The 59,626-nt window shown below is 42.6% G+C and overlaps 1 protein-coding gene and 1 pseudogene across 1 annotated transcript; one reads left to right on the top strand and one right to left on the bottom strand.

The window, feature by feature from the left end:
• Positions 1 to 20,446: 20,446 nt before the first annotated feature.
• LOC144331118 (ribosome biogenesis protein BMS1 homolog) lies at positions 20,447 to 28,578 on the bottom strand. The gene is made up of 4 exons (XM_077946371.1): positions 28,370 to 28,578; positions 25,951 to 26,030; positions 21,342 to 21,484; positions 20,447 to 20,599 (listed from the first exon to the last, which is right to left on the bottom strand). The coding sequence occupies exons 1-4, from the start codon at positions 28,437 to 28,439 to the stop codon at positions 20,566 to 20,568; spliced, it is 327 nt and encodes a 108-aa protein (XP_077802497.1). The 5' UTR covers positions 28,440 to 28,578; the 3' UTR covers positions 20,447 to 20,565.
• A 29,320-nt stretch (positions 28,579 to 57,898) lies between these two features.
• LOC100429189 (adenosylhomocysteinase pseudogene) lies at positions 57,899 to 59,160 on the top strand (annotated as a pseudogene).
• Positions 59,161 to 59,626: the final 466 nt, after the last annotated feature.

Genomic DNA, 59,626 nt, shown 5'->3' on the forward strand with positions numbered 1-59,626 from the left:
CCTATGCCACTTGCACTGTTATTGCTGGTCGGGCTTTCCAGGGGTCATGATAACCTCCTGGGTTCTCTGGAAGAGGGACATATTCTTCAGGATGACGTTGTAATATTTTGTTAGCTAAAATCGTCTATCTAAATGGATAGTTCCTAATGTCTTGAGTAATAAATCTGGTACTTTTTATTTTTCTTTGCTCTTCGAGTTGATGTGGATAATTCCTGAGGTTGGATAATCAGGCCAGTATCAGACTGGTCTTTGCCAGAACTTTTTGCCTAATACATTTCTCTACTGCTTTCTACAGGTCACTGGATGTTAATATGGGTTCTGGAATGCAATTTTTAAAAATGTCTTGTGAATGACTTGCAACATGGTCATTTAATTTTCAAATATAATTTGCAAGTGAAATGTGTAGAACTCCAATAAGGCACAATGACCTAGATCCTGGGTATGATCCCCTCCAAAGAGGCAAATAGTGAATTGAGCAAGCTCACTCATGTCTGCTTACCCCAGTCACTCCTGAACTGCTCAATGGCAGGCAGGGGGAATGACCCCTGGTTGGCAGATGCCCACGCACTATGATCCTGGATTGGACATATAGTTACCTTGAGTCAGGCCAGTCATGTGTTATTGGACTGTTCCTTGGAGATACACTCATTAGTGACTGTTAAGGTACCTGAGTTATTAGGTGCCTGTAGACTATGCCCAGTGACATGTGCATTAGGCACAAAAGCTCCCTAGCTGTGCTGACACTGACTGAAGCTGTGAGGTTTCACAATGACACGTCAGCCAAATACAGATGCTCAGATTTACCATTTATCAAGGTCTTCACACTATCAATTATACAATTATCATTCTACACACAGGCAGTGAAAAAGGGAGTAAAAAGCCACAGCCATGGCTTGGGAGACCAGTGTACCTCCAGAAGAGTCCAGTGGGTCCGGAAGCCCTTTGGATGCTGGTCAGAGGCTCCTTTTGGGCAGAGATCACAGCAGCAGCCAACAGATCTGGAGAATTCCTTAGAGTTCTCATGGACAAAGCTTCTGAAGGCAACTTACACAAGACCTTGTCTTTGCTGGTTTTATGATTCTCTGCAGATGGCTCTATTCTCATTATTTCAGCCACCTTTCACTTCCTATCAGTTCATTTCAGGTCTCTCATGATCCCAGGCAGCAGTAGTTGTTATCACTTGAGTTCATTCATATATGTTTATCTCTTTGGGGATGGGGGGACAACTTCACTGTGCACTTAATTCTACTGGAAACGAGTGACCACATTTTAAGATAACAGGATCACAAATTATCATATATCATCAGGGCAGACAATAGCTACCACCGGGGGCTGAAAGCAGGTAACTCCATTTATTCTGCAAACATTCTGTCTTGATTATGGCGCCAGTTGCTGCGAGGGACTTCCTTTCTACCACCTGTTTTTCACAAGGTTTGAGTCTGAACTGCTAACATTCTACTGATTTCTGGGTGAAGGGACTGACTGCACCATCCTAGCCTGTCAGAGCACTTGCCCCAATACTTCCACTTTAAGAGTTTTCCACCTTGTTCAGAACTACAGTCTATTAATCCACTCATTTTCTCTCTTAAGAGAATAAACAGGCCAGGCATTGTGGCTCACACCTGTAATCCAGCACTTTTGGGGGCCAAGGTGGGCAGATCATTTGAGGTCAGGAGTTCGAGACCAGCTTCGCCTACATAGTGAAACCTCATCTCTACTAAAAAAGAAAAAACAAAAAAATTAGGCAGGTGTGGTGGCGGGCACCTATAATCCCAGCTACTCGGGAGGCTGAGGCAGGAGAATCGCTTGAACCCAGGAGGCAGAGGTTGCAGTGAGCCACGATAGTGCCACAGCGCTCCAGCCTGGGCGACAGAGCGACACTCTCTCTCAAAAAAAAAAAAAAAGAAAAGAAAAGAAAAAAAAGAATAAACAACACATCTCATGTACACACCCACACCACTTTTACCCCACATACCAAACACGAAAAAATCCAATCTGTCTCCTTCTACCTAAGCAATTTTAGATAGTCACTTTCTCATACTTACCTTAAGCTCCCTGACTTGCTGCTCATCCTTTCTGTGGCAAAATCTCATCCCTGGATGAGTCCCATTTTGTGTTTACTCAATGACACCACTCAGCTGAACCAGAAAAAAAATATCAAAAAGTGGTCAGAGATATCATCATACATTCAATTTACTTACATAAAAGTAAGTAATTTTTTAATGTATTTCATACATTCAATTTACTTACATAAAAAATTGGCGCTAAATGTTTCCAGAAATCAATAAAAGTTTTGTTTCTCTGGTGACATCATTTCTTCAGAAACCCAACATGTATAACCTATCTTTATGTTCTTCTAACATTTATTCAACTTCTCTCATCTGATATCTTGCAAAATCATTCAAGGAGAAAATGTATCCCATTAGGCAAGAGCCGACCATATTCAGGCTGGTCTCGAACTCCCCCGTCACCTGAGAAAAGAATATGCACAGGATGCGCCCACCTCCCCTTTCTCTGCCTCATCATGTCAGAAAAAGTATCCCTCCTTTTGTCACAAGGCAAATCTGAGATAAAAGATTTAGATGGCCTGTAATTCCGGCACTTGGGGAGACCAATGCAGGCAGATTATTTGAGTCTAAGAGTTCAAAAGAAGCCGAAGCAACTTAGGGAAACTCCATCTCTCAAACAAATACAATTAGCCTAGCATGGTGGTGTGGTGGCACGTGCCTGTAGTCCCAGCTACTCAAGGTGGGGAGCACTGAGGTGGGAGGATCACCTGAGCCTGGAAGGTTGTGGCCGCAGTGAGCCGTGATCACACCACTGCACTCTAGCCAGGGCAACAGAGTTCTAAACGGATCTTCTCTGCTAAAAATAATCAAATAAACAGGCGGCCATGAGGCTGAGGTGGCTGCAGTACACTCAATTCCTCCTTAAACAAACCAAAACTTGACTCAGTGACTCAGAGACTTTCAACTGTAATGTTGTAAATGAGGCCACTGCTTTATTTCACCCAATCAAGTATTTTCTTTTTCTTCCACATTCACCATATAAAATTCTCCCCCCACCGTCCCTAAGCCTCTCTGTAGGACCTCTGAGCTGCCTGCAGTCTGGGGCTGCCTAGTTTATAAATTTCTGGATGCTCAAATATATTTTCTAATGTTTCAAAGTATCTCTGGTGTAGGAGGTTGTTTGTGGAGTGACCCGAGCGTGTACAGGAATTGAGGGCATATGAGATCTCTGCACTCTGCACTCCATTTTGCTGTACACTCAAAACTACTCTAAAATAATATATCTTTAAGAATCTATATCACATAGCCCTTTTCAGGTATCCAACTGGTCGGAACCAATTCTATTAAAGCTCAGAAAACACTGATTCATAAGCTAGTTCTGACCCAACTGGCAAGAGGCAGGAAAGTCCCAGGCCAGGGGAGTATATTGCACATGCATGCACCAGGAAACGGGAGGAAGCTTGGAGGCCCTTTAGCCTGGTCCTGAGCCTGCTGAAACTGCAGTTACAGGCACAGATGCGTGGGGCACCAATCTGAATCTGCCAACATCCAAGGCCACATGAACACAAATGTGCAGAGTCTCCTCTGCCATTGGTAGCTAAGGATGTTAGACCATGATTGGACTAGGGTGGGAGATGAACTGAGAACAAGAGATTCTGTAGGCTTTTGTTGTCTCTTCCCAACCCCAAGCAACAAGTGATGAACACACACACATACACACACACACACACACACACACAGACACTCACCCCATAGTGACTAACAGGATCTCCCTCCAGGGGGGTTAGTGAGGGGGTGGACTAGGGTGGGCTGAAGAACTCCACTTGGGCTCTGCACACCAGGGAAAATGACCATAAAACATCCCATCTTCACTGCTCAGAGGAGGCTAGATCTGCTGTGAGCTAGAAAGCCATGTGGGGGCAGCTGAAGAGTCATCGAGTAGGAGAAAGCTGACAGCCATGTGTTCCACAAGCCTCTGGTCCTTGTTCAGGCAGCAGGCACTGTGAGATGTGGCTCCTTGGCCCCTTCCAGCCACCACCTTGTTGCATGCTGCAGGAAAAGACACTGAAGCCCAAGAATGGGGTCTTGCTCACCACAGGATGACAGCTCAGTGCAGAGCCGAGCTATGGCCCAGGAGGCAGAAGGTGGGGATGACCCAGGCTGAGCTGGGGGATCCAACTGAACATGCACTTACTAAGAAGCTGTGGGCTGCTGAAATGCCTTGGGACCCCAGTCTGGGTCTAGAACTGCAGTAAAACAGGCCACTGGAAAAAGTTCTTGGGAAGCCAACACACTTTTGCTATCATCCACAGGCAAACAAACCAACCCCCGCCACTTCTCACTCCCTGTGAAAGCCACCTGCCCCTCTGATCGACCACAGCACAATGGTGTCACTCTGTAAGGCACAGGTAGACAAGGCATCCAGCCACGCACACTCCAGGGCCCACACATGTCCAGAATACACTGGTTCTTGTTGAGACTCCACTCTTGCAACTACAGACAAAAGCTCCCCACTCTCCTCAGCCACTCCCAACAACTGAAGGCCTGAAAACGTTCATGCACGCCGCTATGGTCTAAGCCACTTGTGGCAGTTTTGATTTTCATTTTCCCGGTAATCAGTGATGTTGAGCGCCTTTCCATATGCCTTTTCACCAGCTGGATGTCTTCTTTGGCTAAACGTCTACTCAAATCCATTGCCCCTTTATAAATCTGCTTTTTTGGGGGCTTCTTGATGTTTTTCTCTCTTTTTTTTCCTATTTATTTATACAAGTTCCTTAGGCATTTTGGATATTTGTTAAAATGATTTTCAATTCTACTGCCCAATTATAAATCTGCCCTTTTTCTTTTCTCTTTGAGACAGAGTTTCACTCTTGTTGCCCAGGCTGGAGTGCAATGGTGCGATCTCAGCTCACAGCAACCTCCATCTCCCAGGTTCAAGCGATTCTCCTGACTCAGCCTCCCGAGTAGCTGGAATTACAGGCATGGGCCAACATGCCCTGCTAATTTTTGTATTTTTAATAGAGACAGGGTTTCTCCATGTTGGTCAGGCTGGTCTCGAACTCCCGGCCTCAGGTGATCCGCCCACCTCAGCCTCCCAAAGTGTTGGGATTACAGGCGTAAGCCACTGTGCCTGGCCAATTATCCTTTTGCGTGTGTGTGTGTGTGTGTGTGTGTGTGTGTGTGTGTGTGTGTGTGTGTGTTTTGGGTGGGGGGAAAGAACAGAGTCTCGTTCTTTCTGTCACCTAGGCTGGAGTGCACTGGTATGATCTCCGCTCATGGCAGCCTCCGCCTCCTAGGTTCCAGCGATTCTCCTGACTCAGCCTCCTGGGTAGCTAAAATTACAGGTGCAAAACAGACGCCCAGTCAATTTTTGTATTTTTAGTAGAGATGAGGTTTCACCATCTTGGCCACGCTGGTCTCAAACTCCTGACCTCAGGTGATCCAATCGCCTCGGCCTCCAAAAGTGTTGGGATTACAGGCGGGAGCCACCACTCCTGGCCCCTTTTTGTGTTTTAACATCAGTCAACACTCGTATTTTAAAATAATAACAATGAATGGTGGTACCTTAATACAAGGGAATTATACCTCTTCCTCTTGTCCTGATCCTAGTGCAGATATTTTGTCTATAAAATGTTATTCACAGATGAATTCATGAGAACATTACTATGAATTTTAAATCCATATACAAGTCTATGCTCATTCATGAATATTTCAATAAAATAAAACTAATAGCAAAAAAGAATTCCAGGATAGAAGCAGTTTCAGGAAAAAGGAGTTGGCAGTATGAAGTAAAATAGTAAAAAACTTTTTTTAAACAAAATGGGTATGTTTTTGTCTATGACTTTTTTGAAAATAAATTTAACACACACACATACACATATAAAGCAATAGAAGTAGCATTGTTTTCATACGAGTCTAGAATATTAAAATATATGTATAATGTGGTCAGCAAAATAATGGCCCCCCAAAGACGTCCACAGATTCCTAGAACCTTACATGAAAACGGTACATCATGCATGTGATTAAGGTAAAGACCTTGACATGAGGAGACTACCCTGGTGCTATGGAAGGAACGTTGTGTTCCGTCAACGTTCATGGGCTAAAATCCTAACCCTCAAGGTGATGGTATTAGGAGGTTAAGCCTTATGGGAGATTCTGTCCTCATGACTGGGATTAGCACCCTTATTAAAGGCACAAGGGAGCTTGTTTGTTCTTCTCATCATGTGAAGACACAGCAAGAAGGAGGCCTCCAAGAGAAAGCAGACCTTCTCCAGACACCAAAACTGCCGGCACCTTGATCTTGCACTTCTCAGCCTCCAGGACTGTGAGAAACAAAGTTCTGTTGTTTATAAGCTGCCCAGTCTAGTGCATTTCCTTGTAGCAGCCTGTATGGATTAGGACAGTGGGCTCATGTGGGTGATGATGGCGTCTCCATCAGGACTAAGTAAGCACATGAGTCCTTAACAGTGGAAGGAAGGGGGAAGGAAAGAGCCACAGAGACATGTGGCCATAGAAGAAGGGTCCATGAGATGCAAGGTCGCTAGTGGTGAGAGTGGAGAAGAGCCCAAAGCCAAAAAATGCAGGCAGACTCCAGAATGTGGAAAAGGCGAGAAAAAAGATTCTCCCCTAGACCCTCTAGAGATGAAGGTAGCCTTTCCACCGCCTAGATTTTAGCCCAGGGACATCCATATCAGACTCTGACATACAGGAGTGTAATAAATTTGTTTTATGCCCTGACATGGTGGTTTGTTGTAGCAGCAATGGACTACACACACACACACACACACAAACACTCCCCACTAAACACACAGAACTACATACATCCTGCCCTTCAAAACCGAAGCAAATAAACTATACATTAGCATTAACTTAGCTGGGTGTGGTGGTGCATGCCTGTAGTCCCAGCTACTCAGGAGGCTGAGAGGGAGGATCATTTGAGCCCAGGAGTTTAAGACCAGCCTGGGCAACACACTGAGGCCACATTTCAAAAACAAACAAAAAACACAACAAATCTTTGATTAAACTCATTTCCCAAATTTGAAGAGGAGACAATTATTAGATAAGGAAAAAAGAGAAAGGTAGAGCTGCTGACTTCTGTGGTGGAAGCACAGGCACAGGTCCAAACATACTCCTGTCCTCCTGGCTTTCCTGTCCCTTCTCTTAAGGGACACATGAACCTCTCAAACTGAAGCATGGATCACAGACCCATACTCAGAACTCAGTGCAGTTTTGTGCTATGATTTTTTGTACATCTGTGTCCTTGTTTCTGCCTCCTGTTCCCAACTCCCTTACTCTAGTTAGAAAAAAAAAAGGCTATTACCAAATATGAGTACATCCTCATGTACTAATGCCAACTGATCACCAGCTGGTTTTCTTCTTTTACAAAGTCATAAATCTTTAGGCTTTAACACATCTTCCAAGCAATCGAATGTTATTTTCCAGTTCATTAACACAAGTTCTATATTTAAAATGAAGACTTCACAAGCTGATTTAAATAACATATTAACCAAAATAGACTGGCCATGGTTCAAACTGACATTTTAATTAAATGTGATGATAGGCTGAGTAACCTAGTACTCTAACATGACTTTTGGTTATGGCTTTTTCCATATTATGTTTAGGCTGAGGCATCCCTAAATGATTGAATTTTAATTCCCCTTCTTAAACATGAGATTTATCTTTAAAAAACAATTTATTTTCTTAAAATTTCAAGCTAATTCTATAGTTCACGCATACATAATCTCACTAGAGATCAGCTGTATGTGTACACACATACATATAAGTATTTGTATACACACATATTACAAAATTTTTAAAAAACTTACTAGTAGGGTATGACCACGAAGAAAAAGAGGCTTTGCGTAATGTGATGGAAACATAATTGCAGGACAAGCAACAGGCTGCTGTGAGGGCTGTATTTACCGTTGCTGCTGTAAGACTTGGAAAAAAACTGGATAGTGGATATTTAATCCCCATAACAGAAAATTTAGGGTGCAGAAAACTTCCCACAATTTTTACAGAGAATATCAACAGAAAGGCATTCAATGCAGGGAATACACAGTGTGACAGTATACAAAAATAAGCAGGTTGATGGTTTAGATTTATGAGACAAGAGACAGAAATAGTAGATGATGTCATAATTCTTTTATGGAGTTATGAAAATTTTTCATTTTATATATGGCCAGATGCTTTCAAATGTCAATGAGAAAAATATTTAAAGGAAGAATCAAATCTAAGACATGGAGAGATCTTTATGAAAATAACCTTCAGGCCAGGCACAGTGGCTCACACCTGTAATCCCAGCACTTTGGGAGGCCGAGGCGGGCAGATCACGTCAGGGGATTGAGACCATCCTGGCCAACATGGTGAAACCCCGTCTCTACTAAAATACAAAAAATTAGCTGGGAGCAGTGGTGTGTGCCTGTAGTCCCAGCTACTTGGGAGGCTGAGATAAGAGAATCACTTGACCCAGAAGGCAGAGGTTGCAGTGAGCCAAGATAGTGCCACTGCGCTCCTGCCTGGTGACAGAGCGAGACTCCATCTCAAAAAAAAAAAAAAGAAAAATTACCTTCATTCTGAGAAAGTATAATCATTTCATCAACACATTCTTGAGCACAACTATGCACACATGCACTTCCGCACTCACAAGCCATGCTGCGTGCACACACTGATGCCCCTAGATTCCTTTTTTGAAGAGATGGTGTCTTGGTGTGTCATCCAGGCTAGAGAGCAGTGTTAGGATCACAGTTCACTGCAGCCTCAAACTCCTGGGTTCAAGCGATCCTCCTACCTCAGGCTCCTGAGTAGCCTGAACTACAAGAAGGAGCCACCATGCCCAGCCAATGTTTTCATTTTTTTGCAGAGATGAAATCTTGCTATGTTGCCCAGGCTGGTCTTGAACTCCTAGCCTCAAGGAATCCTCCTGCCTTGCCATCCCAATGTGCTGAGATTATAGGTGTGAACCACTGTGCCCAGCCATTGGATTCTTTATTAAGAAGAAAACTTGTTTGCTGACATGTAGGCAATGAATTGATAAATAGTAGCTCATAAATTAATAATTTACAAATCAATATAAATGAGTTAACACAAAAATAACAGCACAAACTAATAAACAGTTTACGACTTCAAGTTTCTTTTTTTTCCTTTACAAGGTAGCTCTGACAGAGGCTACTACTTGTACATTCCATGGAAAAATCAGACAGGGTTAAAATGTCAGAGGTACATTTATTAATACCTTGCTGCCTTTTGTGTAGCTTCCTCTCAGGACTTCACCAGTTGGGACTGACACACCTCTCCAGCTAGGTTCAGGAGCCAGACAGGAGCACACAGAACTGGGAATCCAAAGCCATCTCTGACACTAAAATCAATGAAAACAGCGGGATCAGGTTCCAAGATGGCTGAATAGGAACAGCTCCAGGCTATAGCTTCCAACGTAAGCAACGCAGAAGACGGGTGATTTCTGCATTTCCAACTGAGGTACCAAGTTCATCTCACTGGGGCATGTTGGACAGTGGGTGCAGGACAGTGGGTGCAGCCCACTGAGCGAGAGCCAAAGCAGGACGAGGCATTGCCTCACCCGGGAAGCAGAAGGGGTAAGGCAATTCCCTTTCCTAGCCAAGGGAAACCGTGACACACAGCACATGGAAAATTGGGTCACTCCCACCCTAATACTGTGCTTTTCCAAGGGTCTTAGCAAATGGCACACCAAGAGATTATATCCTGTGCCTGGCTCGGAGGATCCCATGTCCACGGAGCCTCCCTCATTGCTAGCACAGCAGTCTGAGATCTAACTGCAAGGCAGCAGCAAGGCTGGGAGAGGGGGGCCCACCATTGCTGAGGCTTGAGTAGGTAAACAAAGCGGCCGGGAAGCTTGATCTGGGGGAAGCCCACCAGAGCTCAAGGAGGCCTGCCTGCCTCTGTAGACTCCACCTCTGGGGACAGAGCATAGCCAAACAAAAGGCAGCAGAAACCTCTGCAGATTTAAAGGTCCTTGCCTGACAGCTTTGAAGGGAGTAGTGGTTCTCCCAGCATGGAGTTTGAGATCTGAGAACAGACAGACTGCCTCCTCAGGTGGATCCCTGACCTGTGAGTAGCCTAACTGGGAGGCACCCCCCAGTAGGGGCAGATTGACACCTCACAGGGCCGGGTACCCCTCTGAGATGAAGCTTCCAGAGGAACGATCAGGGAGCAACATTTGCTGTTCAGCAATATTTACTCTTCTGCAGCCTCCGCTGCTGATACCCAGGCAAACAGGGTATGCAGTGGACCTCCAGCAAACTCCAACAGACCTGCAGCTGAGGGTCCTGTCGGAAAACTAACAAACAGAATGGACATCCACACCCAAACCCCATCTGTACGTCACCATCATCAAAGACCAAAGGTAGATAAAACCACAAAGATGGGGAAAAAGCAGAGCAGAAAAGCTGAAAATTCTAAAAATCAGAGTGCCTCTCCCCCTCCAAAGGAACACAGCTCCTCGCCAGCAACGGAACAAAGCTGGATGGAGAATGACTTTGACGAGCTGAGAGAAGAAGGCTTCAGACGATCGAACTTCTCTGAGCTAAAGAAGGAAGTTCGAACCCATCACAAAGAAGCTAAAAACCTTGAAAAAAGATTAGACGAATGGCTAACTAGAATAACCAATGTAGAGAAGTCCTTAAATGACCCGATAGAGCTGAAAACCATGGCACGAGAACTATGTGACAAACGCACAAGCTTCAGTAACCGATTTAATCAACTGGAAGAAACGGTATCAGTGATTGAAGATCAAGTGAATGAAACGAAGTGAGAAGAGAAGTTTAAAGAAACAAGAGTAAAAAGAAATGTACAAAGCCTCCAAGAAATATGGGACTATGTGAAAAGACCAAATCTACATCTGATTGGTGTACCTGAAAGTGATGGGGAAAATGGAACCAAGTTGGAAAACACTCTGCAGGGTATTATCCAGGAGAACTTCCCCAACCTAGCAAGGCAGGCCAACATTCAAATTCAGGAAATACAGAGAACGCCACAAAGATACTCCTCGAGAAGAGCAACTCCAAGACATGTAATTCTCAGATTCACCAAAATTGAAATGAAGGAAAAAATGTTAAGGGCAGCCAGAGAGAAAGGTCGGGTTACTCACAAAGGGAAGCCCATCAGACTAATAGCAGATCTCTCAGCAGAAACTCTATAAGCCAGAAGAGAGTGGGGGCCAATATTCAATATTCTTAAAGAAAAGAATTTTCAACCCAGAATTTCATATCCAGCCAAACTAAGTTTTATAAGTGGAGGAGAAATAAAATCCTTTATAGACAAGCAAAGGCTGAGAGATTTTATCACCACCAGGCCTGCCCTACAAGAGCTCCTAAAGGAAGCACTAAACATGGAAAGGAACAACTGGTACCAGACACTGAAAAAACAAGCCAAAATGTAAAGACTATGGATGCTAGGAAGAAACTGCATCAACTAACGAGCAAAATAACCGGCTAACATCATAATGACAGGATCAAATTAACACATAACAATATTAACCTTAAATGTAAATGGGTTAAATGCTCCAATTAAAAGACACAGACTGGCAAATTGGATAAAGAGTCAAGACCCATCAGTGTGCTGTATTCAAGAGACCCATCTCATGTGCAGAGACACACATATGCTCAAAATAAAGGGATGGAGGAAGATCTATCAAGCAAATGGAAAATAAAAAAAAGGCAGGGGTTGCAATCCTAATCTCTGATAAAACAGACTTTAAACCATCAAAGATCAAAAGAGACAAAGAAGGCCATTACATAATGGTAAAGGGATCAATTCAACAAGAAGAGCTAACTATCCTAAATATATACGCACCCAATACAGGAGCACCCAGATTCATAAAGCAAGTCCTTAGAGACTTACAAAGAGACTTAGACTCCCATGCAATAATAATGGGAGACTTTAATACCCCACCATCAACATTAGACAGATAAACAAGACAGAAAGTTAAAAAGGATATCCAGGAATTGAACTCAGCTCTGCACCAAGCAGACCTAATAGACATCTACAGAACTCTCCACCCCAAATCAACAGAATATGCATTCTTCTCAGCACCATATCGCACTTATTCCAAAATTGACCACATACTTGGAAGTAAAGCACTCCTCAGAAAATGTAAAAGAACAGAAATTATAACAAACTGTCTCTCAGATGACAGTGCAATCAAACTAGAACTCAGGATTAAGAAACTCTCTCAAAACTGCTCAACTACATGGAAACTGAACAACCTGCTCCTGAATGACTACTGGGTACATAACGAAATGAAGGCAGAAATAAAGATGTTCTTTGAAACCAATGAGAACAAAGATACAGCACACCAGAATCTCTGGGACACATTTAAAGCAGTGTGTAGAGGGAAATTTATAGCAGTAAATGGCCACAAGAGAAAGGAGAAAAGATCTAAAATTAACACCCTAACATCACAATTAAAAGAACTAGAGAAGCAAGAGCAAACATATTCAAAAGCTAGCAGGAGGCAAGAAATAACTAACATCAGAGCAGAACTGAAGGAGATAGAGACACAAAAAACCCTTCAAGAAATCAATGAATCCAGGAGCTGATTTTTTGAAAAGATCAACAAAATTGATAGACCGCTAGCAAGACTAATAAAGAAGAAAAGAGAGAAGAATCAAATAGATACAATAAAAAATGATAAAGGGATATCACCACCGACCCCACAGAAATACAAACTACCATTGGAGAATACTATAAACACTTCTATCCAAATAAACTAGAAAACCTAGAAGAAATGGATAAATACCTGGACACACACCCTCTCCCAAGACTAAACCAGGAAGAAGCCGAAACCCTGAATAGAGCAATAACAGGCTCTGAAATACAGGCAATAATTAATAGCCTACCAACCAAAAAAAGTCCAGGACCAGATGGATTCACAGCCAAATTCTACTCCAGAGGAGGAGCTGGTACCATTGCTTCTGAAACTATTCCAATCGATAGAAAAAGATGGAATCCTCCCTAACTGCTTTTATGAGGCCAACATCATGCTGGTACCAAAGCCTAGCAGAGACACAACAAAGAAAGAGATTTTTTAGACCAATACCCCTGATAAACATTGATGCAAAACTCCTCAATAAAATACTGGCAAATCGAATCCAGAAGCACATCAAAAACCTTATCCACCATGATCAAGTGGGCTTCATCCCTGGGATGCAAGGCTGGTCCAACATATGCAAATCAATAAACCTAATCCAACATATAAACAGAACCAAAGACAAAAACCACATGATTATCTCAACAGATGCAGAAAAGGCCTTTGACAAAATTCAACAGCCCTTAATGCTAAAAACTCTCAATAAATTCAGTATTGATGGAACATATCTCAAAATAATAAGAGCTATTTATGACAAACCCACAGCCAATATCATACTGAATGGGCAAAAACTGGAAGCATTCCCTTTGAAAACTGGCACAAGACAGGGATGCCCTCTCTTACCACTCCTATTCAACATAGTGTTGGAAGTTCTGGCCAGGGCAATCAGGCAGGAGAAAGAAATAAAGGGTATTCAATTAGGAAAAGAGGAAGTCAAGTTGTCCCTGTTTGCAGATGACATGATTGTATACTTAGAAAACCCCATCGTCTCAGTCCAAAATCTCCTTAAGCTGATAAGCAACGTCAGCAAAATCTCAGGATACAAAATCAATGTGCAAAAATCATAAGCATTCTTATACACCAACAGCAGACAAACAGAGAGCCAAATCATGAATGAACTCCCATTCACAACTGCTTCAAATAGAATAAAATACCTAGGAATCCAACTTACAAGGGATGTGAAGGACCTCTTCAAGGAGAACTACAAACCACTGCTCAATGAAATAAAAGAGGACACAACAAATGGAAGAACATTCCATGTTCATGGATAGGAAGAATCAATATCATGAAAACGGCCATATTGCCCAAGGTAATTTATAGATTCAATGCCATCCCCATCAAGCTACCAATGACTTTCTTCACAGAATTGGAAAAAACTACTTTAAAGTTCATCTGGAACCAAAAAAGAGCCCACATTGCCAAGACAATCCTAAGCCAAAAGAACAAAGCTGGAGGCATCATGCTACCTGACTTCAAACTATACTACAAGGCTACAGTAACCAAAACAGCATGGTACTGGTACCAAAACAGAGATATAGACCAATGGAACAGAACAGAGCCCTCAGAAATAATACCACCACACATCTACAACCATTTGATCTTTGACAAACCTGACAAAAACATGAAATGGGGAAAGGATTCCCTATTTAATAAATGGTGCTTGGAAAACTGGCTAGCCATATATAGAATGCTAAAAATGGATCCCTTCCTTACACCTTATACAAAAATTAATTCAATATGGATTAGAGACTTAAATGTTAGACCTAAAACCATAAAAACCCTAGAAGAAAACCTAGGCAATACCATTCTGGACATAGGCATGGGTAAGGACTTCATGTCTAAAACACCAAAAGCAATGGCAACAAAAGCCAAAATTGACAAATCAGATCTAATTAAATGGAAGAGCTTCTGCACAGCAAAAGAAACTACCATCAGAGTGAACAGGCAACCCACAAAATGGGAGAAAATTTTTAATTGGGCAGTGGGGAAATCTTATGCGTGGAAAGAATGAATCTGGAAAACTGTTCTTCCCTAAGAGTTCATCAGGATTTGGATGGTAGAGAGCTTTGTGTACAAGGGTTCCAGTTCCACATAGTTCAGGTCTAATTTCAAAGGCAACTTCTAGTGCAACCTGTGATTCACCTTGTCCTAAAGTGCCATCTGTAAAGGGTCTGGAGATAACTCACAGGCAGCACTGTGAACCCCTGACAGCAAGCCTTTCCAGATAAATACCAGGTCAGTGCCTACAGCTGATGACACAGAGCAGAATATCTGAAAAATAATACTTCTTTGGCCAATGGACTGCCAGTCACTATTATTTAGTGTAAAATATTATATTACATATATGTAATTTTTTAAATTGCAGTGTTCCACATTGAAGCAATTAAATATAAACACCAAATGTTTATTCAGTTTAAAGGCAACTTAGAAATACTGATGCCAGATAGAAAGATGCTTTAGCCCCAAGTCAGGTGTTTGGAAGTTGTCACAACTAAACCAACAAAGGGATCTTGAGGCATAATAAGCGTTCATACATTTTCAGCTATACCTCTGCTTGTCTTGAATATGAAAACCTAAGCTGCAGTTATGCCACAGCTCAGAATGTATTATGTTTTACATCACTGAGCCGTAGTTTACAAATGGCAAAAAAAATAGGGAAGGTAAACTGTGAAGTTTCCTTAAGGAGCTGTTACATCCAACAGACTCATGAAAATCTTTGCCAAGTGTCCCCGGTACATAGCTCCTCCCCACTGATGGGCTCAATGGGGAGAAGCTATGTGCATGTCTCAACTTTCATATGCTCAATGGCAATAAATGATTCCCAGAGTAAAGTAGGGGATATCGATAACATAGCACACTGAAAAGACTGTAATGTTACTTCAGAGTGTTGCAAAATAAAGATCACAGATGAAAGTTTTAGTTCATTGAAGCATGTAATCATGTATATTTCATTAGTGTGTTTTAAAGTCTTATACTGCTTACATTCTTATGTGGGAAAATATATCTTGTTTGTGCTTTGTGGATGAAATATGAACAGGCAAAACTAAAAATAATTTTACAACCCAAATCACCAGATGTTAATGGCTGGTAATTCAACCGGAAACCTGAAAGATAACATGTATTTCATTGTGATACCAAATATCAGTGACAAGGAAAATTTTATTTGTGGTATTTAAGTGTAGTCCTCTGGAACAAATGACTTGGTTCACAGGCAGCACGCCCACTGCTGAACTGCCACGGCCTGACAGCCTGTCTTATCTGCCAAACTGCTCAGATTAGGTTTAGTAATCTTCACCTGTGCCTCCAGTTTATATTTCAGCAAGTAATACACATCAGTCTGCTTTTATCATCTTCTGCAGTGAGCTTCCAACACTCCCTCAGCAGTACAGTACCCCTGCATCTGCAATCCTCCAAACACACCTTGTATACATGTCATTATTTTCAACTGTTAATTCACCTTCCAGCTTTGGAGGCCAGTTTAGCTTAAATAAAGCAAAAATACAAGACAGAGAATACGCAAGGTAAGTCCTACATTGTAAATATTAAGTGGGCTGACCATTTAATTTTTTAACATTAAAAAAGAATACCTTAACCATACTAATTTAATATTTAAATACAGATTTCAGAGTGTATTTTGGCGTGGGGCACAGGGGACAATAGAGTAGAGGATTCCTCTTCCAATTGTCTCTGACCTATCCAACCTTTGTTACAGGTCAGAGAGTTCTCCAATCCATAAATAAACAACAGAGATAATGTGGCAACCAGGACACAGAGACGTACTAGAGTACTGCTCAGCTCTCTGCCTAGGACTGATCCTATTGATTCCTGACAATGAGCGCTGTGAAATTTAGAGCAGATCAATACACATACACACAAACACAAACACACAAAAGAGATACTTCATGGGCAAAAAGCACCAAAGATTTAAAACAAAATGTCTGAAAGACCATAAAACAACTTCTGATGAAATGCTGTTTTCATTTTACAGAAGTAAAATATTCACCACCAACCCTACAATTAGCTTAAAAATTACAATGAGAACATTAATTTTGGATCCCATCTCCAATTCATACCTTCTCAACATGTAATAATCACACTGTATCAACAACAAAGCTGGATAGACTTTATATGCTGAATATAACTTGGACAGTAAGAAGGTAATTTTTTGAAATAGTGAGAATATAACATTTGTATGCCATGCTCTACTTCACAAGTTAAAAGAAAATATAATCATTTCCATTTTTAAAATACATTGAAATAAAATACAGAAAAGAGGATTCTAATACCAGTTAACATTAAGAGAATATATCTCTAAATCAAAGATCTTGGATCTTCTAGAAAGAAAAAAAAATCAACCTGTATATACTTGGGTAAGAAAAAAAAAATCAAGAGACTAAGAAAGGAGAGAGGATGTTAGCTTACAATCATTTCCAAAAATGGCTTTCCATTTCCTCCTCTGACATCAACAGCCTAAATTACCAAGGAAATGCAAAATAATTCAATTTGTGCATTAATCAGCCAACCTAGAAATGGCAATATAGTCAATGAAAATACAAAGAAATAGAAAATGTCAAGGAATTATTTAACATGTTTAAGATGACATAGCACAGGGAAAAAGTGATCTGATAAACACTAGAAGAGTTAATAAGCAAACTCAGGCATGGTTCCCTAACGCCACACTTCAAAAGAACTTATAGAGAGAATAAAGGAATAATTCTTTTTTTAAAAAATCTAATTTTAGAAAAAAATTGCTTAACAGGGAAGTTAGTGTTTTGTAGATCTTTTGGAAAGCTGATTAATTTCTAAGCTAAAAACACATGATCCTTAAGAGAAATGGCTGAGTCCAGGCCCAAGGCAGAAAGAAGGCAAAATGAGCCTGGATCCTCTTGTTCTGTCAGAAAGTAAGAAATGCTCAAAGACTAACAGAGACAGTTGAAAGGACACAGGAGACAGGCTGAAGGCTCCCACGGCCGAATCTGGGACAGCATAGGCATCAGAAAGAACAATGATGGTGATGGAAAATAACCCATGGAATAAAATGCAAGTGCATTAGTCAGAGGTGATACCGAAATAAAAAGTGAAAGCTCTTTGTTAAAGATGCCAGCTAACAAATGTAGGAGGAATGACAGAGGAAGAACATTCATTTTAAGTCACCAGTGCCATAACTGATAGAGAAGATCATCAGGAGGCTAAAATCACTGAATGAAAGAAAACTATACGAAGCTATTTAACGTAGTACAATATATAAATGTATGAAAACATAAATTAGAAAAAACAAAAAAATCGTACCATAAGAGATACATTAGAATAGAATGGATAAGTTAGAATACAACAATAATAGGCCACGCATAGTGGCTCACATTTGTAATCCCAGGACTTTGGGAGGCCAAGGTGGGAAGATTGCTTGAGCCCAGGAGTTTGAGACCAGCCTGGGCAACATAGTGAGAACTCATCCCTAGAACAAAATTTAAAAAATTAGCCGGGAGTGGTGGTGTACTCCTGTAGTCCCAGCTACTTGTGGGGTAGAAGTGGGAGGATCACTTGAGCCTGGGAGTTCAAGGCTGCAGTGAGCCAAGATCACATCACTGTACTCCAGCCTGGGAGACAAAGTGAGACCTTATCTCAAAACAAAAACAAAAACAAAAAAACCACAATTACAAAAAACACCGGTAACAACAAAATGATGACTACATAAAGACTGTACAGAAAAAAAAAAATGCTCAGAATATAGAAATAAAATTATGTATTTTACCTGTAACTGTATTAGAAGAGAGTATTCTTATAGAAAAAGGATGACCAGATGGATATGCAAAAATGAAAGCAGCTCATAACACTCGTTATGTCAGGCACTGAGGTATTAGTTTATGCACATTGTAACAAATTACATACTAGATTACCTCAAAATTTTCAGATAAATTTTACTGGGAGTCACAAATTAATACAACAAAACCAATGTTTTGCAAACATCCACTATGTATAAAGGTATATAAATTCCGAACCCAGGCTGAAAAATAATTCACATAAGCCACACCTCAGTGGAAACTTACCCATGGTAGATAATACAACATAATCTAAATAAAAGAGACAAGGCATGTGGCTTTCAGAGACAAGGCATGTGGCTTCTGGACAGCCACAAACTCCCTGACTCTGCTCTAGTGTTTTGGCTACCAAAAGAAAGCCGAGTGGCCTCAGGTCTCTTAAACAACAAGAAAGCAACCTATGGAAGATGGCGTGGTATTTGAGGAATATTTGGGGTCTGCTGAAAAATGTATCCTGTATTTTATTTCTAGAAAAGCCTCCCTCATAAGGTCAGATAAGTGAAGAGCCCACAGAGACACATGCATACACAAAGAAAAACAAAACAACATAGAATGAATTCCACCAAAATGTGTTATGATGGCAGAATTACGGGTGATATAATCTTCTGAAATATATCTTTTTATTAAAAATAGAAAAAAAGCAGACTTCCCCTTGATTATCTATAGCCTCTGACCCAAGTGGCTTGGAATCAGAAAACAGCATCACCCAACTTGAAGCCATCTTGGCATCAATGGTGGAGTAGGTGGAGATAAGACTCGACCAGCTCATGGGTGGGCCCCACCTCGTCAACACCACCAAGAAAGGGCATGTGAGGAAAGCACAGAGATCCTGGAGAGACACTGGTTTCACTCAGTTTTCAAAATTAACTTAGACACATTTCCTGAGAACCTTTCTTAATGCCTCAAAAACCAGAGAAGAAAATCCTTATAACAAAGCTTTAAATGTATCCCCATATCCATTAAACTTTTCCAAAGCTCAGTGAGTATATAACCTGATAACCTAAACACCTAGCTAGAAAAATCTCAGTTCCAGTGCTACAACAGTGCTAGCTTTTCTAACATTTTTAAATAACCCTGATTTTAACCCAGTAAAATTCCACTTGAGAACTAAGAGATAAACATTGGAAATCTGCTTTAAAATAAAGAATGAGGAGACCATTGTGAATGAGAAAAAGAAAAAGACCAATGAGAGCTGGCGAGCACACTGGTTTTGTAGAAATGGAGATAAGCCGTGCAGGTGCCACACTGGCAGCAGGGCCCGCGCTGGGGCCACGGATCAAGGAGCCATGGAGGACAGGACTCTTCTGCTTGGTACAATGAAAAAAAGGTATTCTTTTTATTCTACATATTTACAATATGCATTTGGGCCTTTATTATAAGTACAAGAGAAAAATCTTCAATAAATAAAAGTTGAGTACATTATCTTTTTTGATTAAAAAATAGACTCGGAAAGAATAATGAGAGTTCAGAGCAATGACTCCTGTCTCACCTGTGCCTGAAAACCGTGGCTGCCACCAAGTCACATAGACAGCGTCTTTGTCATACAGCACACGCCCAACTCCAGAAAGAGGCACATAAACCAGCTGCTCCTTCTTATTTAAACAGCGCTTCTTTCATTGTTCAGGAAGAGCACAAGGGTCTGGGAGGAAACTGACATCACTCATGGCAAAATCTTCTACCCTTGGAAGACAGGACCCAAAAAGCCAGCTTCAGCTGACAGGAAGTCAGTAAGTATCTACTGTTGACTGGGGGGTTAACAACGATCCACAGTCCAAGGGCTGAACCCATGACCCTAAAGAAGGGCATTGTGCCACACTGAAACAGTGGCCCTCTAGCTACAAAACAAGAGGTCAGAGAAGAGGGGATTCGGTAACACCTTTGCAGGCCTACACATAGCTGGCTTACTTTTGAAACCTCCAGCAAGGCCATCTTCCCTTGTTTGGTCATTTTTCACTTTTCCTGAGAAATGAAGCCATCCCAAGAATCCTATGTGTAATTCTAGTACGTTCTACAACAAGAGAATACCTGGCATGTGAAGCTGGCTTTTATTTTTCAAGTGTGCTCCTCTTACATAACCATAAAGTGACACCTGCCAGTCACATTTGATGTTTATTCAGATATCCTCTGGGTTTGTCAAATCTTCCATCCTAGAAAAATAAACTCAATCATACAGCAGATATGAATGCCAAAAGTTCTTATACCTCCTTTCATGTGTCAATGACTCATCACACTCTTGTCCACTAAGCACGCCGTTTAGAAAACTAGAAAATACAGAAATAAGGAAGCGCTGTTCACCATCCAGCAGAAGAAAGGGGGCAGGCACACAATTGTGTCTCTAGGCTGAAAGTGACATTCAGTAAGACATCAGACAGGGACATTCATTCCGTAAGACATCAGACAGGGAGATGACGTCCACCTGGGGTCAGGGAAGAGTGAAGAACATATTCAGAAAATCCCTTTCTGGAAGAGGGTGAGCCTGTGCTCTGGGATTTTTGCTGTGGTTTGGATTCTGGCAGGTGGAGAAAGGGTATTCCAGGCTGAGAAAACCACAGCACAAAGAAGAGCACAAAGGAAGGAAACCGAAGGCACACATGAGGACTCAAGCACCCGGGCATGAAGGCAGCATCACTGAAAACTGAGGATGAACGTAGGATGGGGCCACATCCTGTAGCCTTAAATGCTTCCATTCTCCTAAACATCTCATAATTAATTTACTCTCAAAAGCACAGCATCTTTGAGCAATGATATAAATAGACATTTTCCATCAACTACACTTCTACCCCCACTATTCAAACCGACACAAAATAAATCCTATCACTGTTCTTTTTCTAGCCTTTTTAGCTTTGAAATATATGGCCCAGGAAGAAAAAGTTTACAGTCACTTTTTACCTGTCTGCCAGGATATAAGGGTGAGAAGTTTGCCATGTGAGAGGCCTAAACTTCATAACTGTAATAAAACGGCCCAGATTGTGCATTTCTTGGTTTTGATATTCTCCATGCACCATTCCAGAAAGGCAGAACAGTTTGGCACCCTAAACATTAAAGGAAAATTAAAAATTAAATTTCAATTAAATTCTCGTCAATACTGCAACAAAATAAAAGCTCTAAACAAGCAGCAATCCTAAGAAGGGACACTTCTAGCAAAGCCACTGTCCTGAGGCTTCCAGAGCCTTGCTGGCTTCTTTCAGGACTTATTAGAACCCCACAGAGGCAGAATGCTCTGCAGCCGAGCAGGGGCATCCATCTAAGTATGGTGAGGAGAGGGAGGTGAGGCCTCTGAGCATAGAAATGCTTCTGTGGCCGATGGACCAGAGCAGTATGGAAAGGAAGGGGCAGTGCCTGGTCCTGTAACTGGGAGAAACTTCTGATGTACTCTATTAAGTCCCCACCCCCAAACACCCAGACACTGCCTGGTGCAGCAGGTACAGAGACAAATGAGATACACCAAGAGGCACAGAATAAGCACTCTTTTGAGGGAAACGTTCCAGAGACTGGCAACACAAACACAATGGGGATTCAGGAGGCAAATCCTAGAGACGTTTAGTAACGTCTCTTCAGTCTTTCTGTTTGTTTGTTTGAGACAGAGTCTCACTGTGTCACCCAGGCTGGAGTGCAGTGGCGCAATCTCAGCTCACTGCACCCTCTGCCTCCCAGCTTCAAGCAATTCTCACGTCTCAGCCTCCCGAGTAGCTGGAATTACAGGCGCGCATCACCACACCCAACTAATTTTTGTATTTTTAGTAGACACGGGGTTTGGCCATATTGCCCTGAGCTCGAAACTCCTGGCCTCAAGTGATCCGCCCGAGTCTGCCTCCCCAAGTGCTGGGATTACAGGCATGAGCCACTGTGCCCAGCCTCTTCAGTCTATTTTAAAAGGATTATGCCGTTAGCATCTAAAAATTATTTCTCTTCCTACTGGGTAAACTTCTGTCCAGAACCTGTGTTTTAATCGCTTCTTTGTCTTCTTCAGTTTCTCATTATGCTTGAAGGAGTCGAGGTGGGTGAGAACTCCCATAATTTTAGGAAAGCCATGTACTTGACAGATGTTTAGAAACTTAAACATTTCCATTTCAAACCCAAAGCTGGCATCTATAAGCATCAGTACTTACAAACAGAATACATCATTTCTCAAAGAAACTACCAAAACAGACCACCTACACTAGGGGTTGGCAACTGGCCACGGGCCAAATCCACCCATCACCTGTGTTTGTAACTAAAGTTTTATTGGAACACAGTCACATTAATTCATTTACATATTGTCTATGGCTGCCTGGGCGCTACAACTGCAGAGCTAAGTAGCTGCAAAAGATATGATCCACAAAGCCAAAAATACTTAACTATCTGGCCCTCGACAGAAAAGTCCCACTGCAGACTAAATCAAATGACTACACAGGCATCACCCAGAGAAACCATCACCCTCTGACTTGCTCTAAAAGGCAACCGTAAGACAATGCGCACTAGGATATAAACTTTCATTTTAAGATTTCTAATGCATGAGAAGTAACTCAGAAAAGGCTGGGTCTAACCTAAGAAATCCTAATTTAAAGAAATGAAGTTTTCTGTAATGTACTTTTAAGCCAAATAACAGGTCTCTGACATCCAAAGAATGGGAAGAAAGTGATAGTCAATGAAATATATTAAATAGGTATAGAAAACCAACCTCTTCTTTCAATCTCCTCACACACACACACACACACACACACACACACACACACACACACACACAATCTGTTTTTTGCTGGGAAGTATGCAGTGGAAACCTCTATCTTGTATGTTAATTTGTATAACTCAATTGCTCAGAAACTTTTTAAAATAGCTACCAGTTTAGAATTAAGTCAAAAAACAGTAAGATTACGATGGATGGTAGTATATAAGAAAATATAAGCAGATAAGACCAATTTTTAAAATTTAAGATGTTTCAAAGATGCAAAATAATTTCAGAATTGATTCCTGGAAACTTCTAGTTTTAATATTAAAGATAGTTCTGTTCTTACCTTTCCATGGATAACTGAAAATAACACAAAATGGAAACAGAAATGCCCACCTTTGATTAAACTAGGAAACATTCAAAACCCAAAACCACAGAATATATGAAGTTGGGCTTGCAGGAAAGCACAACTGCCACTGCAGACCAAGGCAGCAAGCAGAGCTCTCCAGCAACACTGGACCAGCTCGAAGAACAGGTGGAAAATCCTCACACCACATCTGATGCCAGAGTGCCAAGGGGCAAGCAGCTGGTTATAGGGTCAGGAAGAACAGGGAGCAAACAGTCCCTCAGCTGCCAATCTTTGTCATCTAAGCCAGTGTTACTCCCCTAATCCACACACGCACATACACACCCAAATCCACGTACTGTATGTGCCTTTGCCGTAGTCAGGAGGCTCTGACAACCCAGAGCAGAGCAATCAACATAAGCTAGGCTAAATAAATTATGGTGCATCCATAGAATGGAATAGTATATTAAAAAGAAGGAGGCAGAGCTACAGTACTTACTGATTATATGCCTCCAAGATATATTACACAAAAAAAATCAAAGCACAGAAGAGTGTGTAAAATAAGCTACCATTTGTGTTTTTAAAGGGTGGCATGTGTGTTTATATGTATCTGGAAAGATACTGCTCTGCAGGGCCCTGAGAGACCAGTGGTTAGAGCAAGGAAAGAGAAAACGCGCATTGTGTGTACCCTGCATTAGTCAGAGTGCTTTACCAAATGTGTGCGCTCCTTTTGAAAATCTGAAAAAGATTTACATAGGCATCTCCCTCAGTGATGGTTAAGAGGCTGGGAAGGGGAGCAGGGAGGGAAGGACAAAGAGGGAAAGGTTAACAGGTACAAAAATACAGTTAGATAGAATAAATTCTAATGTCCAACAGCACAATAGGGTGACTATAATTTATTATATAATTCAGAATAACTACAAGAATGAAATTAGAATGTTCCTAACGCAAAGAAATGATAAATGTTTGAAGTGATGGATATCTGAATTACCCGATTTGATCATCACACATTGTATGCTTCTATCAAAATACTACACGTACCCATAAATATGTACAACTATTATGCATCCATAATAACTATAAATAAAAAAAGTAAAGGCATCTCAACATGTATGTCTTTAAAATTAGAAACTTGCTACATTTTAAATAAAAGAGAAACAAATGACTTCTGTGAACTATTTCAATCTTTTCAAGTATACAAGATTTAGTAATCTCTATACAACTTTACATTAATTACACTTATTTTTACTAATAGTAGCATTACATGTTCAAAATTTGACTGTTATTTAGTTTTCTGACATTACAATGGCACAACTTTAAAATCTGTATTACTTTTTCCTTTATATTTTAGGAGTCTTCTTGGGCCAGAATATAAAATAAGTAGCTCTAGAAAAAAACTAAATAAAAATGAAAGAAACAGGGTATCTGTCACCCCACACTTCCTAATCAATATGGCTTATTTTTTGCTACTTTTTTTTTTTTTTTTGGAGACAGAATTTCACTCTTGTTGCCCAGGCTGGAGTGCAATGGCGCGATCTCGGCTTACCACAACCTCCGCCTCTTGGGTTGAAGTGATTCTCCTGCTGCAGCCTCCTAAGTAACTGGGATTATAGGCATGCACCACCCCACCCAGTTAATTTTGTATTTTTAGTAGAGGCGGGATTTCTGCATGTTGGTCAGGCTGGTCTCGAACTCCTGACCTCAGGTGATCCACCCACTTCAGTCTCTCAAAGTGCTGGGATTACAGGCGTGAGCCACTGCGTCTGGCCTTTTTTTTTTTCTTTTTTTTTGCTAATTTTTATTTTATTTTTGCTAATTTAAAAGATAGTTAATAGAATATCAGAAATAGTGAACATTATCATTTTCATAAATGCAAGAGCCTGTACATTTTCCACACACTGAGTACTATCTAAATTTTCCATTGATAAACTCTGGCCTCTTCTTCAGGCAATTCATGTACTTACTTTAGCGTTATCATTAAGGATGAAGGTTCCAGAACCATCAGGAACAAGGGTCCCATCTTCACACAAGTTACTTAACTGCTGGGAGGCTCTATTTCATCTTATGTAAACTACAGATAATACCTACTCACCTCAAGGGTGTACCAAGGGTTTACATAAGCTAAATTTGTAGAAAGCAGTTAGCACAGTGCCAGGAAGGGTCCAAGAAGAAACGGTACTTACTATGATATATTTGTACATATATATGTATGCATGTTAATGAGTTCTTATTAGCTGTGTTCATTAAAGGTTTTCTCCATCCTGTCATTTGCTTTTAGATTTTGGAATACATTTCATTGTGCACATTCCATTTGTATTATTAATATAACAACATTTATCACTATTATTATTGTCATCATCAATTCAGTTACATTTACTGTATCCCTGATGATGACCATGTTTCCTTTAATAATCATAAACTCTCTTCCCTTTATCACAGGGTAAATAACCTATCACAACGCTGTAAGTCTCCATCAGCACCCCAGGCTGCCCCTGCTGACTTACCAGATCTGCTGCTTTAGCCAGATCAATCATCATGTTAATATCACACCCACATTCAATAATGGTGAGTCTGCACTTTTTACCTATAAGTGAAAAGATGAAAATTCTACTTTAAAAAGACTCTGAAAAAACTCTAACCGTCAACTCTTAATTTTCATTTTTTAATTGCATCCAGTAAAACACCATATATGCTTACAGGAGTGTACCCGAAGTTCATTTTTATAGGCAAAAACTGGTAAAATAAAATAAATTCCATCCTGTTTTTCTTCCTGTGTTCTAAATTTAGATAATATCAAAAGTCTACCCAGATGAATAAAAGTGCTCAAACAGGGAAAATTCTGACTAGACAGGCTCCATGATAACCATGATCTTGCTGTTCAGCTGCGGGCCAATGTCTTCACCTCTATCAAAATTTCCTGTATTCCCACTATCGCTAAAAACATCCTCAAACATAATGCAACAGAATCCTTATAACAATAATTATTTCTAAATTAAGGTAATAAGAAAATGGTCAAGAAAATATGGGCTGGGCACAGTGGCTCATGCCTGTAGTCCCAGCACCTTGGGAGACCAGGACAGGTGGATCCCTTGAGCCTCGTTTTGAGAACAGCCTAGGCCACATGGGTAAACCCCATCTTTAGAAAAACATAAAAATTTACAAAAAAGGAAAAAAAGGATAAATTAGCCAGGCATGGTGGCATACACTACTCAGGAGGCTAAGGTAGGAGGATTGCTTGAGCCTGGGAGGTTGAGGCTGCAGTGAGCTGTAATCACACCACTGCATTCCAGCCTGTGCCACAGAGTAAGACTCTGTCTCAAAAAAAGGAAAAGAAAATATGGATGCTCCAAAGATAAAGAAAAGCCTCAATCCAACTATATTACTGCAATCACAAGAGATTTCAGAGTGCGCATTGCCATTCTACCACTGGAAGTTTGTTTCACCTTCCCTCAAACTTGGAAAGGGCATCATCTTCCAAAGCTGACAAATTCTCATAGGGAAAAGAGAAAAGGCGCACTTCCACCAGCATGTGGCTTCATAAGGGCAAGCATGTGCACCTGGCACATAGGAGGTACGTGCTCTCTGTTAAATGATGTGTTCACAGTGACAAGGCCTGCTAGGCCCTTCCAAGGAACATGCATGGCAAAGCCATAGAGCAGTCAGGATAAGATATGTATCATATCCTTATCTCTGGGAACTTACCCTTTTCTGAAGTTATAGCCAACTTAGTAAAAGTGTAAGAGAGGTAACATGATATGACAATATTTAACATGTTCCACTCAAGAAAACAACAAACACACGCATGTCCCTCAGATGACAACAGCCACGCCAACTCTGTGTCTGTGGCGGCATCTTCTACCTGACACGATCCTCACAGGGCCTCCGATCTCAGTCAACTTCTGCCGGGTGAAGTTCCCAATGAGGCATTATATCAAAGTGCTCTTTCCAACTTTGGAGGCCCTGTCACCACTGCTACTATTGGTGGGGGCTCTAGTGGAGTTCAATAAACCACTGGCATATGATGCTTTCTTATCTTCAAATCCTAAGTCCCATTTATTTAAAAAAAAAAAAAAAAAAGTAAACTCACTTTCAAAATAGAGTAAAAGGTATCAATCTTGTAAGTAGACTTTTTTTTTGTATACTTTCAGATATAGAGTACAACAGACAATACAAAAATATAAGTAACTTGTCAATTATTAACTTATGACCCCTATCCAAATCAATTGCTGTTCAATAAAGATGTAACAAGATGACTTCAATAGTATAGAGTTGAAAATTAAACACTCCTTAAATCTGACGGTTTTACGAGTGATTTTAATAATTTTTTAAAAACCAAAAGGTAAATACCGAGGCAGTGCATCATAACAGATAAGAGCAGAGGCTCTGGAGTTAAATTTGGCTCTCCTACTTACTGGTTATATGATTGGAGGTAACGTGTTTTCTTGACCTCAGTTTTCTTGTCCATAAAATGAGGGCAAGAATGATTCCTACTCTGGTAAGGCTGCTGGAAGCATTTAGTTGAATAATGTTTAAAGTACACTGCTAAGAATATCACAAGGACTCACTAAATAAAGCTATGTTAGTATTACATATTGTAATTTTTGTATTTTATATTACAACTTTGTAAAACATATCCAGAGGGAAAAAGCACACTTATCACCATAGAAACAGTTTAAAGTTTAGGAAGAAACAAATTCTATAAATTCTTGTATCTTGGGCAAGAAACACCAAGCAGTGTGCAGATGCTGGAGGCAAGGCAGCTTTTATGGCAAAGTTTCTCACGTTTTGGTAAAAGCCACACAGCATGCATCTCCATGTCCTCTGGAGCTGAACTAGACTTGTGAATCCAAATGTCACCTGTAAGAGGCTCCTACAATTTAAAAAGAATCAATGGAAGAACCAACAGACTGTAGCTAAACATACCTGTGAAAGGATCGAGCCATCTGCACAGCAGACTGAACTGCAAAAGCTTTGGGATTTCTCTTCCGGGCATCTTCTTCGTCTCCTAGCTGGAGATCCTGCAGATGCCGCTTCTTTTTCTTTGCAGCTTTGGGTCCACTGTTTTTCTTTCTGTGTTTCTTCTGGTCCTCAGTCTTCATAGCGGCTATTTACCAACAACAAGTTGGTAACCTACAAGGAAGAAGGTTGGGGTAAGGAGGTGGGAGAAGCATTTTACAATCTAGGCAATACCCAGGGAAAAACATTAAATTTCATTTATTTATTTATGAAGAGATGATGTATTTGTTCTCTGAACAAGGGTACAAACTGCTTAACCATCCCCAATTTCATTTCTCTCTGTTATGCTATAAATTAGATGAGTTACCTCTGCTAAGGGTACATTTTATGGTTAAGTTACTTTTTATTCATCTCAAGTGTCACCATCAGCTGTATCTATTTCTGCAAGGATGAAAATATTCCGTATCTGTACTTTTCAGCCATTTAGCCATTAGCCACATGTGATTACTTAAAATGTACTTAAAGAAACTGAAAAAATGAATTTTTAATTAATTTCATTCTAACTCTAAATAGTCACATGTGGCTACCATACTGGACAGCTCAGACCTAGATATCAACTGGACTAATGAAGTGGTTTCCTAACTTAAACTAAAACTTATAATTTTAATAAAAATTTTAAAACATTTTTATGAACTTCCAATACGATCGCAGTATTACTTTTAGTACCTGTTGACTCTGTAAAACTCCTAAATTACAGCTCATCTACATACAGTTGAAAAATAGCAGTATCTGTATGTTTGAGATATGACTAGTTCTAGATGACGCCTGGAGACCCCATGGACTTACAGAGACCCTTCCAGTGATTTCTAAGGTACCTGGGAATCTGTGGCCAATAAATTGGTAATCACTGAATTAGTGAGTTTTTTAAGGATATCGGGCTGCATAAAATCTGACAGCTTGATTGAAAAAAAGCGGAGCAGGGTGCCATTTCATTCAATTAAGGTCTTGTATTCATTCCGTTTAATAAATGTTTGTATCTGTCTATGATGTGCTAGCCACTGTGCCAGTAAATGGATACAGCTATGATCTGACTTGCAGAGGAAATCCAAACTAGTGTCTTCCGCGCCATGCAATAAGGGCTACATTGCAAGGCTGCACAGGGTGCTACTGGAGCACAGAGGTGAGTCAGAGGCTTCCCACAGACACACACGAGCGGAAACAGAAAGTCTTTATATATCACCATAATGTCAAGGAACACTGACCGGGAGTTAGGAGAGCTGGGCACTAGGAACGCTTTGAAACTGAATAGCTGTGTGATTTCAGAGGTTATGTTGCTTCTCTACTATGTTTTAGTGCCGAACTTGTACTGTTTCTCTCCCTTCTCTTCTTGGTGGGAAAAGCACAATTTGGGGTCAACAGATTCGGCTCAGGTCTAAGTCGCTTGCCGGGGCCACGTCGCCAGGAAACGACGTCTCCCCGACACCTTCCCTCCCAGTCCGGGCTCTCTGCAGGGATTCATCCCGTCACTCTCCCAACGACCCCCGGGCACACCTCCGGCAGATGCTAAATATGCTGCCCCTCGGGAGCAAAGATGACCCGGAGGACCGGGGGAGAGGACCTTTCCATGCGCACTACTCGAGATCTTCCCAGTGCCCCAGAGCCAAGGACCCCACGTCCGCCTACCCCAGCCCGTGGCACCTAACCTGCTCACAACTACGACTCCTTAAGCCCGCTTGAACACTGCCGGAAACGGAAATTCACCCTCGGGCCGACTCGGCGGAGGGAAACAAAAAGGCAGAGAAAAAGAGACCGCCGCCTGGACCACTTTCAGGGATGAGCAGGAAGAAAGACTAGTCAACAGCTGAGTGCGGGCGCCGGCGCGGTCTGCGCAGTGCGTTCCACCTGCTCCCTCCCGATTCAGCCCCACCCCGCTCTCGGAATCCGCTGCCTCAACTCCAGCGGTGGGACTCCGGAACCGCTTGCACCGCGCTCGCACGAGTCCTCGCCGAAAGCCAGGGCAGCTGTGCGGCCTGGCGCTTGTTTCTTGATGCCATGCAAAAGCCAGAAGAAGACACTTTTGGTTCTGGCCGCCCCGCAGTCACTGTACCCGGGGCGAATGGACTATGGCTGGATTGGGAGTCCACTTCCTCCCCCGTAAAGATGACAGACAAGGGGGATCTCGCGTTCTGGGGGTGCCCTCTTTTGGCCGGAAGCGGTGGCTCACGCCTGTAATTCCAGCCCTTTGGGAGGCCAAGGCGGGAGGATCGCTTGAGCCCTAGGGTTCAAGACCAGCCTGGGCAACATAGGGTGACCCCGTTTCGCGGGGGAAAAAAAAAGCCGAGCACAGTGGCTCACGCCTGTAATCTCAGCACTTTGGGAGTCTAAGGCGGGAGGATTGCTTGAGCCCAGGAGTTCGAGACCAACGTGGGCAACATAGGGAGGCTACCTCTCTGAAAAAAAAAAAAAAAAAAGTCGTCAGCGTCCTGGCGGGCGCCTGTGGTCCCTGTGGTCCCAGCTACTCTGGAGGCTGAGGCGAGAGGATCGCTTGAGCCTGGGAGGCGGAGGTTGCAGTGAGCTGAGATCCAGCCACTGGACTCCAGCCTGGGCGACAGAGCAAGACACTGTCTCAAAGAAGAATAAATAAATAAAATAAGGCCCTCTTTTTCCAGGACCAGCAGACTCTGAGGGCAGGGACAAACTGACCCAGCCTAAACTGCCTCGCTTTCCCTGCTTCCGGGAAAGGGGCTTTCCCTGACGGGGAATGTAGCATCTTGCCGTTTTTTTCCTGCACGGCTTTGCCTCCCAGGGATCCACCCACTGTCACCTGAGGAAATGCTTTGGAGCCCATCTAACCCCCAGCCCAGCTACTTGGGACGCCTACAGAGCGTACATTATCAGAGGATGCATCTTCCTCTAGTCTTGGAGGGTTTCTTTTCAATATGATCCCACCGGTGCACTCAAGGCTCAATTCTACACCAAAAAACTAGGCCCACTCCTGTCACCGACACCCCCAGGCTTCAGGTCCTGTCACAGGGACCTTGCTTTCGCCCCCAGCAGCCCCCAGGTATTCACTCTGCATAGGCTATATACTGGGTGCTAGACTAGGGAGGCTACCCACGTGGCGCATGCTTCCCTTATCCCTGAAGAGCTTAGGATGTAACTTCTTCACACCAGGTCTCTTACTTCTTGGAGATGTCAGTATCCGGGTAGATAATCCTTCTAACATCCTTTTGGTCTCATGAAGCCTACTCTTGTCCTCTGGCCTACCTCAGCTTCCCCCTCCCTCCATAATCAGACCTTAGAACTTGTCAGGTCCAAGGACTGCAATCCTCACAGTATCCCACTCTGACCACCACCTCCTATCTGGAGCAATGGAGAGACTTTGAAGGTGAAAGCTGTCTTTGTTATTCATTCTCCTATGCTCCCTCGCCTGGCTCCTGCAGGTGGTTGACTTCTCCAGGGACACAGTGACCAGTGCCCAGCAGGTCCCACTCCTCCCACCAGCTCCAGGCAGTTTTGTTCTGAGACACTGCTCCTTTCCCCAGCACCTAAGGAAGTATTTCTAGTAAGTTCCAGTGGTATAGCACTGGTGACTTCCCTGACATGCAGAGGGCCATGGCTGGGTTCCTCTGGTGAGGTGCAGGGGCAGGGCACTAAGAGGGGAGGACTCTCCTGAGTTCCCTACCTCAGCCCTAGACTAGTGGCTACTCCTACTATACTTCCTACTAGTCTGTACCGGGTTACTCTTCTTCCCTGTTGCAACGAACAATTCCCTATGTACACTTGTCCTGTTCAAATGACTGTGTGGCTTCTCTTTCCTAATAGAACTCTGACCAATATGCTGTCATTTGCCAATAACTCCCAAAGTTTTATCAGTGACTCAGACCTCTAACCTGAACTCCAGCTGCCTCCATGACATATCCATTTGGATGTTTAATAGACATTTCCAAAGTGATATGCCCAACAGAACTCAGGATCTTCCCTCTCAAACCAACTGCTCAACAGTCTTATGATCTCAGTTGATGGCAATTCAGAACTGAATTGCAGGACACCCAGTTTGTATCTGCAGAGAACTGGAGAACTGCTTAGTGTGGAAAACCCACACATTTGGTGTCACAAGTGTGTGAGTAGAAACAGTTTTCCTTTTATGTCTGTTGGATGGATAATGATGAACCTAGCAGGGCACAGAAAGCTAGGCAGCAGTGAAACTGAGAATGAAGTTATAGTTAATAGCAGAGAATGAAAAAGAAAAGACAGATAAAACATTTTGAAGAAAGCACAGTAATGTATTCCCAACAGGATTTACGGGATGAAGGAGAGAAGAGGCAACGATAACTACAAAATTTCTAGCCTGAGAGACTGGTAGAAAAAAATGGTGGTATCAGGGACAGATGGGGTTATTAAGAAAAAGGATTGGATTTTTTAAAATGAAGATCTGGTGTAAAATTATCCTCAGGAAAATTGGAAATCCAGGCACGTACTTCTCTCCATCATGTCCTTGCATAGTGCAGTCCCTCTGCCTGTCCATGCCTTGCCTCCCCCTCCCTAGGATTCCTATCCCTCTCTTAAGACCCATCTCAAATATCACCTAGACTTGTAAGTAATTTATATGAAACTGGATAGCTGAGGTTTCACACCTTTATCCCTTTAACCTTTTTTATAACAAATTACTGTTATCTTTTACTAAATCCAACTTTATATTCACCATTTTAACTAGCATCATTTCCATTTCCAAGACCTGTTTGGTGTGAAAGTGCAGCTAAGTTTACAGTCAATCAAGATCAGAATAAAAGAATCTACCAAAAAAATTAACTAGATCCCCTTTTAATGCATAATCTTCCATCCATCAGGCTGTAAATTAAATACCTAACATAAAACAAAGCTGTATGTTTCATGGATATGTACCTATATAACTGCAGGGAACACGATTTGGAAGGATATACACTTAGAGAAGACCTGGGTCACATGTGGTACTCAAGGGAGTCTTCACCTTTCTTTTTGTATTTAAATTTTGATAGAAATATATATATGTATTATAATTTTACATTTTTAATGAAAAAAGTATTTTTCCTTTTTTTTCCTTGATCTGTCAACAGGTTATATTTTTCCAATATCAGCTAAATATTTGCTTCCCAGAAAGCTTAGTTATCTTTTCAGAATTTATTCAGGTTAAAATAAAAGATTTAGACTGAATTAAAAATCTAAGATGATATTTGCCTACTTTATACAGAACAGTACATTGATGCTGCTAAAGCAATTAAAGTATAATTTTTCTTTTCTTTTCTTTTCTTTTCTTTTTTTTTTGAGACGGAGTCTCAAAGCTCCAGTGCTGGTGGATCATGCCTGAAATGCAAAGAGCTCCCCAGGGGTAGCCCCCAGGGCCACACACCAGCCTCACACTCCTTCCACACTGCATCTTCCCCCAGGGCCACACACCAGCCTCACACTCCTTCCACACTGCATCTTCGCCCAGGCCCACAGTAACAACCCACATGGCTTTGCCAGCACGTGTGTGCACAGGCAAGTTTTGCTTATCTTGTCCTGCCAGCCTGCATGTATGTGTACACCCTGCCCTGCAACTGCTGCAGCAGGAGTGCAGTCTGCTCCACTCTCCCCTCTGACCATCAACAGTCAGAGCCTTGGCAGGCACAGAGCCAGCCAGCCCAACCCCGTCCCTGCCAGCGCCCCACACATTTGCCAGCACTGCCCCAAGTGAAACTAGGCATGGAGAACAGCAGACTCTCCCCAATGCTGAGCGCTCCCCAACACCCTGCTCTCATGTCAACACCACTACCGGTGCAACCACATGCAGTCACCAGCAGGGGCCCCCACCATGCAAACTGTGTTCCCTTTGCCACTGTGGTAAATGCTGGCACAGAGGCAGGCACACCAGCACCCACTAGCACCCTACTGCAGCCATGCTGCTGCTGCCACTGCTGCTGGCACATGCAAATGAGGATGGATTCCACTGTCTCTGTACTACTAAATGCTTTGGCTGACACCACCAACTAGAGTGTAGTGACCAGCCGTCTGAGAGCATCTTGGCTTACCCAGTGCAGTGGATTCTTAACCTCGAGGAGACAGAACAAAGTTGGGACTCAACACAAGTCCTCCGGAGTTAGAGCATGCAGTCCAGTAGTTGGGAGCTGAGTCCTGGCCCTCTCAAATCTTCCAGAAATGAAGCCAGTTGACTGAATCCACCTTATATCACAGTGATACCCTCAAGGTCATCAAATAGGATAAAAGGAAAAAACCCATCCAAAGGTCAGCAACTTCAAAGATTGAAGAAACATAACGCTACAAAGATAAAAAAGAACCAGTGCAAGAACTCTGACAACTCAAAAAACCAGAGTGCCTTCTTTCCTCCAAACAGCTGCACCACTTCTCCAGAAAGGGGTCTGAACCAGGCTGAGATGGCTGAAATGACAGAAATAGAATTCAGAATATGGATAGGAATGAAGATCATCAAGATGCAGGAGTATATTGAAAGCCAATCTAAGGAAGCTAAGAATCATGATAACAATGCAGAAACCAACAGACAAAATAGCCAGTACAGAAAAGAATGTAACCAACTTGATAGAGCTAAAAAACACACTACAAGAATTTGATTAATAGCAGAATAGACCAAGTGGAAGAAAGTATCTCAGGGTTTGAAGACTGGCTTTCTGAAAGAAGACAGGCAGACATGAATGAAGAAAATAAAATACAAAGGAAGGAATAAAACCTCTGAGAAATATGGGATTATGTAAAGAGACCAGATCTATGACTCATTGGTGTCCCTGAAAGAGATGGAGAGAGTATAAGCAACTTGGGAAATATATTCCAGGATATCATTTATGAGTACTTCCCTGACCAGGCTAGAGAGAATGACATTCAAATTCAGAAAATGCAGAGAATCCTAATAAGATAGTTCACAAGAAGATCATCCCCAAGATACAAACTCATTAGATTCTCCAAGGTCAAAATGAAAAAAAAAAAAATGTTAAAGGCAGCTAGAGAGAAACGTCAGGTCACCTACAAAAGGAACCCCATCAGGCTAACAGTGAATCTTTCAGAGGAACCTCTACAAGCCAGGAGAGATTGGCGGCCTACCTTCAACATTCTTAATAAAAAGAAATTCCAACCGAGAATTTCATATCTGGCTAAATTAAGCTCCATAAGTGAAAGAAGAATAAGATCCTTTTCAGACAAGCAAATGCTGGGAGAATTTGTCATGACAAGACCTACCTTATAAAAGCGCCTGAAGAAAGCACTAAATGTTAAAGGGAAAGACCATACCAGCCACTACAAAAACATACTGAAGTATGCAGACCAATGATAGTATAAAGCAACCACACAAAGAAGACCACATAATAACCAGCTAACATCATGATGACAAGATCAAATCCACACATATCAATACTAACCTTGAATGTAAATTGGCTAAATGCCCCAATTAAAAGGCACACCATGGCAATCCAGATAAAGAATTAAGACTCATTGGTATGCTGTCTTCAAGAAACTCATCTCACATGCAGTGACACTCATAGGATCAAAATAAAGGGATGGAGAAAAATCTACCAAGCAAATGGAAAACAAAAAAAAATCAGGGGTTGCAATCCTAACTTCATACAAAGCAAACTTTACAAACCAACAAAGATGAAAAAAAGCACAAAGAAGGGCATTACGTAATGGTGAAGTGTTCAATTGAACAAGAAAACCTAACTATTCTAAATATTAATATATATGCATCCAAAACAGGAGCACCCAGATTCATAAAGCAAGTTCTTAGAGACCTTCAAAGAGACTTAGACTCCCACACAATAGTAGTGGGAGATTTTCACATCTCACTGACAGTATTAGGTAGATCACTGGGGCAGAAAATTAACAACGATGTTCAGGACTTGAACTCAGCACTGGATCAAATGGACTTGATAAACATCTACAGAACTCTCTTCCCTAAAATAACAAAATAAACATTCTCATCACCACATGACACATACTCCAAAATCGGTTACAGAATCATACACAAAACACTCCTCAGCAAATGTAAAAGAACTGAAATCATAACAACCAACCTCTCAACCCATAGTGCAATCAAATTAGAAATCAAGACTAAGAAATTCACTCAAAATCATACGATTACATGGAAATTGAATAACCTTCTCCTAAAAGACTTTTGGGTAAATAATGAACTTACGGCTAAAATTAAGAAGTTCTTTGAAAGTAATGACAAAAAAGATAGAACATACCAGAATCTCTGGGACACAACCAAGGTGGTATTAAGATGGAAATTTACAGCACGAAATACCCACATCAAAAAGTTAGAAATATCTCAATTTAACAACCTAACATCACAACTAAAATAACAAAAGAACCAAGAGAAAACCAGTCCCAAAGCCAGCAGAAGACAATAAATAACCAAAATCAGAGCTGAACTGAAGGAGATTGAAACACAAAAGTATTCAAAAGATCAATGAATCCAGGAATTGGTTTTTTGAAAAATATCAATAAAATAGACTGCTAGCTAGACTAACAAGAGAGAAAATCCATATAAACACAATCAGAAACAATGGAGGAGATATTACCACTGACTCCAAAGAAATACAAATAACCCATCAGAGAATGTTTTGAATACCTCTATGCACACACAAGAAAATCTAGAAGAAATATATAAATTCCTGGACACATACACCCTCCCAAGACCAAGCCAGCAAAAACTGTAATCCCTGAACAGACCAATAATGAATGAGCTCTGAAATTTAATCAGTAATGAATAGGCTACCAAAAAAAAAAAAAAAAAGCCCAAGTCCAGACAGATTCGCAGCTGAATTCTACCAGAAGTACAAAGAAGAGCTAGTACCATTCCTGCTGAAACTACTCCAAAAAATTGAGGAGGAGGGACTCCTTCTCCTTCATAACTCACTCTGTGAGTCCAGCATCATTCGATACCAAAACCTGGCAGAGACACAACCAAAATAAAAGGAAACTTCAGACAAATATCCTTGGTGAACAGCAATGCAAAAATTCTCAACAAAACTCAGCAAACTGAATCCAGCAGCACATCAAAAAGCTTATCCATCACAGTTAAGTAAGCTTTATCCCTGGGATGCAACGTTAGTTCAACATACACAAATCAATAAATGTGATTTGTCACATAAAGAGAACTAAAGACAAAAACCACATGATTATCTCAATACATGCAGAAAAGGCTTTTGATAAAAATCAACATCCATTCATGCTAAAAATTCTCAGTAAACTAGGTATTGAAGGAACATACCACAAAATAATAAGAGCCATGTATGACAAACCCACAGTCAACATCATACTGAATGGGCACAAGCTGGAAGCATTCCTGTTGAAAACTGGCACAGTCAAGCATGCCCTCTCTCACCAATTCTATTCAACAAAATATTGGAAGTCTTGGCCAGAGAAATCAAGCAAGAGAAAGAAAGAAAGGACATAAAAATCAAACAAGAGGAAGTCAAATATTCCTGTTGGCAGATCATCCTATATCTAGAAAACCCCATAGTCTTGGCCCAAAAGCTCTTTAAGCTGATACGTTCAGCAGGCTCAGGATACAAAATCAATGTACAAAAATCACTAACATTCCTATACACCAACATCAGTGAAGCCAAGAGCCAAATCAGGAATGCAATCCCATTCACAATTGCCACAAACGAATAAACTACCTAGGAATACAGTTAATCAGGGAAGTGGAAGATCTCTACAATGACAGCTACAAAACACTGCTCTAAAAAATCGAGATGACACAAAAAAATGGAAAAAATTCTATGCTCAAGGATAGGAAGAATCAATATTGTTAAAATGGTCAAAGTAATTATAACTTTGATGCTATTCCTATTAAACTACCAATGACATTCTTCACAACACTAGAAAAAATTTACCTTAAAATTCACATGGAACGAAAACAAAGAACTTGAATAGACAAGGCAATCCTAAACAAAAACAACAAAGCTGGAGGTATTATGCTACCCTACTTCGAACTATACTACAGGACTCCAGTACCTAAAACAGTATGGTACTGGTACAAAAACAGATACCAATGGAACAGAATAGAGAGCCCAGAAATAAGGACACGTGCCTACAACTATCTGATCTTTGACAAAGCTGACAAAAACAAGCAATGGAGAAAGAACTCCCTACTCAATACATGGTGCTGGGATAACTGGCTAGCTATATGCAGGAGATTGAAGCTGAACCCTTTATTTACACCATATACAAAAATTAACTCAAGATGTATGAAAGACTTGGCCTGATGCAGTGGCTCATGCCCGTAATCCCCACACTTTGGGAGGCCCAAGCAGGCAGATCACCTGAAGTCAGGAGTTCAAGACCAGCCTGGGAAACATGGAGAAACCCCAGTCTCTACTAAAAATACAAAAATTAGCTAGGCATGCTGGTGCACACCTGTAGTCCCAGCTACTCAGGAAGCTGAGGCAGGAGAAACAGTTGAACCTAGGAGGCAGAGGTGGCAGTGAGCTGAGATTGAGCCACTACTCTCCAACCTGAGTAACAGAGTGAGACTCCATCACAAAAAAAAAAGAAAGAAAGAAAGGAAAGAAAGGAAAGGAAGAAAGGAAGAAAAGAAAGAAAGAAAGAAAGAAAGAAAGAAAGAAGGAAAGAAAGAAAGAAAGAAAGAAAGAAAGAAAGAAAGAAAGAAAGAAAGACAGACAGACAGACAGACAGAAAGAAAGAAAGAAAGAAAGAAAGAAAGAAAGAAAGAAAGAAAGAAAGAAAGAAAGAAAGGAGGGAGGGAGGGAGGGAGGGAGGGAGGGAGGGAAGGAAAGAAGGAAAGGAAGGAAGGAAGGAAGGATTAAAGACTTAAATGTAAAAACTCTGGAAGATGGCTGGGGACAGTGGCTCAAGCCTGTAATCCCCGCAATTTGGGAGGCCGAGGCAGGTGGATCTCCTGAGGTCAGGAGTTCAAGATCAGCCTGGCCAACATGGTGAAACGCCCCCGTCTCTATTAAAAATACAAAAAATTAGCCAGGCATGGTGGCAGGTGCCTGTAATCCCAGCTACTCAGGAGGCTGGGGCAGGAGAATCACTTGAACCCAGGAGGCAGAGGTTGCAGTGAGCCCAGGTCGCGCCACTGCACTCCAGCCTGGATGACAGAACAAAACTCTGTCTGAAAAAAAAAAAAAAAAAAAAAAAACCCTGGAAGACAACCTAGGCAATACCACTCTGGATGTAGGAATGAGCCAAGATTTTATGACAAAGACACCAAAAGCAATTACTTCAAAAGCAAAAATTGACAAATGAGATCTAATTAAACTAAGAATGTCTGCACAGTGAAAGAAACTATCAACAGAATAAACAGACAACAACAGAACAGGAGAAAATTTTTGCAAACCATCCATCCAACAAAGGTCTAATATCTAGCATCTATAAGGAATGTACACAAATTTACAAGAAAAAAAAATTCCCATCCAAAAGTAAGCAAAGGACATGAACAGACACTTTTCAAAAGAAGACATATGTGATGGTTAATATTCAGTGTCAAATGGACTGAAGGATGCAAAGGATTTTTCCTGGGTGTGTCTGTGAGAATGTTGCCAAAGCAGATTAACATTTGAGACAGTGGACTGGGAGAGGCAGACCCACCCTCAATCTGGGTGGGCACCGTCTAAATAGCTGCCAGCGTGGCAAGAATAAAACAGGCAGAAGAACGTGGAAGGATTTGACTTGCTGAGTCTTCCAGCCTTCATGTTTCTCCCATGCTAGATGCTTCCTGCCCTCGAACATCAGACTCCAAGTTCTTCAGCTTTTGGACTCTTGGACTTACATCAGTGTTATGCCAGTGTCTCTCAGGACTTTGGCCACTGCAGACTGAAGGCTGCACTATGAGTTTCCCTACTTTTGAGGTTTTGGGACTTGGACTGATTCACCACAGCCTTCCTTGCTCCTCAGCTTGCTGACAGCCTATCGTGGGACTTCACTTTGTGATCATGTGAGTCATTTCTCCTAATAACCTCCCTTTCATATATACATATATCCTGTTAGTTCTGTCCCTCTAGAGTACCCTAATACAACATACATGTGGCCAACAAGCATATAAGAAAAGGATCAACATCATTGATCATTAGAGAAATGCAAATCAAAACCACAATGAGATGCCATCTCACACCAGTCAGAATGGCTATTTACAAAAAATAACAGATGAACAAAAAATAACAGATGCACAAAAAATAACAGATGCTGATGAGGTTGTGGAAAAAAATGAACACTTATGCACTGGGTTTCTTTGTTTGTTTGTTTGTTTGCTTGTTTGTTTGTTTAAGACACAGTCTTGTTCTGTCACCCAGGTTGGGGTGTAGTGGCACAATCTCGGCTCACTGCAACCTCTGCCTCCCTCGTTTAAGCAACTATTTTGCCTCAAACTCCCTAGTAGCTGGGATTACAGATGTATGTCACCATGCCCAGCTAATTTTTGTGGTTTTAGTAGAGAACGGGTTTTGCCACATTGGCCAGGCTGGTCTCAACCTCGGTGATTCCTGACCTTAGTGATCTACCCGCCCCAGCCTCCCAAAGTGCTGGGATTACAGGTGTGAACCACTGCACCTGGCCAGGAAAACTTAAAACACTGTTGATAGGAGTGTAAATTAGTTCATCACAACTTTTTTGGCACTAGGAACCAGTTTCATGGAAGATGATTTTTTCATGTACCAGGGGTGTAGGGAAGATGGTTTTGGGATGATTCAAGCACATTTTATCTGTTTATTTATTTATTTATATTATTATTATCCTTTGAGATGAAATCTCACTCTTGTCACCCAGGCTGCAGTGCAATGGCGTGATCTAGGCTCACTGCAATCTCTGCTTCCCAGGTTCAAGTAATTCTCCTGCCTCAGCCTCCCAAGTAACTGGGATTACAGGCATCCGCCACCACACCTAGCTACGTTTTGTATTTTTAGTAGAGATGGGGTTTCACCATGTTGGCCAGGCTGGTCTCAAACTCCTGACCTCAGGTGATCCACCTATCTTGGCCTCCCAAAGTGCTGGAATTACGAACATGAGCAACTGCGCCCAGAACAGGCACATTGCATTTATTGTGCCCTTTATTTCTATTATTATTACATTGTAATGTGTAATAATTATATGCCTCACCATAATGTAGAATCAGGGGGAGCCCTGAGCTTGTTTTTCTGCAACTAGAGGTCCCATCTGGGAATGATGGGAGACAGTGACAGATGCACACACTGCAGGGGAAGTGCATTAGATTATCAGGCATCAGATTCTCATAAGGAACATGCAACCTAGACCTCTCACATGTTCAGTTCATGATAAGGTTGGTGCTTCTATGAGAATCTAATGCCACCATTGATCTGACAGCAGGCAAAGCTCAGGCAGTAATGCGAATGATGGGGAATAGCTGTAAATACAGATGAAGCTTCGCTTGCTTGCTCACTGCTCCTACTGCTGTGTGGCCCAATTCCTCACCAGGTCATGGACCTAGTCCATGGCCCACAGGGTTGGGGACCCCTGATCTAATGTGACAATTTTGTAAATCAGATTCTATACCCCCTATTTGTTGTTGCTGTTGTTTCTGCTGTTTGTTATTGTTGTTCAGTGTTTAACAAGCCTTCTGAAATAATTTTGTAGTCTGGGGCTACTCTTCAACTCTCAGCCAGGCAGTTTAAATCTCTACCTTAGCCTTCACTTCCTGCTTGCCCAGAGCTTCAAGGTCAGTCAGAGGTGAGAGCTTTGAGCCTTTCCAGGTCTTTACTGAACCTGTACACAGCTCTACACTTGGGAGTAGCCCTTTAAATGTTTTTGACAAATGCCCTCAGGGAAAAAGCTTTAAGTGAGCTCTTAGGACAAATAAAGACATCCCTGAAGTGTGATGTTTCTGAAAACCATCAGCCAAGTCAAATGACAGTTCTCTGGGAATGAGGCTTGGAAGGAAATCCAGCCCCATTCTGTCTTTCCAGTGGCTTCCAGGCTATTGGTCTTCACTGTAATTATGGGCTATTAATTTTCAAGGCTGCAGTGGAGCCAGTGAGGAGGGGATGAGAATAGAACAGGGCAAGTTAAAAATACCATACCGCTTGCTGTTCTTAATGAGATTTTTCAATTTGTTTGTGTGTGTATATGTATATACACACATACACATACACACACATACACAGTGAATGGAAAATAAATCTTGGGGCCCCAAAATCACTAAGCTAAAGGGAAAAGTCAAGCTGGAACCTGCTTAGGGCAAATCTGCCTCCCATTCTATTCAAAGTCATCCCTCTGTTCACTGAGATAAATGCATATCTGATTGCTTCTTTTGGAAAGGCTAATCAGAAACTCAGAAGAATGCAACCATTTGTCTCTCACCTACCTGTGACCTGGAAGCCTTCTCACTGCTTGAGCTGTCCCACCTTTCTTGACAGAACCAATGTATATCTTGCATATATTGATTGATGTCTCATGTCTCCCTAAAATGTATAAAACCAAGCTGTGCCCTGACGACCTTGGGCACGTGTCATCAGGACCTCCTGAGACTGTGTCACAGACGTGCATCCTCAACCTTGGCAAAATAAACTTTCCAAATTAACTGAGACCTTTCTCAGATATTCAAGGCCAACATTTTGGCAATCATGAAGAGATTCTGGGTGGAGGCCCCCCTGAACTTTGACAAATCTCCTATCGGTGCTCAGTACCAGCTTGAACTATCTCTATGGCTCAAACCAATTGGACAATTTGCTGAGGCCTGGAAGCACCCCTTCCAGAGAATCACTGATCTTTCAAAATTTGATCAAGATCTAAAGTTTATTTTGCTGTACAACTCCTTTTGTTGGAGTTTTACTAGCTTCCAATACAAGAAAGGCAAGTTTTTCCTGCTGTGATGACGATGAAATGCAGGTAACTCCTTTATGGAGTTTGATCTTGCTTCCAATGGGGAAGACAAATTTGAGTTTTTTCCTGCTTCTAGGATGGTAGAGAGCGGCCTTCAGCCTGAGACCCATCCCTTACCTAAGGATGGGTAATTGAATTGGGGTTCGTCTTGGCTAAAGTTAAGATTAACAACCAGTTGGTTTTAATGTCTCTTTACCATGGGAGCACTCAGTAGTTGGATAAGTTGTGCCATCTTTGTTTTGTTTAATTGTTGTTGTTGTTGTTGTTGTTGTTGTTGTTGTTTCAGTCTTTTTCCCATTGGGATTGATCAACTCTATCCAACTTGATCAAACCCAGAGGAAACTTCCAAATTATGGGGAACAAGACCTCTGAAGTGGCTAAATTCCCACACTGTGGTGGGGGAGAAAAATGTCCAAAAAAAGAAAAAAAAAAAAGGAAAGATTTTTTTATTTTGACTACTTAAGGGGCTTTATTTACATAACAAGGCCACCTTTTTGCTAGCCAGGCCAAACTGAAAGGGCAATGGCTGTCACCCCACACTGCAGTTCCATAGCTAAGGGCTCTGGCTTCTTTTTTTCCACCATGACAGCTTAGCTGTGGTTCCTAAATCAAGCCATTTCTGGTTTGATACTTGGTACTTCTGAAATAGCAGCAATTTGTTCTAGCTGAATTATGGTAATGAGATTTAAAAAGATTTCTTTAAAGGAGCTCAATGATGAAAAGTCAGCTTAACTAAAAGCTAACTCCAAGATGTGTGTGTGTGTGTGTGTGTGTGCATGTGTGTGTGTGTGTGTGTATGCGTGTGTGTATTTGTATTGAAAAGGCCTTCACATACATTTTTTTTCTCCCAGGACTTTGTCTCACTCTCTCTCTTTTTTAGCTAAAGATTTTTTTTCTCAGTTGACTGAATTCTGGTTTTTTTCCACTTACTTCTGCTGTCTCTCCTTTCTCTTGCACACTCTGCTGCATTAGGGACCTAAAATATTATAGTTTATAATAACCTGGCTTTCCTTCAAGAAAGCAGAGAAGGCACCAGACCCCCTTTTGGGGAGAAACCTGTTTTTCCTTATGAAACCCCAACAGTATAAACAGACAAGTTCATCTCAGCTCTTAAACTACTTGCTTTTTTATTGTGTTACCTGACTTATTGACTAAAAGAGTTATTGTACCAAAGCCTACTCTGGTTTTTAAGGAAGAGTGTAGTTTAGACATTAGAAGTGTCTTCGTTTAAAAAACTTTTTAAGTGCACTGTGAAAGCATCACATGTCTAGCCTCAAAATAATTCTCCCTTTTTGGAGACCCAGGATTCAGTGTGGGCTCTGCCCAGAGCTCAGAGACCTAGTCAAAAGATAGGTAGTTCCTATATAAATAAAACTGGTCTCCTTATATAATCCTATGACAGATTTCTTTTTTGTTTTTTTTTCTGAGACAGAGTTTTCACTCTTGTTGCCCAGGCTGGGGTGCAGTGATGCAATCTCAGCTCACTGCAACCTCTGCCTCCTGGGTTCAAGTGATTCTTCTGCCTTAGTCTCTCGAGTAGCTGGGACAAAGGCGCCCACCACCACGTCTGGCTAATTTTTGTATTTTTAGTAGAAACAGGGTTTCACCATGGTTGGGCGGGATGCTCTTGATCTCCTGTTACCACATGATCCATCTGCCTCAGCCTCCCAAAGTGCTGGAATTACAGGCATAAGCCACCGTGCCCAGATATCCTATGATAGACTTCTGTAATTTTTATGTTTGATTTGGCATCCCTCTTTTTTTTTTTCTGAGATGCAAACTCTCCCTGTCACCCAGCCTCGAGTGCAGTGACACAGTCTCAGCTCACTGAAACCCCTGCCTCCCAGGTTCTAGTGATTCTTCCACCTCAGCTGTAGCAGGATGAGCCACAGACAAAACTCCTCAGACACCGAGTTAAAGGAGGAAGGGGTTTATTCAGCCGGGAGCATCGGCAAGCCTCCTATCGCAAGAGCTGAGCTCCCCAAGTGAGCAATTCCTGTCCCTTTTAAGGACTTACAACTCTAAGGGAGTCCACATGAGAGGGTCATGATCGATTGAGCAAGCAGGGGGTACGTGACTGGGGGCTGCATGTTCCAGCAATCAGAACGAGACAGAACAGGACAGGAATTTTCACAGTGCTTTTCGATACAATGTCTGGAATCTATAGATAACATAACCGGTTAGGTCAGGGGTCGATCTTTAACTACCAGGCCCAGGGCGCAGCACTGGGATGTCTGCCCGTGAATTTCATTTCTGCCTTTTAGTTTTTACTTTCTTCCTTGGAGGCAGAAATTGGGCATAAGACAATATGAGGGATGGTCTCCTCCCTTATTCCCCCGCTTTGAGACTCTCATTCATTTTATTAGTGGGAGTTCTCACTTTCATCTTCACTATCTATGTCTTCCTGCATGACAGATTGATAGTGATTTATGTAGTACACTTGTGTTGAAGCATTCTGGTGAACTAGACTAGCGATGAAACCTTTTACCATTTGAATGAGTACAGGTAGTAAATAATGCATCAGTAAGCAGGTTCCTATTACTATTACAATTTTTATTATAACTCTTTAAATCCTCCTAGCACTAGGAACCATTTGTAAACATGGCCTCAGGGTCAAATCCGTGCCACACTTGTACAGGAATATGTGCCAGTTTCATCACGTTTTTAACTATATCTTCAACTACTTGCCCCTGATCATCTATGTGCAGGCAACAATTGGTAAGGTTAAATTTTCTACAGACTTCTCTTTTAGCTGCTAGCAAGTAGTCAAGAGTCAATCTATTTTGATAGATAGCATATCTCATCTGAGTTTCTTGCCAGGCCAGAATAGTCAAGGCTCTGCTGGTCTTATTAGTGATTAATTTTAAGACCACTTGTAACTGTATGATTCGGTTGAGCATGTAAATGGGGGTCCGGTACCTTAATGATCTGTCTCGTGCCTAAGTAGCAGGCCTATAATGTTGTATGATTCTCTCAGGGGGCTATTTATTATCTTTTTTTTTTTTTATAGCTATTCTTCTCTTTTCACAGGAAGCACAGACAGGGAAGCCCAGGAGTTCGCCTGTCTTTATCAGCAGGAAGAAAGGTGGTTTAATAACACCAATAACACAACTACCTGCCCACTGGTCAGGTAATTTGGTGTAAGGTCTATGCCTACATATCCAGTATAATCCAGTGGGGGCTGTCCAGTCCTGGTGGGACTCTGGGTGGGTCTACACAGTTTGCAACTTTGGGAATTTACTAAATGGATTTTTCTTAGTATGGTTAAGACTTCACTAGGTGGCTATTTTTGTAGTACTATTATACAGTTTTTGCCTAAGGCAGCTGAGTCTTCCTACAGGAAGGGAGAAGTCCTTCCCGGCTCTTGCTATGCAGTATTGTCTAATGATTGAGGCTTTTAGGACCTAGAAATTATCAGGGTGATTTTTTTTTTTTTTTTTTTTTTTTTGAGCTGGGAATTCATCAGGAACTGGGTCTGTAGGTACTAATTCTCAGGTTTCCTATGGCCATTGATCTCTTATTGCAGTTCCTCCATATATGTAACATGAAGTGACATTGAGAGACTGGGTTTTATGCTCCACTAATTGCAAAAACAAATTTCTTGTTTTTCCTGGAATTTCTGCTACTGGCACATTCAGTTCATCATAGAAGGTTTGAAATACCAGCTCAGGAGAGCATTTATAAACTTTTCCTCAAACCATGATATTTACTTGAAGATCCAGTCCAGCTCCATCAGTTTCTAGGGCTACACATTCTCCTTTTTTTAGTGAGGATTAAGGGGGTTTGTTATTACTAGTTCTAAGGGGTTACACTGACCACTGGTACAGGAAGGGCCACTTTTCCCTTGCCGAAGGTGGACAGGATTTTTTCATTTTTTATCCAAGTAGCCTAAATGACACAAGACCAGTATCCACATTTATTTTTACACAGTCTTAATTTATGACAAATGTATGTATTTTCTGCCATATAGCCTCTTTCTTAATGAAGAGAACCACATCCTATTTCTAACTTATTATTATTAATGACAGCACAGGCATCAAATTTCAAGGTGACTTGTTTGGGCACCTCTTTTTTTTTTTTTTTTTTTGGCTAACACTTTACTCATATTGTTTACGAATGCCCACCAGTCTTCAGTTCTTAGTCTTATTTTAAAAACTGTGGTCGTGGGAGGCTCAGATGGGTCATAACACACATCATGTTGGTCATTTCCTGGGCTACATACCTTGTATAGAATAACATTATACAAACAAGTTTTTCTTTTTTTTTTTGAGTTCCAGTACACTTATAATAACCATAAAATAATAGGACTGTAGCAACCTTTTGTCCTATCTTAGTGACTTGATGTATACACTGGGAACAGCCCTCAGTCTGAGGAAGGTCAGTTGAAGTCCTTACTGTACAAGTCCAAATTTTAAGGAAAATGAGTCCCATGATGAGTTTCCTCATGCTTTGGCCATGTATGGACCAGTCAGCTTCCGGGTGTGACTGCAGCAGGGCTTGTCATCTTCTTCAGAGTCACTTTGCAGGGGTTGGCAAAGCTGCTCCCATCCATGTACAGCTCCCAGTCCACTGACGTTTAAGGATGGTCTTGGAGGTTGGGCCCACTAGAATAAACTGAGTCTAATAGTTTTACACAATTATGTTTGACTGGGCTCTCTGATACCAGGAGCAGAGTGGTGGGGTTTAGGATGTTGTAAACTTCAATGGTTATGGGAGGATTTTCAGAGCAAGCTTTGGTATCTAGTTACTCTAACATTCATTAGCTAATGATGTCCTTTGGTATTTATTAAAGTCACCACAGCATGGGGGGACTTTACATTTAGGTTTTGCCCAAGAGTTAGCTTATCTGCTTCTTGTCCTAACAGGGCTATTGCTGCCAGGGCCCTTAGATATGGGGGTCAGGCTTTGGAAACCCCGTCTAGTTGTTTTGAGAGATAGGCCACTGGCCTTGGCTAGGACCCTACAGTCTGGGTTAAAACTCCAACTGCCATTTTTTCTGTTTTTGATACATAGGTTGTAAAGGGTTTTGTCAGGTCAGGTAGCCCCAGGGCTGGGGCCGACATGAGTTTTGTTTGTTTGTTTGTTTGTTTTAACTCATGAAAAGCTTGTTGCCGTTAGTTTTAATAAATGTAGTTTATCTAATCTACATTTTTATCAACTGTCGCCCACTAAAATATTGACTTAAATCCTGTAGCTATTTGATTTCAAGCTTTAAATTGATCTGGTATTCCTTTCAGGAGTCCAGTTGCATCTAAATAGATGTGAGAATTGAAAGACCCATAAGGTGCTTCTCTCACTTTACGATGTCTTATTTTTTTCTCCCTCTGGTTGATGAAATGCCAGGGTGAAAGGGATAGCCAAATGGACTAAAGCACAAGTGCCACGCTAGTTATTTGGCAGAGTGCCCAGTAAAGGTCCACCAAAATACCACCACGTATCCGCTCGGAGATGAACAAGGGCTGACTGATTGATAAGCTCTTGAAAATTCTTAACCTTATCGCATCCCTTCAGGTCTCCAAGGAATGCTAAGTTTCCTCCCTGTCGTGAGAGACACGAAGTGAACTTAGTGTTGGGAGACGGAAGCTGGATGGCCCTCGGGGGCTGACCCACAGGGTGCTGGACCTTGGGATATAGCAGAGAGAGCTTGGCATGACTTATTACTCCAGAATGTAGAATCCTGGAAAAGAGTTACCATGCAGCCTATGCCTGGTCAACTGGAGGACCACCTTAGTGGAAAGGGGACAATCTGGGCCTCTGGTCTGCCACGTGCACAAGCATAACAATTGCTTTTATTTAACATGCAGATGGAATATTTGATCCATTTTAACCAGGCATTTGCATCTTGGTATCCTGTCTTAATTGCTAAAATTTGTTTTAAGTCTTTAACTTCTATGATCCTCTAGTAAAATGAATGTATGATTTTAGGAAATTACAAAAACTGCTTGGGGCAATTCATCCTTGCTCTTTAGTGGTCCACAGAATGTTGGACCAACTACAGCATAAAAACTCTACATTGGGGGCAAGACTCCTGGTTGGCACTGGGGTCTTTATTGAAATCTCCCCAGATTAAATGGTCCTAGTTTACTAATGCTCAGTCTGAGGAAAGTCAGGAGGGACAGAAGTACTTTTCTGAAGTAGAAAGCTGTCTTTGACTTGGCAAGTCTTCACAGGGTATAATAAGGCAAGCATTAAATGCAATAGTTTGAGGCAAAATTGATTTGGTTATGTTAATAACTAGATGGTCAGCAATAGAATGAGGAAAGAAAAAAGAATAATAAAATAGATGAAAAGAGTTAAATTTTTCTTAGCTTTAGTTTGGTAGGGTTTTCCCATGGGACTATGGCCCACGACTCTGGAGGGAGTGGCACTTTCTTGACTCAGGTGTGATGAGTCCATCCTTTTTTGCTGTACAAACAGCAGTCTTGGTGGTTAGCAGCACAAGGTAGGGTCGTTCCCAGGCTGGCTCGAGTTTTTCCTCTTTCCACCCTTTGATGAGAACGTGATCTTCAGGCTGGTGCTGGTTTACCGGAAATTCTAGGGGTGGTACATGTGCTAAAAGACTTGTAGTTTTTGAGGGAAAGGAAAGTGGAAGATAAACCAAGTATTTAATTGTTAAGAAATTGACCTTTTATTTTAAATGGGGGGACCTTGGCAGTGGACTTTATAGTCCTTAGTGCCTTTTTACTGAGAAATTTCCTTTAGCACCTATTTTTATGAGTTTTTAAACCAAAGAAAGCCAAATACCATTTTACATTTAGCAATACTTTTTGTATGATTTTTATACCAGATAAGCTAAATTTTACCTTTATATTAGTGTTATTAATGTTAAGCCTAATTTTAATAAAACCTTGTAGACATATTTATCCAATTTTTAATGTTTGATCATAAGGTAAGATTTTATAGATTCTTTTTAACCTTTTATAATTTTTGCTGAAAAGCAGGTTGGTGCTTAAGAAAAACTTGCTATGCTTTTATTTTAATGTCCAGTTTACAGAAAAACTGGATGATACCTCTTTAACTTTAGCCAATGTTTACACACAGAATTTTCTTTCCAATTAACATTTTAAAACTTGATTAAACCTTTAAAACAAAATACACATATTTTTAACCTTGTAATATAGGTAAACATTTGTATTCTTATGCCTCCTTATAATTCTTTTAGCAAAGTTATATTTTACTTTCCTTATAAACCTTGCACCTAAACTGTTTATTGTTTTTTGGTTTTTTTCGTTTTACATTCAGGAGGCCTACTTACTTTTAAATTATACAACATTTCTTGCATAAATTCTTTTTTTTATAACATTTTTCTCTTTTATGACTTTTGCAGGCAATTTTTCGACATGCTTCAACTTTCTGACATGTTACAAATATTTCTTTCTTTAAACAACCAGTTAATTTATTTCAGGACAAGAATTTACTATATAATACTCCTTTTACATAAATTCCACCCCCCTTTTTTCCTTTTTTTTTTTTTTTTGAAGATGATAACCATTCTTTTCCAAAGCAAACTTCTTTTATATCTGTGGACCAGACTATCTAAGGCCACAAGAATAGAAGTTAGTATAATACATGTTACACAGTTAACTTTTAGCAAACTTTACTTTTGTTGAAAACCTTGTAAGTTTGGGATTTTAATTATCCTTTGCTATTAATAAGACCTTGTTTTGTCCAAATTAACTTAGAATTGGTATAGATTTTTTTTTCTAACAGAATAGCCCCATACTTTAGGATTTTTGAGTTAGTAAGCTACTCTTTTGCTTTTTTGATTTAGGATAGTTCTGAACTGAACTGGTGAGGTGTGCTCACAATGAGGTTTCATTTAAAAGTTATTTTTTACTTTTTTTCTGTTAGCAAAGCAGTTGCCGCTACAGATTGAATGCATTTGGGCCATCTGCAGGTTACTGCGTTAAGGATTTTTGATAGGAAGGCCTCAGTGCTTTCGGGATATGCCCTTGTTTACACTGACAACAAAGTGGTATTGGAGTGTTATAGGGTTATGAAGAGTACCTTCAATTATTAATTACAGGATTTAAATTTACCTTGGCTTTTAAAGGAATAGGGTACACTTTTTTTTTCTTAGCTACTTGTATATATCTCTCTTTCTGTCTTTGACTTTGTCTCTCTCTCTCTCCTCTCTGTCTCTCTCTCTCTCTCCTCCCTGCCTCTCTCTCTCTCTGCCTCACTTATGCTGCAGTTCTCTCAACCACTGTGGAGAGATCTAAAATCAGCTGTAACCAAGCATCTATGTATGGGAACTGGTCTGGGTGCCCTGGGTTTACAGGTTACCTTGTGCCATACCTTTGAAACAAGGGACCTGTCCAGGCTTCCTTCTGATGGCCAACCCACCTCGAATGCTGACCAGTCCATTTTACAGAAAGTTTTAAGTTTTCCTCGTGTTACAGTACTCCATAGTCTCCCCTAAATCCGTTTTTGAAATTTTTCAATGTAGTTCCTAGTAGGGTGTGCTTATTTGTGCCTGACCCATGCTTCTTCAAGACAAAACACCACGCTCACACCACACGCACACCACAAAAAAAAGAATGAGTAAAAAGAGCACAAACACACTTTTGCAATTTACACCAAACCAAAATCAAAACCAAAATCAGAGTATCCAGAAATCCAAGCCAGGTCAAAACCAAAACCAAAGTATCAAGCAATCCAAGTCAAGTCAAAAACAAAAACCAAAGTGCCGGTACAGGCACACTGTGGGTGATCAGGCCACACTTCCACTCAAATGGAGTAGGCAAGTTCCCAAGACCAGTCCTGTCAAGCAATTCAAACCAAGTCAAAACCAAAACCAAAGTGCCAATAAAGGCACGCCGTGGGTGATCAGACCACGCTTCCACTCAAACAGAGTAGGCAAGTTTCAAAGACTAGTCTTACCAAGTTTCAGATGTTCAGACTCCAAGTACAAGTTCCTTCCTGGTGTTCAGCCACTGCGTTGATCCTCCACGGGGGCCTGCCATACACTGCTCTGCTGAGGCGTCTCACCATGGCAAATGCCTACCTGGGAGTGCTCGGACTGGTCATCCCCCACAGGGATGTTCCACAGGGCAGGCTTAAGCTGCCTAAGGAGCTGTCTCAACCATCTGCCAATCACCTCACTTCCCGGTTAGGGAACGAAGAAATGTAGCAGGATGAACTGCAGACAAAACTCCTCAGATACCAAGTTAAAGAAGGAAGGGGTTTATTCAGCCAGGAGCATTGACAAGCCTCCTGTCTCAAGAGCCAAGCTCCCTGAGTGAGCAATTCTTGTCCCTTTTAAGGGCTCACAACTCTAAGGGGATCCGCATGAGAGAGTCGTGAACTATTTAGCAAGCTGGGGGTATGTGACTGGGGCCTGCATGTTCCAGTAATCAGAACGAGACAGAACAGGACAGGAATTTTCACAGTGCTTTTCCATACAATGTCTGGAATCTATAGATAACATAACTGGTTAGGTCAGGGGTCGATCTTTAACTACCAGGCCCAGGGCATGGTGCCGGGCTGTCTGCCTGTGGTTTCATTTCTGCCTTTTAGTTTTCACTTCTTCTTTCTTTGGAGGCAGAAATTGGGCATAAGACAATATAAGGGGTGGTCTCCTCCCTTATTCTGGAATTACAGGCATGTGCCAACACATCCGACTTTTTTGTATTTTTAGTAGAAATGGGTTTTCACCATGTTGGCCAGCCTGGTCTCGAACTCCTGACCTCAGGTGATCCGCCCACCTCGACCTCCCAAAGTGCTGGGATTACAGGTCTGAGCCACTGCCCCTGGTGTGGTACGTGGTTTTACTGCATGTGACTAGTTTACATGCAACTAGTCTTGCAAATTCAGTAACCCAAGGTGGTGGATACCCGGTTCAACAAGAACCATCTATTGATGACACTTCTGGAAGTCTGGGCAATGTCAACCTGCTGTAAGAGTTCCCAAATGCTCTCAATTATCATGTGATACAATTTTAAAAATATCAGTATTGGCTTTCTCTTAAATTCAAGCATCATGTAAATATGTAATGTCGAAAATGAGGATTTCCCATATTCCCATAGAATCACAAAGATGATCACTGGTAATTTGCATGCTACATATATGATACTAGGTTTTCTCTACTCTTTTTTTTTTTTTTTTTTTTTTTGAGACAGAGTCTCACTCTGTCACCCAGGCTAAAGTCCAGTGGCACGATCTCAGCTCACTGCATCCTCTGCCTCCCAGGTTCAAGCAATTCTCCTACCTCAGCCTCCCAAGTGACTGGAATTACAGGTGCCTGCCACCATGCCCACCAAGCTAATTTTTTTGTATTTTCAGTAGAGATGAGGTTTCACTAAGTTGACCAAGCTGGTCTCAAACTCCTGACCTCTGGTGATCTATCCACCTTGGCCTCCCAAAATGCTGGGATTACAAGCATGAGCCACCATGCCTGGCCATTTTTTTGTACTCTTATACAATTATATGCCTGCTTTATAAAAATGAACTTATTCTACATATATATGTTATTACATTATTAGGACATGTTCCTAAATGACATATTACATTTTCATCATTCTTTTTTAAAACTTTTTTCCTGAGACAGCGTCTTGCTGTGTTGCCCAGGCTGGAGGGCAGTGGCCTAATCACAGGTCACTGCAGTCTCGAAATCCTGGGTTCAAGGGATCCTCCCATCTCGGCCTCCTGAGTAGCTCAGCTAATTTTTTTTTTTTTTTTTTTTTTTTTTTTGGCCTGGCGCAGTGGCTCACGCCTGTAATCTCAGCACTTTGGAAGGCCGAGGCAGGCAGATCCCTTGGGGTCAGGAGTTCAAGACCATCCTGGCCAATATGGTGAAACCTTGTTTCTACTAAAATTACAAAAATTGGCTGAGCGTAGTGGCAGGTGCCTGTAATCCCAGTTACTCAAGAAGCTGAGGCAGGAGAATCGCTTGAGCCCAGGAGGTGGAGAGTGCATTGAGTTAAGATTGCACCACTGCACTCCAGCCTGGGTGACAGAGCAAGACCCTGTCTCAAAAATAAATAAATAAATATATATATATATATATATTTGGAGAGACAGGTTTCACTATGTTGCCCAGGTTGGGTTTGAACTCCTGGACTCAAGCAATCCTCCCATCTTGGTTCCCAAAGTGCTAGGATTACAGGTGTGAGCCACCATGCCCAGACATTTTCATCATTCTTTTTTTTTTTTGAGATGAAGTTTTGCTTTTGTTGTCCAGGCTGGAGTGCAATGCCATGATCCTGGCTCACTGCAACATCCACCTCCCAGGTTCAAGTGACTCTCCTGCCTCAGCCTCCTTAGTAGCTGGGATTACAGGCATGAGCCACCATGCCCAGCTAATTTTGTATTTTTAGAGGACATGGGGTTTCTCCACTGTTTTTACTAGACCTTGATCACATCAAAAAGATTGTGTCTCTTCCATTTATTGTGCAGCCTGTACACAATTGACACAATGGGGAGCTCAGCAGAGGACGCAGAGTGACAGCAGCCTCCCTTCACTGGAATAGTCATGTCTAGACACCTCTTAATCACTCCTGAAAAGTAGGGATGAGTTCAGTGTATGAGAATAAGAAACGGAGGCCCAGGGTTGAGACAATTTGCCCAAAACACACCTTTTGTGGGAAGCACAGTTGCGACCCCCAGGTCTCTTGGGCTTGCGGGTTCCTGCTCTCCTGTGGGCCCCCAGGAGACGTTGGCTGCCCAGAGAAGGAGGAATCCTCCTGGGCAGAGGTTAACTTTTGCCACTCCAGGATTTGCCCACCCTGGGGTCCTGCCAGGAATGTTTCCCCAGCACCACCCTCCCCATGCCACCTCCTGACCGGCTGTCTCCTTCCCACCATTCAGCAAACACATCCTACCTCCAGGACCAGCCCCTTCATCTCAGGAAGGCTCCCATGGGACTCCCAGAACCCCCATGGCTCCTGGAGCCCTGAGGGAATAACACCCTGGGTGGGGACTGATTTGTTTTCCCATCCAGTGCCACCTTGGAGGTAATAGACAAGAACGTCCTGCGATGCAAAGCACTCGTTGTCCTGACCCCCGGTCCAGTGCCCTTCGTTCTAAGCACATAGCATCCCCAGGCTGTTCCTGGAGGTGTGGGCTGGGGTTGGTAAGAATAAGCTGGACCAGCTGGGCCAGGGGAGGCAGCCGTGCCCGGGGCACATAGCCACTGCCCAGAGCTGCCCCCAGAGCTGGGAGCCGTCCTGCTCATGGCGCTGTGAGACGCCCTCCAGAGAGGAAGATGGAAGCTGTCTCCATGCCCCGGGACTGATGAAGGGCCCATTCCAGGCCTTTGCGCACCCAGGCTCGCTACCCTTCTGGGAGCCCTGTCTGGTGGGCCAGGACCAAGGCGCCCTCACTGGTGGCATTCTCAGAAGCTGAGCTGCTCCCCACACATGTGCACATAGAGGTGTGCCCACACCAAGCTACATGTGGGTGTCTGGGGACAATGAGTCTGGAGGTGGGAGCGGGCACCTTCCAGAAGGGTCTAGCCAAGGTCCAGTTATGAAGGTGAGCTGAGATGGGCTCCCTCAAAGGAACCATAGTGTGGGGAGCCCCGGGCAGAGCCCAGAGAGAAATGCCAGCCCTGAGACTGAGACACGATCCAGGGAGATGCACTGAATTGTGTCCTCCCCAAAATTTATATACTAAAGTCCTGACCCCTGGTTCCTCAGGATGCAGCTGTACTGTGTTTGGAGAGGATTTGTAAAGGTTAAACAAGGTCATTAGGGTGCGCCCTAGTCCAGTACGACTGGTGTCCTCACAGGAACAGTTTAGGAAACAGACATGCGTGGAGGGAACAGCATGGGAGGACACAGGAGGAAGGCGGCCGTCAGCAAACCCGGCTCCATGAGACCCAGAGGAAACGACCCCCACACCTTGACCTTGGACTTGCAGCCTGCAGAATTCTCAGGAAAAGTGTCTGTTTTTTGTCACTCAGTGTGTGGAACTTTGTTCTGGCCCCTAGTGGACAAATACAATGGCTTTGCTGTTAACAGCCTAGTGGACAAATGCAAAGGCTTTGCTGTTAACAGCCCGGACCTACGTTTCTTGCACATAAGGCATGGGACTCCCTCATCCCCTCTGCCCAGGTCCAGCCCTCGTCTCCGAGCTGAGCTTACCGGGTAGGCTGCGGGCAGCAGGCGGGAGTGGGGCCTGATGGAAGGGGCGGTGCTGAGGCAGTGAGGGCTGCAGAGGGATGCTCACTTGCTCATGTGTCTCAGCTTCATGGAAGCATCCGGAGCAGGAGTGAAGGAAGCAAGGTAACAGGGGCCACTCATGGGGAGACAGATGGGCAGGCTCCTCCACATGCTGGGGACAACTTTGGGGGCACCTGCTAAAGCCATTGCCACACCCTCAAACTTCCCCATACCCCGTGCAGGGTCCAGCAGCAGCCCTGATTATATGGTATAACCTTGGTGGTCAGATCAGGCATGCACAGCTTGGCCCAGACTATGGGATCAGAATCTCTCCCCAGCAACGTGGCCATGGGGTCTCTGAAGAGAAGACGAGCAACCATAGACTGCAGGGCTACTCGCAACAGCCAAGTACACAGAGAGGCAGAGGTGGGGAGAAGGGAGCAGGTGTGGAGGGAGGGGAGGAGCAGAACTGAGGCCACATAGCCCAGGGAGCAGGGAAAACTGAAGGATACCCCAAGCAGGGGTCCTGTGGGTTTTCCAATGTCTGGTCCTGCTAAGACCTGGCTGCTCTTGTGATCATGAGCTGGCAACCTACAGTCACTACAGCCCTGTCCTTCTGTTGTCTCCTCTTGGGTCCTGCCTCCGCACAGCCTGTAGCCAGGCTCAGGCTGGGATCTCCCATACGGACCCTAAGGCAGGCTTTCTTACACTTTCCACGGAAATTCTCCAGCTGATAGAAGTGAACTCCCCAAGCTGGGGCCACTTTCTCAAGTGGTCTGTAAAATTTTTGCAAGGTTTGTGGTTCATCTAAAAGATTCATAATTTAAAAATGGAATTCTTGATAGTTAAGTCAAGGCAGATTGGGTTTCTGGTGAGAGTCAGCTCTCTGGTTCATCGTTAGCATCTTTTGGCCAACAATGTCTCCTGTGTCCTCCCACCGTGGAAGGAGGGAGGCAGCCCTCTGGGGCCTCTTTTATAAAGGCACTAATTCCATCCATGAGGCTCCACCCTGGTGACCTAATCACCTCCCCATACCCCCACTTCCTCATACCATCCCTTGGGGTTTAGGATTTCAGCATATGAATCTTTAGGGGACACTAACTTTCAGGTCATAGCATTTGGACTTACACCATTGCCCCACCCCCGCCCCTCTAATTCTTGGGCCTTCAGACTCAGACTGAGTCACACCACTGACATTCTTGTTTTTCTAGCTTGCAGATAGCAAACCGTGGGACTTCTCGGTCTCCATAACCACATGGGGCAATTCCTATAATAAATCTGCTCTTACATATACCCGTATATATCCTGTTGGTTCTATTTCTCTGGATAACCCTGGCTAATACACACTGTGGGCACCTCTGCAATACCAAGGGCCTGGCCATCTGTTTGAAATGTAAAATAGAAAACACACACATACACACACACATACACATACAGAGACAGAGAGACCCTGCCCAGAGCCACCCACCCACCCAGTGCCTGTCCCCAGACCAAGGCCCAGTCCCCTTCACCTGTCTCCATCATAAGCGCCGCCAGCCTGTCTGACAAACTGCCCTGCAAAGTTATTGACATTGGCCTGGCCGCCTGGGGATGCAAGGCCCTGAACATTGTGAAGAAGGAGATGCCAGGCCTGATGCACATGCGGGAGCTGTACTAGGCCTTCAAGCCACGAGGCTCCCAAGCTCCAAAGGCACCCACATCGCCAGCTGCTTGCACACGACCATGGAGACGGCCATCCACATTGAGACCCTCATCACCCTGGGTGCCCCAGCAGCAACATCTTCCTCACCCAGAACCATGTGTTGACTGCCATTGCCAAGTCTGGCATTCCAGTATACGCCTGGAAGGGCGAAAGGACAAGGAGTACCTGTGGTGCATCGAGCAGTCACTGTAATTCAAGGACAGGCCCTCAACATTATTCTGGAGGATGGGGGTGACTTCGCCAACCTCTTCCACACCAAGTACTCACAGCTCTTGCTGGGCCACCTGAGGTACTTCCAAGGAAACCAAGACTGGGGTCCACAACCCACACAGGATGCTGGTCAGTGGGATCCTGAAGGTGCCAATGACAACAACTCCATCACCAAGAGCAAGTTCAACAAGCTCTATGGCTGCTGGGAGTCCCTCATAGATGGCATCAAGTGGGCCACAGAGGTGATGATTGCCGGCAAGGTTGCGGTCATAAACATGGGCAAGAGCTGTGCCCATGCCCTGTGGGGTTTCGGGGCCCACGTCATCACCAAGATAGACCCCATTAACACACTGTAGGCTGCCATGGAAGGCTATGAAGGGACCACCATGGACGAAGCCTGTCAGGAGGGCAAAACCTTTATCACCACCACAGGCTGTGTCAACATCGTCCTTGGCCGGCACTTTGAACAGGTGAAGGATGAAGCCATCATGTGTAACACTGGACACTTTGATGTGGAGATCGATGTCAAATGGCTCAGCGAGAACATTGGGAGAAGGTGACCATCAAGCCCCAGGTGACCAGGTACTCGCTGAAGAATGGACGCCGCACCATCCTGCTGGCTGAGGGTCAGCTGGTCAGCCTGGGTTGTGTCATGGGTCACCCTGGCTTTGTGACGAGTGACTCCTTCATCAACCAGGTGACTGCACAGATTGAGCTGTGAACCCACCCAGAGAAGTACCCCATCGGGGTTCACGTCCTGCCCAAGACGCTGGATGAGGCAGTGGCTGAAGCCCACCTGGGCAAGCTGAGCATGAAACTGACCAAGCTGACTGAGAAGCAGGCCCAGTACCTGGAGCATCTCCCCTGATGGCCCCTTCAAGGCTGATCATTGATGCTACTGAGAGCCAGGCCTGCATTTCACCTTCCAGCTGCTGTTCTTGCCCAGGCCCTGCCTCTCCTTCTTAAGAGCAAATAGCACCAACTTAGTGACTGGTTGGTCAGCGTCCCCCATCGACTCCCCAGGGCTGGTCACTCCGTTTTTGGCTTCTGCTGCACCCTCATACTATTCCAGGTGTGTCAGGGGAACTGAGAGGCCCCTCTTCAAGCCCTGGTCATGGCGGAGATACGAGGTAGACAGCCACAGGGAACCGTGAGCTCAGTGGTCTTGTAACTGCTCACTAAGTCAGTCCTCCCTTAGCCTGGATGTCAGCAGTGGAGTCACAAAGCCCACGTACTTTACCATCTAGGCCTTCCCCTGGTCTGTGGACTTACACCGTGTGCTTGGTTTATAGGTTCAGTCATTCTTCAGCCCCTGATAGACGAGAAGGAGCTGCACTGAAGGGCAAGGAGGAACTGTTT

Source organism: Macaca mulatta, chromosome 9, assembly GCF_049350105.2.
Source record: "Macaca mulatta isolate MMU2019108-1 chromosome 9, T2T-MMU8v2.0, whole genome shotgun sequence".
Classification (NCBI taxonomy): domain Eukaryota; kingdom Metazoa; phylum Chordata; class Mammalia; order Primates; family Cercopithecidae; genus Macaca; species Macaca mulatta.

What these genes read in the sequence shown, in the direction of transcription:
- LOC144331118 (XM_077946371.1), bottom strand. Translation starts at nt 28,439, where the DNA reads ATGCCCGGAAGAGAAATCCCAAAGCTTTTGCAGTTCAGTCTGCTGTGC. An exon ending in ATGGCTCGATCCTTTCACAG is followed by an intron (nt 26,031 to 28,369) that starts GTATGTTTAGCT and finishes TTTCACTTATAG; the next exon opens with GTAAAAAGTGCAGACTCACC. An exon ending in CCTTATATCCTGGCAGACAG is followed by an intron (nt 20,600 to 21,341) that starts GTAAAAAGTGAC and finishes TTATTTTTCTAG; the next exon opens with GATGGAAGATTTGACAAACC.